Here is a 72,089-nt window from a genome sequence, read left to right on the forward strand (position 1 = left end):
ATGGAAAAATCAGCAATAATTCTATAATAATAAAGTCAATATATTATGCAAATCAAGTCATAATTACAAGACGTAATAGTTGGAAATAAAAAACAACAACAACAACAGCAAAATTGAAAAAAAACAGCTGTAATTTTATGAGAATTATATTAAAATATGAAGGGAAAAATGTCATATTCTAACAAGAAAAACAGTTGACTAACATTATAAATAAAGGTTTGCAAACTAAGTGAAATGAAAACAGGCTGTTTAAGAAATAATGCCAACTTACCAAAAATACATAAAATATATATAATACAGAAGTAGGACTGCACTCATATACTGTAGTACAGTCGGCTATCGCGTATACTTCACTTCCAAACACACACACCTACACACACCCTCACACACACACACCCACACAGTCCTTTACACACACTTTATCACACTTTTCTAAGTCTGGCCACTTGGAAGTATGACAATGCGAGTCTTTCACCATGCCAGCCACCTTTATTCAGTCACCTTTGTCAAACACAGCAGTTCAAGCATAAACGCTAATAAATCGTTAATAAATAACGCTAACAAATTCCCTCAAGAGCCATGTCAGTGAGCGCTGTGTGTGTGCTGGCTCACTTCCACAGGCTATGCCTGCCGGTAACTAGCAGCTCCTAACCAAAGTTTTAGCTCGCATTTCAAAGCAAAAAAATCAGTCGAGAGACGGCTCGCCTCTAAAAAACACTTGTTAGTTGGGATACTCTGCCAAGGTATGCCAAGGTAGCACTATATGAATGACACAAAATACCTGCAGTGCTCCAGGTAGTGGCATGCAGTGCCAGTGCTCTGGCATTTGAGACTCAACGTACTCCATGACAACTCAAGGCGCCAGTAGATACAAGTAACTTTGGTCTTGTGGAGAGAGCAATCTGCCAGGGCTTTGAAGCTAAACTTAGCATTCAAAATACCCTTTTCTTTCTCCATTCCATTCATCAATATTTGTTCCCGCTTGTGGCTCCACATCCACTGCTGCGTTTCCTCAAACTATGGTGTGGGCCGAGGGTCAAACAGGACGTGCGTACGTTAATCGCACGTTAAAAACAATAGCGTTCCCATTAACTTGTTAAGAACGCGTTACGTTTGACAGCTCTAGTAATAATATCCTGAAGTGATTTAACAGTTACACATAATTGCAATGTGGCCCACAGTGAAAGCAAGTTTGACACCCCTGAAAAAAATGCTAACATTACAAATCTAGTGCAAGTTTGTACATTTAGAAAAGAAATGTCATTTGTAATGGGGAGGAGGTCATTTCAAGTGCAACTGTTTTTGGACCCTATTTGGACCTTAAACCTAACTCAGCTGACTTTATGACACCTGGATGGGTTGCCAGTGAAGACACGTTCAATGACTGCAGGAAATGTAAATGCTGGATTGTCTGCATGTGTGCAGGGTGTAAGGTCAGCTGAGATAGGCTCCATCTTCCTCAGCCTTCCTTCCCAAACAGGACAAAAAATAAATGGATGTTGTTGCTGAAAGCGTCTAAACGTTTTAACAATTACCTCCAAACAGACATCTGAGCTTTTCTTGGAGGTTTTCCCTGAGGGGAAACTGACAATGTGAGTCGAGCTGCAAATCATCTGTCAAATCTTTCACCAGTGGGTACAAGCAGTCCAATGCGTTTTCTCTGTAGAGATTTGTATTTGTATTTGTATTTGTATTTGTATTTGTATTTGTACTTTATTTATCCCACAACGGGGAAATAAGATAAGGTTCATTCTGTCATTTCGGAGAAACTTGGAGTAGAACCGCCACTCCTCCACATTAGGAAGAGCCAGATGAGGTGGCTCGGGCATCTGGTCAGGATGACTCCTGGACGCCTCCCTGGGGAGGTGTGCAGGGCACGTCCAACTGGTAGGAGTTGGAGAGACTATCTCTCTGAGCTGGCCTGCTTGGGATCCGCCGGGAGGAGCCGGACGAAGAGGGAGCCGGAGAGGGAAGTCTGGGCTTCCCTGCTTAGGCTGCTGCCCCCGCGAGGACGAGGCAATGTAAATCATTGCAGTAATAATGACAAAATGATCAAAGCTACAGTATAATACCCAACTAATAACAAGTGTAATCTATTTTTTTATTTAGATGTAAGTGGACTGGAACAAATTTGGATTTGACCAACTGTACCTGTTGATTTGTCCTAATCAAATATCATGATATTACTACTACCACATCACTACTATCAGGAGAACCAGAATATAGAGCGGAGGGAGCCACCTGCTGTGGCCCAGCAAAGTGCACTGTATTTGGGCACACACTCCAAGCATATGGTGTGACGCCACGGAGGTCTCTGGCCAACCTTTTGCACTTTTCAAAACGTTTCAGGTGGCTGATAAGGTTTTTGTGTGCTCGATGGTCTTTTTTCTCCCCATGGTGGCGCATTTGGTACAACCAGCATGCAAATGTTTTCCTGAATGTTTGTTTACAAGTGAGTTCAGACGAAGTTATGACACAGGCAGGAGAAAAAAGAAGAGCTTGATTTACTCACCTGCACAGTAAGGGTCATCTTGCCTCATTAAAGGGTTTGTTTTTTTTAAATAACTGGTTATCTGTGGTATTTTTAATGTTATCGGATTTATCGGTATCATCATATGTCATCCCTCATATTATCATGCACCCCTAATTTTATGTCATTTTTAATGTTTTTGTTATGTTATTAGATGCTCCAGATGATGTTGTAGTGTAGAAGTTTTGGGATGATTTATTGGAAGATAAAGGGGTATCTGGGTTTATTGCTTTAGTAATGAATTATTCATAATTATTAGTGAAGGAGTGACAAGGGTGAAGCGGTAGGATTGAACGTAACCTTTTCTGCATGTTCCAAATAAACTATTTTTACTCCAATCATGCGAGTGTTAATGTGGGGAAGGTTTCAGTGCAGGTGGAGGCTTGTACAGGTGTTTCATTAAACAAATGTCACTGATAAGTTACACAAATAAACCATAAACATCAGCTTCCTCATCATCCTTCCTTGGAACACAAAGAGGAATTCAGCAGAAGAAGATATCATAAAAAGGTTATGTCAAAAGAAGTGTGAGATGTTGAAACACGCTACATAGTTGGACCCACACAGCGAGAGAAAATATTTCTTATGAATGTATTTTTGTCTCAAATGTGAAGCAAAGGTACAGAGCAGCATCAGCATGAAGAAAGAACCAGTTTCCAAGGCCAAAGGAGTGCTGTTAAGTTTACTATGGAAGCTTTTTCTGACTTCTGAGCTGGAAAAAATGCATGATGCATGATGAATATCATGCACCCCTATTATATTGATTTATATTTCTAAGACATTTATATGACATTGTGTGTGTATTGGTGTGTCTTTACGGGCCGCACGGTGGTCTAGTGGTTAGCATGTTGGTCAAGACAGGAACAGTCTGGAGATCAAGTTAATTAACAAGTTAATTGGCAACTCTAAATTGCACATAGGTATGAAGGTGAGTGTGAATGGTTGTTTGTCTGGCGACCAGTCCAGGGTGTACCCCGCCTGTCGCCCGAAGTCAGCTGGGATAGGCTCCAGCATGCCCCCGCGACCCTAATGAGGATGAAGCGGTATAGAAAATGGATGGATGGATGGTGTGTTTTTACATAATATCAATATCTAATCGTCATCATCATGTGCCCAAATAGAGTGCACCTTGCTGGGCCACGCCAAGTGGCTCCTCCCGCTCTATACTCTGGTTCTCCAGTGATACAAATCAACAGGTACACTTGGTCAAATTCTAGTTAGTTTTAGTCCTTCTTACCTCCTGGTGTGCACAAACTACACTGAAATCTAAATTATAAAAAAGGAGCTACAAAAAAGACGGTTTTCGGTACCATATTGGTCTTGAGAAGCAGAAAGTTATCGGTTTGAAAAAAAGGTATAATGCATCTGTAGAATGAAATAAGCAGTATCTTTACCAGAGATAGCGCCAGATAGAATTTTTGTGGGGCATTGGGGTGAAGTAATGGTTAGCACATTAGCTTCAAAGTCAGAATGAAAAAAATTTTTAAAAAAATAAAATGCTATGAACAAAATAAAACGGCCAAACCAAAAATATATAAGTAAAGTAATAAGAACAAAATAAGAAAGAATTAAAAGATTCATTAAAAGAAGCATAAAGTAAGACATTTGAAAAAATACAATATTAAATCAATATTAAAAAATGACATACAATATACAATTTGTCCCTGACATGATTCATCAGCTTTGCTTAAATTTTACATATTGTTTGTAATTATGTTCTACATTGTTCTATTTTTGAAAGCCAAGAGTAATTTTCCGTGAATCACCACCTTACCATGGTGGATGGGTTTGTGTGCCTGAGTGATCCTAGGAGCCATGTTGTCTGGGGCTATATGCCCCTGGTAGGGTCTCCCAAGGCAAACAGGTCCTGGGTGACGGGCCAGACCAAGAGTGATTCAGAAGACCCGTATGAATAAACACACGAGGAGAGACCGCACCTCGCCCGGAAGTGGGATACCGGGGCCTCACCCTGGAGCCAGGCCTGGGGGAGGGGCTCGCAGGCGAGCGTCTGGTGGTCGGGCTTTCACCCGTGGGACCCGGCCGGGCTCAGCCCGAAGAAGCCACACGGGATCTCCCCCCCGTAGACCCACCACCTGCGGGGGCAAGCATAAGGGTCCGGTGCATTGCGTTTTGGGTGGCGGTCGAGGGCGGGCACCTAGGCAACCTGGTCTTCGGCGGCCAAATCAGGTTCTTGGGACATGGAACGTCACTTCTCTGGCGGGGAAGGAGCCCGAACTTGTGAGAGAGGTTGAGACATTCCGACTAGATATAGTCGGACTCACCTCGACCCACAGTTTGGGTTCTGGATCCAAACTCCTCGAGAGGGGCTGGACCTTGTTCTACTCTGGAGTTGCTGCAGGGTAGAGGGGGCGAGCTGGTGTGGGCTTATTAATAGCCCCCCGGCTCGGTGCCTCTGTGTTGGAGTCATCCCCGGTGAACGAGAGGGTCATTTCCCTACGCCTTCGGGTTGGGGAAAGGGTCCTGACTGTCGTTTGTGCGTACGCGCCAAACGGCAGTTCAGAGTACCCAGCCTTCCTGGAGTCCATCAGAAGGGTGCTGGAGAGCACCCCAACTGGTGACTCTGTCGTTTTACTGGGAGACTTCAACGCCCATGTGGGCAATGACAGTGTGACCTGGAGGGGCGTGATTGGGAGGAACGGCCTCCCCGATCTGAACCCGTGCGGTGTGATGTTGTTGGACTTCTGTGCGAACCACAGTTTGTCCATCACAAACACCATGTTCCAGCATAAGGATGTCCATAAGTGCACATGGCACCAGGACACTCGAGGCCGCAGGTCTATGATCGACTTTGTAGTCGTATCATCAGACCTGCGTCCGCATGTTTTGGACACACGGGTAAAGAGAGGGGCTGAGCTGTCAACTGATCACCACCTGGTGATGAGTTAGATTAGATGGCGGGGGAGGATGCCGGACAGACCCGGGAGACCCAAACGTGTAGTGAGGGTGTGCTGGGAACGTTTGGCAGAGTCTCCTGTTCGTCGAGTCTTCAGCTCTCACCTCCGGCAGAGCTTCTCCTGCATCTCGGAGGACGAGGATATCGAGTCCGAATGGGCTCTATTCCGTGCCTCCATTGCTGAGGCAGCCGATCGGAGCTGCGGCCGCAAGGTCGTGGCGGCAAGCCCCGAACCCGATGGTGGACACCTGAGGTCAGGGTTGCCGTCAAGCTGAAGAAGGAGTCCTATCGAGCATGGATGGCTTGTGGGACTCCTAAAGCAGCTGACGGGTACCGGCAGGCCAAGCGGCACGCGGCTTCGGCGGTGGTCGAGGCAAAAACTCGGGTGTGGGAGGAGTTCGGTGAAGCCATGGAACACGACTTTCGGTCGGCCTCGAAAAGGTTCTGGCAAACCGTCCGGCGCCTCAGAAAGGGGAAGCAGTGCCCGGTCCACACTGTTTACAGTGGGGACGGGAGCCTGCTGACCTCGACTGAGGATATAGTTGGGCGGTGGAGGGAAAACTTTGAGGCCCTTCTCAATCCCACTGACATACCTTCCATAAAGGAAGCAGAGACTGAGGATACGAACGCGGACAGTTCCATCACCGTGGCTGAGGTATCTGGGGTAGTCAAAATGCTCCCCAGTGGCAAAGCTCCAGGGGTGGACGAGTTTCGCCCTGAATTCCTCAAGGCTCTGGATGTTGCGGGACTGTCTTGGCTGACACGTCTCTTCAACATTGCGTGGAAGTCGGGAACAGTACCTCTGGATTGGCAGACTGGGCTGGTGGTCCCCCTTTTTAAGAAGGGTGACCGGAGGGTGTGTTCCAACTGTAGGGGGATCACACTCCTCAGCCTCCCTGGGAAAGTCTATTCCAGGGTGCTGGAAAGAAGGGTACGACCGTTAATCGAACCTCGGCTACAGGAGGTGCAATGTGGTTTTCGTCCTGGTCGCGGAACACTGGACCAGCTCTACACCCTTGCAAGGGTCCTGGAGGGTACTTGGGAGTTTGCCCAACCGGTCTACATGTGCTTTGTGGACCTGGAAAAGGCATTTGACCGTGTCCCTTGCGGTGTCCTGTGGGGGGTGCTCTGGGAGTATGGGGTTGGTGGCGCGCTACTACGTGCCATTCAGTCCTTGTACAACCGGAGCAGGAGCCTGGTTTGCATTGCCAGTAGTAAGTCAAGCCTGTTTCCGGTGAACGTTGGCCTCCGCCAAGGCTGTCCTTTGTCACAGATTCTGTTTATAATTTTCATGACAGAATTTCTAGGCGCAGCCAAGGTGTCGAGGGAGTCCAGTTCGGGGGCACTAGGATCTCATCTCTGCTATTTGCAGACGATGTGGTCCTGATGGCCTCATCGGGCTGTGACCTGCAGCGTTTACTGGGACGGTTTGCATCTGAGTGTGAAGCTTCTGGAATGAGACTCAGCACCTCCAAATTCGAGGCCATGGTTCTCAGTCGGAAAAGGGTGGATTGCTCCCTCCGGGTTGGGAATGAGGTCCTGCCCCAGGTGGAGGAGTTCAAGTATCTCGGGGTCTTGTTCACGAGTGAGGGAAGGTTGGAGCGTGAGGTCGATAGGCAGATTGGTGCAGCGTCTGCAGTAATACGGTCGCTGTACCGGACCGTCGTGGTGAAGAGAGAGCTGAGCCGGAAGGCAAAGCTCTCAATTTACCGTTCGATCTATGTTCCCACCCTCACCTATGGTCATGAGCTTTGGGTCATGACCGAAAGAACGAGATCGCGGATACAAGCGGCTGAAATGAGGTTTCTTCGTAGGGTAGCGGGACTCACCCTAAGAGACAGGGTGAGGAGCTCGGTTATCCGAGAGGAGCTCAGAGTAGAGCCGCTGCTCCTTCACATCAAGAGGAGCCAGCTGAGGTGGCTCGGGCATCTAGTCCGGATGCCTCCCGGACGCCTCCCTGGTGAGGTGTTTCGGGCATGCCCAGCCGGGAGAAGGCCCTGGGGAAGACCTAGGACACGCTGGAGGGATTATGTCTCACAGCTGGCCTGGGAACGCCTTGGTGTCCTCCCGGTGGAGCTGGAGGAGGTGGTTGGGGACCGGGAAGTCTGGGCTTCCCTACTGAGACTGTTGCCCCCGCGACCCGGACCCGGATAAGCGGAGGAAAGTGGAATGGAATGGAACAGTAAATTTCCATTAATGACATTTATAGTTCCTGTCGCCAGCCATGACGAAGTAGCGCTCCCTGTTCAGCCTCATTTCTGGAAGTGACGCCATCGGGGTACTATCACTCAGGTAAACAAACAGCGCTGTACGAGACGGAGGATGTTTACAGTGATTATAGCGAAGATTTGAGCGATGTTTCAAGAGTTTTCTATGAGGAAGAAGCATTTGGAGATGAAATAGAGAACTTGCAGAACATGGACTTAAGCCTTAAGACATGCAGGTGAAGTTTGGTCGCCTTCAAAACAAAGAATGGGCCAGTGTAAATTACTCTGGAGTTGCTTATCCTTCAATTATTGTTTTAAACCAGCTTCTTAATGAGCGTAAAGGGGAGTTTATAGACTGTCTGTTTTAATGCCATGTGGCCGCACGTCGATGATGAATGATGCCCACCCCCCGCCCCCCACAGTAAACATTTTGCTGTGAAAAGCTGTTTACAACATGTATGATACTTTGCAGCCTTGTCGCTATCGTGGAATAGTGTTTAGAAGACATTGTATAAACAAGACATGACTTACTCTCTTGTGCCAACTTTGACGTAGTGGTCTTTCTTGTTTTTTTTCTATGTACTGGCGGAATAGCATTCTTTTACTTTCAAGCCAAATTCTTCTTGTAAAGGCATTCCTTCGAAGGAGCCATCAGTGAAATGATCACTGCAAAGGACAGAACTCGAGGTGGGCATCCATCTCTCTCATTCTCTGTACTTGTTTTGCCCATTGTTGTCTTAAACCTCATCTTTTGGAAACGAAAACAGACTTAGAGCGTCACTCAGATACGATGAACATCCAGCAGCAACACAACAGTTTGGAATAACTACTATTTTGATGAAAAATACACTGAACCAAGTCGACGATCTACCTTGAGAAGCGTTTGTTCACTCTGCTTTAAAGGTGTCACGGCGATGAAGTCACTTCCAGAAATGAGGCTGAACTGTGAGAGTGAGTTTGTCATGGGTGGCGCCATTAACTATAAATGTAATTTAATTTAATAATTTTTGAATTCACTGTTCGCTTTCAAAAATGGAACAATGTAGAACATACTGTAATTACAAACAATATGTAACATATTCAAGCAAAGTTGACGAATCATGTCAGGGACCCTTTAAAAGCCACTGCATAAAGGTGCGTCTTTGGTGCCGATTTAAAATCCACAGAGGGGGGCGATTTAATTTGCAGAGGGAGAGAGTTCCATAGTTTAGGGCCTGCGACTGCAAAAGCTCTGTCTCCTCTTGTTTTTAATCTCGACCTGGGACAGTTCAAGAGGGACTGGTCACATGACCTCAGTGCTGTAGCAGGGGTGAGCAAAGCCATTAAATCAGATAAGTAAGAAGGGGCTAACCTATTTAGGTATTTAAAAACAAGCAATACAATCTTGAAATGAATCCTAAAAGCAACAGGTAGCCAGTGGAGTGAAGCAAGCATGGGGGAGATATGCTCACAGCGTTTTTTCCCTGTGAGCAATTGAAGTCTGCAAATTGAAGGCGACAATAAAGGGAGTTGCAGTAGTTCAAACTGACGTAAGACCATTTCAAATTGGTTTATTGGCAGAGAAGGTGTCACCTTAGCAAGAACCCTGAGTTGTAAAAAACTTAAATCACTGACCTTATTTGAGTGCCAGAAAAACAAAAAAGTAAAAGAGCTGTGAATTAAAACACTGAGATTTTTAACACAATAAGATGATAGGGGGCCAAGGGTGCTATTGACATCAGTGAGGACAGCAACCCCAAAAATCACAATCTCTGTTTTCTTATCATTTACATTCTGAAAAATTATTGATAGCCAGGTTTTTACATCATGTAGCTTTTCAGGGCTGTAAAAGAATCAGTGTTTTGTTTGGAAGGAAGGTATTTGGACATCATCTGCGAAGCAATGAAAGGACGTGTTTAAATAGAACCCACTGACAGCAAGTATAATAAAAAACAAAACAGATCCTAGAATTGAACCTTGGGGTACCCCATAGCCAGCGGGGGAATTCTTTGATGTAAAAGGTCCAAAGCTGACAGAGAAAGTCCGATGAGTTAGGTACAACTGCAACCAATGGAGGACAGTGCCTTTAAGTCCTACACACGTCTCTTGGTGGGATAAATGGATAACGTGGTCAACTGCGTCAATAGCTGCCATCAAATCTAAAAGCACCAGAGCCTGTTATTTAAAAAAAAAAACATAAAACAATGTTCAAAAGTGCAGTTTCTGTACTATGACAGGATTTCAGCAATGTTGTTTGAGTTGAGATGTGATTCAGGCTAGGTGTAGACAACTTTTTCCAAAATTTTGGACAGCAATGGGAGTTTTGAAATGGGCCTGTAATTTGTCCAAACCAAAGTGTCTAAGTTGTGCTTCTTTAAGAGAGGCTGCACAACAGCATGTTTAAATGCACCTGGAACACGACCACAGGAGAGACAAGCATTGTGATCAACTTTAAGATCTACAGGGCAGTCAGTGGGTTTTAGACTTTGGCCTATTTTAGATAACTCAGACAAAACTAGCGGACTAAAGTCTTTCAGTTACCGCTGGGCGCACACAAACATGTGGGGAATTAGCGCCCCCCCGAGTTGTGTAGAAGTACTTCAAATGAAGTTACACAATTCAGCATGTCGGAAAAGGCAGAATCAAATGTTATCTAATCCTAATCCTAAAGGAGGAAAAATTGACAAAAACGTTTTGGGGTGATAAATACGTTCACAATGTATTTTTTTAAATAATTTTTTTCATTAAAGAATAAAAAAGAAATAATAAGAGTAAATAGTAAGTAAAAGAGGAATAATTTTAAACATAAACGTTGTATAATGAATGTATAATGAATAAGTAAATACAGAATATATTATATATTTTTTTAAAAAGTGAACAAATTAATTTGATTATAATTCTGCTTCTGCTTAAATAGGTAATAAATTGCAGATTTTAATTATTATACTTTACTTCCCTCTAGCGACCAGTCCAGGAAATGTATGACATTTTATTGTCATTAATTAAGGAGCAGTACATATCATTACCGAAGGATGGCGCCATATAGACGAGTTGTTGGTGTGGGCTGCGTTAGCATGAAGTTGTCAGTACGGTGAAGTAGTGGTTAAGCACTTTTTCCAGGACGGACGACGGAGTGACACAATGTATTCACTAGCGCTGAGCTGAGTATAAAATAATTTTATACGCTGTGCGTAAACTTTGATAAAATGGATGAATGTTATTAAGTGTCATTAAATGTGTAAAAATCCATTACACTGCAGAAATATGACCTAAAGTACATGTAGATGCCAATACAAACCAGTGCAGCAGTATGAAAGAAACGTTTTGCTTCTTTATTTGACTTTTTCCTTCCTTAAGGTGTTAGCAACGCTTAACAATCAACATACAAAATAAAATAATAATAATTGTAATGAATAAAAGAATTAAATAATAATAAATTAAAATACATTAAAAAAAATGTTTTTCTTTCCTTACAGTGTCACTAAGGCTTAACAAGCAACATTTGTTATTATTATTATTATTATTATTATTATCATCATTATTACTATATATTATTCAGTATGTGTATAATTAAACAGTAACAATATAACAAAATAACCTGCAAGTGTGGGTAGGACCACACCTGGCATCATTCATTACCATTCCACTAATTCATTAATTACCATTCCAATACTTGAAAACCCTAAAAAAAAAAAAAAAAAACATTTATTTCAGTAATGGCATTGATAATACATTTGATAGACTATAATCAAAATCATCATCACCACTGGCGTATCATTAATTCAACTAATCAGCCAGTAGCAATGTTTACAAAATTTAGAAATATGCAAAATCAAGTCTGTGATTAATTCTATTTGATAAAGCATGACTTGAACTTTAATTTGATACCTCATTCATGTAAAGACGTTAGAGCAGATTTTATACCGGACAATCCCGTTGTTTTAACATTGAGTCAAGCTGTGATCGACCCAGGGACATTGGCAAGTACAACCTTACTACAATATATATAATAATTTAGGCTGTGAAAATCAGTTTTAAAAGTTAACAGAGTAACCATTTACATTTTTTGGATAATCAAATAAGTCCAGAGAAAAAAATCAAGTGTCAGATTTTTCATGTATATGGCTCACACTGCAGTGCAGCAGTAAGCTATGTATTCTATGGGTGTAACGCTACACTAAAATGTAAGTTCGGTTTGGTTCAGTTTCCTGAAGTGTTTGGTTCGGTTAATTTTTGGTACAAAAAAAAGGATAAAATAATTACTTAAAATGCTTTTATTTTTTAAAAAAAATGCAAACATAACTTTTTTAAAATAAATGAAAGCGACCCATTTGGGTGATTTTCAAATAAATTAGACTCTGAGTGTTTTTAATTTGAAAAATAATAATAAACTAAACAGTTGTATTTAAACAATTGTTTAAACATTGTGGCAAAATGTAATGAACAGTTACAGTTAAATAGCTTCTGTTGCACGTGAAGTCCAACCATCTGTCATAAGTGAAATACTCGGGGGAAGACGCCTGTCTGCTGCGGAGAGGTCGCGAAGGTTACAACTCCGCCTTTGCCTGTACTGCGGCGAACCCAACCACACCATCAACAGATGCCCAGCGCGCCCGGCACGCCGCTCCGGATCCCCTCCTGACGTCATTAAGGAGACTGGCGCAGTATCGACTTCCGTATCTAATTCAAGGGAGAATCAGCCTACTCAGGGCCATTGTGAGTATGCTGAAATGCCTCCGGCGTCGGCTCCGACTCCAGCAGTCTTTAAGAGACTACAGGTGACTGGACTCATTACGGGGGGGGGCGTCAATGTTCAGATTTCTGCATTAGTCGATTCTGGGGCGGATGATTGCTTTATTGACTCTAATTTTGTTAAGAAACATGGCATTCAGGGGGTTGAGTTGAGGGACCATAAGGAGGTTCACTCACTGGATGGACGTCACTCATAGAACCGTTCTGTTATCTCTTCAATTGTCTGGCAACCACCATGAATCCATTAGTTTTTTTATCGCTCTGTCTCAATCCGCGCCCATAGTTCTGGGTCTCACTTGGCTGCAGATTCATAACCCGATGGTGGATTGGACGAGGGGACAGATAATTAATTGGGGCAGTCACTGTTTTGCTAGTTGCTTACGTTCCGCGGTACCCACAGTGTCAGGTAAACCTAGGAACTCTGAGAATATTGATGTCACCGGTGTTCCCGACGTCTATCATGACCTCCGCATGGTATTTAGCAAGGATAGAGCTCAGAGTTTACCCCCCCATCGTCCATATGACTGCGCTATCGAACTCCTTCCGGGAGCACCGTTACCCAATGCTAGGCTTTATAGCATCTCTGGACCCAAGCAACTTGCGCTCAAAGAATACATTGCTTCCTCTCTAGCTGCCGGACTTATTCGCCCCTCGTCCTCTCCACTTGGGGCCGGTTTTTTCTTCGTTGAAAAGAAGGATAAGTCGCTGCGGCCTTGTATTGATTTTCGCGGCCTTAATGACATTACCGTTAAGAACCGTTACCCGCTTCCTCTCATGGACTCCGCCTTTTCGTCTCTTCATTCGGCCAAGATCTTTTCCAAACTCGACCTTAGGAATGCTTACCACTTGGTTCGAATTAAAGAGGGGGACGAGTGGAAGACGGCTTTTAATACACCACTCGGTCACTTTGAGTATCTCGTTATGCCCTTCGGCCTTACCAACGCACCCGCCGTATTCCAGTGTTTAATAAATGATATACTTAGGGATATGATTAACCATTGCTGTTTTGTTTACCTAGACGACATCCTGATTTTTTTCTAATTCCCTCCAGGAGCATATCCAGCATGTACGCCGCATCCTTCAGCGGTTGTTGGAGAATCGCCTTTTTGTCAAGGCGGAGAAGTGCGAGTTTCATACCACATCCGTGTCCTTTTTAGGGTTTATAGTGGAGAAGGACAAGTTAAGAGCCGATCCCGCCAAGATCCAGGCGGTGGTCGATTGGCCTTCTCTCAAATCAAGGAAGCACTTGCAGAGGTTCTTGGGGTTCGCGAACTTCTACCGGAAGTTCATTCGTAATTTCAGCATAAAGGCAGAACCTCTGACAAGGCTTACATCAGTAAAAGTTCCCTTTGTATGGTCTCCCGAAGCTGAGGAAGCGTTTACTAAGCTTAAAGCACTGTTTACGTCTGCCCCTGTCCTTACTCACCCTGATCCTGCCTTGCAGTTTATCGTTGAGGTTGATGCCTCGGATACGGGAGTGGGGGCGGTCCTATCCCAGCGCTCACCGGTCGACCAGAAGCTGCACCCGTGTGCCTTTTTCTCACGTCGCCTCACCTCGGCAGAGAGAAATTATGATGTGGGCAATCGGGAACTGCTGGCCATTGTGCTTGCGCTGCGGGAGTGGAGACATTGGCTGGAGGGTGCAGCCCAGCCGTTGGTAGTTATTACGGACCACAAGAACTTGGCATATATACGCTCAGCGCACAGACTCAACTCTCGCCAAGCCAGATGGTCACTGTTCTTAACAAGGTTTAATTTCTCTATCACTTACAGACCTGGATCACGGAATATTAAGCCTGATGCATTATCAAGGATCTTTTCCCCGGTGGAGTCGGACTCACCACCGGAGACCATCGTACCTGTCGCCCGGATACTCGGCGCTCTCCAGTGGGAGGTGGAGAGGAGGGTCTCTGAGGCGGCGGAGGAGACGGAACTACCAGAGGGGTGCCCCGAGGGGAGATTGTTTGTTCCTGAACGACTCAGATCCGAGGTGCTGCTGTGGGGTCACTCGTCGAAGATTGCCTGCCACCCCGGGATTCGACGAACCCTATTCCTGGTCTCCCAAAGGTTCTGGTGGCCTACCATGACAGCCGACGTTAAGAAATTTGTCGCCGCCTGCTCCGTCTGCGCCAGAGGTAAAGCTTCCCATCGCCCTCCTGCCGGTTTGCTTCAGCCGTTACCCGTCCCTGGTCGGCCATGGTCCCACATCGCAATGGACTTCATCACTGGATTACCCTCGTCATATGGCCGGACCGTCATACTCAATATCGTGGACAGGTTTTCGAAGATGGCGCATTTTGTGTCGCTCCCCAAGTTGCCCACGGCCCTAGAGACAGCTAAACTGTTGGTGAGGCACGTCTTCCGCCTACACGGGATACCTACAGACATTGTTTCGGACAGAGGGCCTCAATTTGCTTCAAGAGTGTGGCGGGCATTTAATAAGGCATTGGGGGCGACCGTCAGTCTTTCTTCTGGATACCACCCACAGTCCAACGGCCAGACGGAGCGGGCCAACCAGGACTTGGAAGCAGCACTTAGGTGCGTTTGTCATCGACACCCCTCCTCCTGGTCGACCCACCTCCCCTGGATCGAGTATGCCCACAACTCGTTACCCTGCTCGGCGACAGGTATGTCGCCCTTCAAGACTGTTTTTGGTTACCAGCCCCCGCTTTTCCCCTCCCAGGAAGCAGAAATTACCGTCCCGGCAGTTCATGTACACCTACGACGTGCCCGACGCATTTGGCGAGAGACCCGGGCTGCACTAACACGAACAGCAGAACACAACCGTCGGATTGCTGACAGGCACCGTGTCCCCGCACCGGATTACCAGCCTGGGATGGAGGTATGGCTGTCTTCTAAAGACCTTCCGCTTGCAGGGACCTCTCGGAAGCTGGCTCCAAGGTTCGTGGGACCTTACAAGATCAAAGCAATAGTCAACAAGTCAGCTGTAAAGCTGGAGCTCCCACCGGCTCTTAAAGTCCACCCAGTCTTCCACGTCTCCTGCATCAAGCATGTCGCTACCAGTCCACTGTGCCCTTCGGTCGAGGCTCCACCCCCGCCCCGCATCATCGACGGCCAGCCCGCGTACACGGTGAGAGCCCTATTAGATTCGAGAAGAAGGGGGAGGGGGGTGCAGTATTTGGTCGACTGGGAGGGATATGGATCAGAAGAGCGCTCCTGGGTCGCCTGCTCCCGTATCCTGGATCCCTCTCTCATTTCCGACTTCCACTCCGCTCACCCCAATAAACCAGGTATGCCGCCAGGGGGCGTCTTATAAAAGGGGGGGATACTGTCAGGATTGTGTGCTTCGGTACTGCCATCTCTCTGTCTTCCCTTGCAGCACATCCCTGACACTCCTGATGAGCTGATCATCCTCACCTGTGCCTTATTAAGGAGTGCTATTTAAGCTGTGTGCAATGCTAGGTTCAGTGCCAGATTGTCCCTTTGCTACACCCTGTTCAGCTCCTTCCAGCTTGTTCTTGTGCATTGTGTTTTGGCTTTCTGACCCACGCTCAGCCCTCTTGTAAGTACCTACCTACCTGCTTGACGTTCTCAGCAGTAGCTGTATTTTTGGTACTTCTGCTAGTTTTTGTTAGCAGCTCTTTTTGTTACTTGTCTGTATTTTTCCCTGCTCAACTCTCCTTGCTAGCAGTGTTTTTTGTTACTATTTCCCGCGACTAGGTCCGGAGGTATTTTTGTTGTACTTTGTTTCTTGTGTTGTTTTTGTACCTTTTTGTTATCCATTTTTGTATTAAAGACCTTTTCTGTTTCACGTAGTCGACTCTGCATTTTGGATTCCTGTATTTCCTGTATCCTGGCCGTTCGTAACACTGATGGTGTTTCGTAGTGAGGTTCAAGAACTTTAATCATATACAGGCATGGAAAAAAATCATTAGACCACCCTTGTTTCTTCAGTTTATTGATCTGTTGTAATACCTGGTACAACTACATTTGTTTGGACAAATACAATGATGATAACAAACAGAGCTGATATCTAGCAATTTCCATGGTTTCTTGATAACCAAAATCACTAAAGTTCTTACATGACTAGCTATAGCATTGTACTGCCAGAAATGTAACTCTTATGAGCTATTTTTGTTGTCATTGTTATATTTGTCCAAACAAATGTACCGTTCGTTGTATCAGGCATTAAAATGAACAAGAAACTGAAGAAACAAGGGTGGTCTAATAATTTTTTACATTACTGTACTTAAAGCCAGCGCTCTCAACAAATATGGACGTAATCTCATGGCTATAAAATCTCCAATACAATGTGTTGCTGCTTTGGCCCGGTCAGAGTTGCTTGCTAGAGGTTGTTTATATGCTGAAGTTATTGGTGTTTGCACTAAGCTGGTTTTCTTTCTTGTAGATGTAACATTCACTGCCGGATGACGCCACTTTAAGTACGCTTACATGTTAGACGTGTTTCCTGCAGCAAACCCGATATCTGTAGAACAATGTCGACACACAACTTTGGATTTATCCACTTGCCTTTGTCCAGCCGTAATTTTAACAGGGAAGCCAAAGTGTTCCCAAACAGAAGACTGTGGTGAGATTGGAGGGTCTTCCAGCTCAGGCTTCTCGCTTGCATTTGCCATGATGCCATTTGTCACGCCTGCGAGCTACTAGCGTTCCTCCCCCTCAGTCAGTAGTGTCCGACACTCAGAGGCGTCCATGCGGAAACTCGCCTTGGACTTTAGTTCTGCGTAAAGCTCCTCAGATCACTCTAGTAATACATTTAATGAGAAAAATAGCATAAAATATAACCGAAACGGTACGCAAGTCGACCGAACTGAACATGCAGAACCAAAACTGTTCAATACATCCATGTAAACCGTTACACCCCTAGTGTATTCGTTTCACCCCACAATAACCACAAGAAATACCTAGCTATCATCAATTACAGGAATGTATAAAACACCAACATCCACTTCATATTTGAGAAAATCAGTGTTTTTTAGCATGCTTTTGTTATAATATCTAAATTAGTCATATTTTATTTGGTTTTATGTTTACAATCAAGGTATCCATATTGAAAATACTGTAGGACAATGCAAACGCGACATGTAGCAATTCTGGGTAAAAAAAAAAAAAAAACATATTTCACACCATTCAGATTTTAATGAAATTTCATCTGCAGATAGATGCTAAGGTGAATGTACTGTACGTTCTATACACCTTCTATCTTGTCCTGAAGCTCCGATTCATGAGCTTGAAAGGCATAAATAAAGTTGGACTTAACATTTGAAGTATTTGTTTGAGTCAATGTGGTCCAACACAGTATAAATCTGATAGAAAATTGAACAGGAAGAAGTAATCTACCTAACAAACAAGTATATGAATGAAAATACACCCGATATCCTGTGAAGAATATATTTTAAGGTCTCTCCAAATGGAGCGCGCATTCACAGTGTTAGATTTTTGCATAGCTAAAATGGGGGTTTTGTAACATTGCTACACACAGGTAAACACATTATCTTAAAGCTATATTGTGTAGGAGTCCCACACAATATCACTTTAAGTCTTGTCCAATGTCCTGTTTATTTACATTTTTGTCACACATACCTGTCTTTGTTTTTGAGTAACTTGAAAAATGACAAATCAGGTCTTTTGGATCATCTATTAGAGCATTAGGGTCATGCTTTCAATGCAATTGTACGTCTAGCCCCGCCCACAGCTCTTGCTTCCCGTCATGACAGACTTTCTCCTCCATAGCGTACTTCACTCCGTTCCATTCATTTGCAAGCGATCGGCCCCCCTGTTTTTAACTCTACATTGCTTGATTAGCACGTCAGTCTCACAGTCAGAAGATGGAGGCTTTGAATCGTCTCTGTGTGTGGAGTTTTGCATGTTGTCCCCTCCTGGTAGTCCTGCTTCCTCACATATCCCCAAAAACATGTTTGCAGACTCTAAAGACTTATTTACTGTTCTATTTTTACTTTTTCTTTTTTGTTATCTTGTTTATTTATTTGATACATTTTTAACATGGAATAGGTTAACTTCAAACTGTTAACTTTACAACTATAATTTCATCCTTTTCTTTCACTATTAAAAATAGTAATTTGGTATATGTTAAAAACTGGAAGTGAAGACATTATTAGTACCTGCTGAGACATGGAGAAGACGTAGGATGAGAGTATTTTTTTAGCCTAGTAATCATACTTCATGAGCTTGTTCAGTATTCTTTCCATCTCTGCATTTATCTCAGATGTTGAATAATGTTTAATAGTATTCCAAAATTGTGGAAGTAAGGAAACTGCTGTTTGTTGTTTGTCTGTCTTATGAATTAATGTTACTATTTTCATTTTATGTGTGAATATAACCTGATTGAAATGATCAATGACTGTTCCGATTTCGCGGCTCCACTCTCTCGTGCTTTTTCAAAACTATATTCAGTAATAAACCATAAATAAAGCAAATGTTACATATTTTTGGCCTAAATTAAGCATTTTCCAGCATACAAATGGCTAAATGAAGTAAAATACAAATAAAAGGCATTCAAAAGATGCTTTCGTAGATGTTGTGATGATATGTAGTATTGTAACTGGCCACTAGGTGTCAGTAATGTTACAGTAGTGTTGGCTGAGACACACAAGCACCAAACTTGATGGGCGGAACAATAGGCTTTTATTGCAGCTTTGAATGATCTCACAGCCGATACAATAATCCCAAATAAAAACATGGGCTACTGTTACGGCTGTAAACCACGCCAAGCTAAAACTAAACTGTGAATCGCCAACATCACGTCCTGGCTGTGTCACAAGGGGTGGAGCTACGGATGACGTGGCGGATCCCAAAGCAGAGACAGGAGTCCAAAATAAGATACAAAAGGTTTAATAACAGAAGGTGACCCGAGAAAGGGAAAAACACAACCAAGGCAAAAAGTACAAAACCAAAAGTATCAACAGAAAATGCTGTCAGCAAAAGGCTGACAGGAAATAACTATGAATTAACAAAGAACAACTACAGGCAAACCTGAGCCGGGACAACGGTAGGTATACAAGTCCAAAAGCACGACACAGAGCGGTAATGAAGTGGAGCCAGAAAGCAGGGAAGCAGGTAAGGAGCCGGACCAAGCGGAACAGGCAACAAGGGGTAGCAAGGAGTACAATCTGGCACTGGCTTCTAGTTGCCGCTGGGTATTTGAAGGGTGCTTGATGTGATTGTCAGCAGGTGTGTGCTGGGAACTCCACCCACACCGGCTGAAGCTGCACAGAGAGCAAACAGACAGAAGGCGGCAGCAGAGCAACAAACACCATCGTAACAGGCTGCAGGCCACTCAGCTCCCCTAGAGAAGACATTTACAACAACACACACAAACACTAATTTGATTTAAGTCTTAAATGTCTTATTTAAGCCTCGTTTACACTTGCACACACTTTGTCCCCCCAGCGGTATGCAATTTTGTGTGCCAATGACTAAATTGGTGTGAAGTATGTGTAAACTGTGCGGGGCTGCTTGCCAGTGCGTAAAGAAAATTTTGAAATGTTCAAAATTTGTTGCACGTATAATTTCCGCGAATTAGTCATGAATGTAACATGAATGCAATGCGAACGCACTGAAACTTATGCGCAAACAATGCGGGAGGTGCGTATCAAAGCGTGTCTCATTCACATGAATTAGTTAACTTTTCCACCACTTCTTGAAGCAAGGCGGGGGTAATTCTCAAGTAATTTCTGTAGCCTTTTGGATCTGCCTTGTGATTTTCTGTTAATAACTAATCATAATGTCCAAAGTGACGTCTTCTGGTCAGCAATTCCCTCTCCAACACTGTCTCTTTTTTTTTTGTTGTTTATTGCCTCCTTCCTGCTCTTTGCACATGCTCTCCCTGCAGCTGCGAGAAAATATAGACTTACATTTTTTTATTGCATGAGCTTCCTCTCTGGAGTTCAACATCTTGTAAATCAATGCATGTCTCACATACTATTGTCATGCACTCGACGTAAACACTACTTGACGTGGTCGTGCAGGAGCGTGGTCATTTCGTGCCAACTCGGACCATTTTCAGTCACGAATTGGGTGCCAAGTGTGTAATTTATGCGTAAACAGAACGCAAACAGTGTCTAGTCTTGCTTTTCGGGCGTGCCGTAAATGACACACCTTGCTATGGCAAATTGCGGAACAATGCGGAAGCAAAATGTGCACAAGTGTAAACGCTTTACTCTTATTATGTCTACTATATTGGGTCATAAGAGTGTAAAGGTTACCAAAGGGGTGTTATTTCATATCTGCAGGGTTCTAATAATGTTAAAAGGCGTATTTAGAAGGCGGTGAACAGGTTTTCTTTGTTCTACCTACAAAAATGTTCCATTTATAATCCTACTTGACAAAAAGTCACTTATCACGGTCGGGTTTGGAACCAATTAACCGCCGTAAACAAGGGATTACTGTAATTCCTGAATGGTCAATGCCGTGTTTGACCAAACCTTTGAAATAAATACCGACACGTCAATAACATCTTGATGGTTCTTTTGTGGTGTTTAAAGGTCAGATAATAATTTTTTTGGATCTATTTCCATTTTATTTGTATTGTGATGTGTGATAAATCACAGTGAGTACTAATCCTCATCTATAAATAAATGTATTGTTTGTAAATTTAAAAAAACAAAACAAACATTTAAACCCAAAGGAGCACAAGCTTCTGATACAACCTGTAAGTTGGCTTAGTGAGAAAATGTCACCATTCTGCTTTTTAGCCACCACAACATGTGCTGAAATATGAATTTCCCACGCAGCACATTGTGATGTTTTTCAGGTGCTTAGCAGCACGCTAATCACGCTGTCAGCTGCAGCTTTCATGTGGTGAGGAAAAAACATTCTTAACATGCTTTCTTTTGCAGCCTGTCATGATTGCACACATAATGACGGTGAAGAATGAAGACTTCAAATAAGCTTTGTGCTCTGGTGTCTTGCAGATCCCAAAGTGTCTTCAAACATCAATTCCCATCATAACACGACAACTTCAGCAAATCATCTGAAGCAGCCACTCAGCTCAGGCTTTCTGTGCTTACATTTCTTTCTTCATCACGTTACATGAAGATACATCTACTAGGAGTAGGAAGAAGCAGACTTTTATTTCATACTACCCCTTCTCCATGTCTCAGCTGTTTCTCATCATTCATTCACACCATGTCTTAAAAAATCACTTTACTGCATGTCTTTTCTTTTTTTGTCTGATAGGGAGAGCAAAAAAGTGTAGTAATAAATAAATAGTTAGTAATAATATATTTATTAAAATTGCATAATTTATAGTTAAAATATTTTTAAAAAGATATATATTTAGGGTGAACGATAATTATCGCGCCGATATGAGGAAATTATGATGTCATACTAATAAATCGGATAATATTAAAAATAGAGAATAGCTAATCAATAATTTTAAAAAATGCTCAGTGAGGCGAGATTTCCTGTACTGTGCGGGTAAGCAAATCAGGCGCTCCTTTTTTCTCCTGCCTGTGACTTCCCCTCAGCTCATTTCTAAACAAGAGGAAAACATTTCACATGCTGGTTGTACCCCATAATGAGGGGGAAAAAATCCCACCGAGCACAACAAAAACCTTATTATCCACATGAAACAGCAACGCTTTGCAAAGTGCAAAAGGTTTGCAAGAGACCTCCGTGGCATCACAACGGCTGACGGAGCGTGTGCCTGAATACAGTGCGCCTTGGTTGGCCACACCAGGTGGCTCCCTCCGCACTTTCCTCTGGTTCTCCTGATAGTAATGATCTGGTAGTAGTAATGGTATGATATTTGATTCGGGCAAATCAACAGGTACAGTTGATGAAATCCTAAATTGTTTCAGTCCTTCTTACCTCCAGGTGTGCACAAACTACACTTACACAGTTTTAAAAAGTAGGTATAATAAAGTTATTGGTAATCAGTATCGGCCTTGAGAAGCACAAAGTTAGCGGTATCAGTTTGAAAAAAAAATATCGTGCGTTGATATATACAGTAGTGTGAAGAACTGATTTGTTATTTTTTTTGCATGTTTGTCAAACTTAAATGTTTCAGATCATCAAACAAATTTAAATATTAGTCAATGACAAAACAACTGAACACAAAATGCCGTTTTAAAATGGAACTTGTTATGACAAAGGGAGAAAAAAAATCCAAATCTGCATGGCCTGTGAAAAAAAATGATTGCCCCCTAAACCTAATAACTGGTTGGGCCACCCTAAGCCGCAACAACTGCAATCAAGTGTTTGCAATAACTTGCAATGAGTCTCTTTCAGCGCTGTGGAGGAATTTTGATAAGGTTATGGACAAGTGGGTGTCCAGATGTTAATGCCACGAGTACATACTGGAACTGCACATGTACCAGCCACTGGTGGGGGGGTTATGGTTAGGGTTAAGATTTGAGTAGGATGTTAACACGTGCTTGTTTTTTCGCTTGTAAAATTTCAGATCATTCAAAATTCCCTGCCGCTTGCTGAAGTTGAAAAACTCGTCAATGCTTTTGTAAATCTAATTGGTTGCTCAAACAGCTCTCTAAAAACCCTCCAGCTAGTTCAAAATGCTGCTGCACGAGTTTTAACCAGAACCAGGAGACAAGGTCATATTTCTGTCGAGGGGAGCCAGGTATGAACACACTCCAGTTTACCAACAAAATTTATACTAAAAGCAAAATGCTCATGAAATGGGAAATGCAGAAAGAACACTATAAACACGGTTTATATGACAAAAGATGCTGGTCAGCCGTGATGTGGAAAGAGGCCAGGAAGAGCACATGAGGAATAAAAAAAAAAACAATAATTATAACATGTAATAAATATTATTATTTGTTCATTGAACTGTATAATAAATTTATTTTCAGTATGATTCCAAATGTTTTCAACATTTCCTTAAGTAAAAATGGCTGAATTGGCAACATTTCCTGATCCAACTCACTGAATACACTCAGTGAGTTGGATCATGGCACCTGTCAGCATTTGGTCAATAATATAATGTTGTAGAAACATTTATTATACACCATGACTTTCAACGGTTTCTTTCATGTAGGTGTGACATCATTAGTCTTGCTAATCAGACAATATGGCACAGAGAAGTCAAAGGGAAGGTGTTGGCAGTACTGTCCTCATCCTGAGGGGTTGGGGGCGTGTGTGAGCTGGAAGGTGTTTGTCACTGCCGTCCTTCCATAGAGAGGAAAAGCTAGCATCAGTCGGAGAGCAGCAAGTAAAATGCATATCGATATTTTGATGCTCTGCTGAATGAACAACATACAGAACAGTCATCACACCATAAACACAAGAAAGAAACAAAAATATGACCCCAACAGTCACACTCACACATAATCTTTAAACCGCACAGGGGTTGTGTGGGGTAAATGGCGGAGAAGGGGACTCCCCAGAACCGTGGGCTTCAGCGGATTATCAAACAGGGAAGACTCAAGAATCTGGCAGAGATCCCGAAAGAGTGGAATGAGGCGGGAGTCACAGTTTCAAAAACCACCACATTCAGACGCATCCGGGAGATGGGCTACAACTGTCGGGTTCCTCGGGTCAAGCCACTTCTGAACCTGAGCCAACGTAGGAAGCGTCTCCACTGGGCCAAGGAGAAGAAGGACTGGACTGTTGGGCAGTGGTCCAAGGTCCTCTTTTCCGATGAAAGTAAAGTGTGCCTTTCATTTGGGAATCAAGGTCCAAGGGTTTGGAGGAAGACGGGTGAGGAACAGAACCCAAGCTGCCTGAGGTCCAGTGTGAAATATCCACAGTCCGTCATGATTTGGGGTGCAATGTCCGGTGCAGGTGTTGGTAAACTCTGCTTTCTTAAATCCAAGGTCACCGCAACAGTCTACCAGAATGTTTTAGAGGACTTCATGATTCCTTCTGCTGAGGATCTGTATGGAGATGCAGATTTCATCCTCCAGCAGGACCTGGCCCCTGCCCATACCGCCAGAAGCACCAAAACCTGGTTTGATGCCCATGCCATCACAGTGCTTGACTGGCCAGCCAACTCACCGGACGTAAACCCCGTTGAGAATCTATGGGGTATTCTCAAGAGGAAAATGATTAAGGCAGTGATTAAGGCAAAGGGATTCCCAACCAAGTATTGAAGATTGACATATCGTTTTGAAAGTACCATATTTTGATTGATTTGATGTGATCCCAATTTCTTTCTTTTTTTTTCCTGCAAAAACTGAGAAGTAAATGGTGATTTCTTCACAGTATTCTAATTTTTTGAATTCCTGTTTTCATGGGTTTTATAAGCTGGAAGCCCAAATTACGTAAAAATAAACAAATAAACACTTGAAATCGTTTAAATTGTGGGCCCTGAATCTATAATCTATGAAAGTTTACCTTTTTGAATGGAATTATGGAAATTAAACAACTTTTCCATGACATTCTAATTTTTTGGAAAGGGTCTATATGTGCCCTGCGATTGGCTGGCGACCAGTCCAGGGTGTACCCCGCCTGTCGCCCGAAATCAGCTGGGATAGGCTCCAGCATTCCCCCGCGACCCTAATGAGGATGAAGCGGTATAGAAAATGGATGGATGGATGGATGTCCTGAAAAAAACCCCCTCCAAATTCCAGGTGACACACTCCAAATACTGTTGCCACCAATGTAGCGTCCGAGGTGTAGGGTGTATAGAGTCACTCTTTGTGGGACAAAAACTCACGAACTTGTGTTCTTTGGAGAGGACGTGTCAGCTCTGTTTATTCAACACAACCTGTGCCAGCCACACCAAACTACAGTCACCTGTGCGCCCCACTGAACAGGCATGACCTTTCGTCAAATCCAACTTACACTTGTTTATATTCAAATATCACTGTATTTATTGTTTTGTTTCATATGCTTGATTGTATTTGTATTTATTCCTGTATATTATACGTAACCGGATATGACGTTCACGTCTGTGGCGCATCTGTGCATTCGCAACGTGCATTAGGTAGGTTTTTACGTAGGGTCACACTTGGTGAATAATGACAATAGAACCATCCTCATGCTACAGAAGTATTTTAATAAAAATCACTAAGAAAATAACCCCCCCCCCCCCAGTTTATTACATATATGAAGTATGGTTATTGTGCATTTATGTTCATACATTTAAAAAATAATAATAAATACCACAAACATTTGCAAATGTGGAAGTGACGTTGTTTTGCGCATGTGTAGAACGATTGCGTGTGCGGTATGGACACTGATCTAAAAAAAAGACTGGATCGAGCAACCTATTGTTTTCACGCGCCAAAATTTGAAGCCAGATTTTTTCGATCGCCGCCATCTTGGTGAGACCACCTTACGCGCCACAGCTTTGTGATTGTGCTGGTATAGGAACGCAGAATTAGTGAAAAATCATCAAAAACATCAGGAGTGCCAGTGAAGGAAGTGAGGATGAGGAAACACAACTTAAAAAGCACTTCCCAAGAACCTTCCACTCGTAAGTACTTTTACTTGGCACCTTTTTTTGACCTGATATATGTGCCACTACTTGAACGGCTTTGCTTTGAAAAGTTCTCGAAATGTAACCAAAAGTTAAAGTATGAACTTTGATGGGTGGTTTTGCAAGAATTTTCTAGTTACACCTTCCTGTAACAACTAGGCCTTTTTTTGGTGCCTAGCCTAGCAATCAATGATAAAATTATTTCTATGCAGTTTTTTACAGTAGACTTTGAGTATTTGCACTTATCTAATGTCTTTTTGTACCAAAAACAGCTTTTTTAAAAGCTACCACAACTACCAAGTTACATTAATTCTGATACCACACATGATTCACGCAAAGGTAGAAGACATGTGACAAAATTTCTGCTTTCTTCCTGCCTTAACCTTATCCTGAGATAAAAAAAAATAATGGTTTACCGTAGGAAAATAATTAGACAAAGATAGACTTTAAATTCCGTACGTAAACAATGTTTGCAGGCTGCCACACAGCCAATTTTTCGTCCGTCTCGAAGCTAAAATACATCTTACTAGCTTGATAAATGACACAAAAGCATATAAATCTGAGTAGTTATAACCTTTAGCAGTTGATTTTGGTGGCTATACGATCAATCGAAGTTTTACCAGTGCGTTGCCATACTGTTGTCTCAAAGCAAAGTGGTCTCACCAAGATGGCCGCCGCAAATTTCCATTGGCTTCAAAAATAAAACAATAGAAGCTCCATCCAGTCTTTTTTTTAGATCAGTGGGTATGGATTGCAAAGTAACAGTGCGTTCCATTTGTCACTTCCACTTTCCCTGGGCTCTGCAAGTGGCCTCAGCATTGATGTTATATACCAAGTCCCTATGGGGAAGTCAAGGAGGGCAACTCAAACTGCTATTGGGATGCAGCCTGTATCGTTTGCCTAAACCCGAAAGTGAGGCAGACTGCCTCTAGGTCGCGTGGTTGCATATTATAGTATTATAGTATATAGTATATTATAGTATTATATTTTAGACTTTTTACACTTATAAAGAATTTGAGAGTTATTTTGGTGTTTATTTACAATTTGTAGTATTCAATTTATTTATATTTATTTTTTTCATATTTGAAAAGCTTTACACACGCTCGGTTTACACGCACGCATGCGTCATAAGCAGGTGTGGGCGTGGTCAGTTTCAGCCTACAGCAGTTCTGCTAGGTGCTCCTTCGAGAAGGTGTTTGATACAAAGTCTTATTTAGACTCTTTCAAAGTCTCACGAGTTGCTTGTTTGCAGTAAGTGGTGATTGGTGTTGCTTTTTGATAGTTTGACACGATGAAAGGACGTTATAAAATACAGGAGGATAAGGAGTGGGGGTGCGGAAGAAACAACAGCGGCGCTCTGCCACGGGGATCCGCAGCTCACTTGGCCGACACACATTCACATGTCCCCGGCCTGAATCTCCAGGCGGTCAGCGGTGCAGACGCAGGTAGAACGTTTTCTACTTTGACATGTTGTCTTTTTTTCATGAATCCTGTAGATTGACGACACACAGAGGGAAATATTTTATGAGTACTGTATATTTCTTCATTTATTCAATAATTTTGGTGTGGTAGTTCTAAAAAACCCAAATTCAGTAACTCATAAAATACTAAAAGATGAATGTTCCGAGTAAACTACTGGTTCACGCTCTTATCCAAAAGTCAACAGCACAAACTTCCTCAGCCTTTAATTTGTCTTTTTGTCTTAAACTCTTTAAATCAAATACGGTTTGCTAAATATTATCATTATTATCTGCATTATCATTATTATCTTATCAGCTGCATATTATCAATACTATCAATACAGTATACGTATATATATATATATATACATATACATATACATATACATATAATGATGTATATGTATATATTGTATACACATACAGTGGTGTGAATTTCAGATTTTTTTATTTTTTTTGCATGTTTGTTACACTGACACTCTGTCACACTGTTTCAGATCATCAAACAAATGTAAATATTAGTCAACAACAACAAAACTGAACACAAAATGCCATTTATAAATGAAACTTTTTATTATTAAGGAAGAAAAAGAATCATCAACATACATGGCATGTGTGGAAAAAGTGACCTAATAACTGGTTGGGCAACACTGAGCAGCAACAACTGCAATCAAGTGTTTGCGATAACTTGCAATGAGTATGTTACAGGGGATTTTGGCCCACTCAACACTCTTTGCAGAGTTATTGTCATTCAGCCACATTTGAGTAGACCTGGGCGATAAACTGAAAATTTACCGTGACCGAAATTTACTAAGACAACAGACGTCATTTTGCCCATGTCGGCAATTTCGGTGTTTTAATCAAAAAGAAAATCAAAGTCTTTTTTGTCTCTTTTGACTGTGTGTGCTGGTATACTGTTTTCATTCCGCTTCAAGACGAGTTAACGTGTGCGTAGTCACGTGACTCCACACATCCAGCCTGAACAAGAAGGGAAATAGACGATGAGGGAACGGCTGATGGTTCAAATGAAGAAGCGGCTGTACAGTGCCAGCATTTCACTCTCGCATATGCGCTGAGAAATAGACTGTGTTACATTAAAAGGGAGCACATGTGCGACTACGTTTTTCAACCCTTTCATTCGCATTTTGCTCCATACAAGTACATACAAAGTGAATCAAATTCATATATATATATATATATATATATATATATATATACTCCTGATCAATCTTAAGACCAGTTGAAAGGATCTTTCAAAAATTTACTTATTTATGTCTTACTGGTCCCAACCTCAGCAGCAATGGCATGCTGCGAGAGGCCTTGCTTATGCAGCTCGACAATCCAACCACGTCCAAAAAGAGAAAGCTTCTTCGCTTTAGCCATCAGGAGGGCATGACAGTGTGAATGCCTGACAGAAAATGAACATTTTGAGCAGATTTGAGCTTTTAGCCTGTGGTCGTAAAACTTTTGATCAGGTGATAAACAACCTATTTCAGTTTTTTTTTCTTTTTCTTTAAATTAAAAGTTCCAAATGTTTTTGGTCTCACTCCCCCTTCTTGCTTTTGCATATTGTAGCTCTACTTAAAACCTCATTAAGATCCAAATGTGCAAAATGCAAATTCTAGTAAATTTTCAACTGGTCTTAAGATTTTAATCAGGAGTGTATATGTATATGTACTGTATATGTGAGTGTGTGTGTGTGTGTGTGAGTTTTGTATATACATATATATATTTCACTAATATAAATCCAAGTGTAATGTTGACTTTGTGCTTTAATTTGCGTGTGTTAATGTCATGTTTTCATTCATGTTGCCAGCTGCAAAGCTTTGCAGTGATGTTGGTAGGAAAGTCTACCTTGGAGTGCGAGTGAAGATGCCTGTCAAGGAGCTGCTGAAGAACATCCGCATGGCTCAGGGCTGGAACCCTCAAGATCTTCAGGTAACATTTGTACCACAAGACGTTTTCTCACATTGATACACTGTACAGTTAATTTCATGTCTTGACATGACTTTATATATTGACATGCTAACCATATACAGTCAAACTTGTCTATAGCGGCCACTAGAGGGAGTCTGCAAAAGTGGCCGCTATAGACAGGTGGCCTCTATAGACAGGTTGGCGTCCAGTTTGAATGTTGACCAGCAGAGGGAAAAAAAGACGGCTTTTTTATGTGGAACAACTGACAGTTTGTGTGGATCTTGTGAATATATATATATATATATGATCGGGAAGACCTGGGTTTGATTCTCCTTTGGGCATTTCTGTGTGGAGTTTGCATGTTCTCCCCATTCGTACGTGGGTTTTCTCCGGGTACTCCGGTTTCCTCCCACATCCAAAAACATGCAGGTTCGGTTAATTGGCGACTGTAAATTGTCCATGGGTATGAATGTGAGTGTGAATGGTTGTTTGTCTATATGTGCCCCGGCGACTAGTCCAGGGTGTACCCCGCCTGTCTATATAATTCTAATATAAAATCTTAAAACCAGTTGAAAAATTGCGAGAATTTGCAGGGGGAGTGAGACAAAAAGCATTTTGAAAAAGTCATTTATTGAAAACAACAAACTGAAATTGGCAGCTGATCAAAAGTTTAAGACCATCTCTCAAAAAATAACAAAAAACTCTCCAAACCAGAACAAAAAAATGTTCTCAGTAATGAGTAGCTCCACCGTTCTTGTTAATCACTTCAAAAATTGGTTTGGGTGCCACATGCCACAAAAACTATGTGGCATGTGTTGAGGGGTAGCACGTTAAAAAGCTTTGATTTGAAGAAAAAACGCTTGATGGAGTATGGTGAGTTTTCGAGGCTCACTGTGTGCTCATCGGTCAAACGGCAGCTAACGCAGCCAAAGCACTGGACAACACTTGCTCGTATGTGTATGACAGTCAGAAGGCTAAGCAAATAACCCGAAAAATAATTGAATTAATCGCACCAGATGAACAGCCTTTGTAAGCGGTGGAAGACACCGGGTTCGCTGGAAGTCCTGCTAGAGCTGCTAGAGCTCCAATTAATTACTCTCACATCCAAAGTCTCCTTAAAGAAGGCACAGTTTCACAAGTGATGTATGTTCTCTTGAAAAGTCAAATTTGTTTTTGTCTAAATGAAAGTGATTTTATGGTTCCTTTTTTATATCATATAAAGTTACATCCCCCCTTTATTAATTAATTACTAATTTTATTAGTAATTACCCATTTATTGAGGCCCCACCTTGGAATTGTCCTGACTTTTTCCCTTTATACAGCACTCCTGGCCAATAGCACTCATCATAAATAAATTGATTTCACTCATGGATGATTTGTATTGGCATAAAAGAGCATAAAACCCTGGTCAGAGCATCCCCATGTGGCAGTTTAAAGGGTATGCAACATTTAAAGTATAATGTCCTACAACAAGCAAAAAAAAAATTACAATCTTGTGTTTGCAAAAAAATGTACTTGTCTTCTTTTTACAAGCAGAACCAGCACAGCAAGACACTCCAAGGTGAGTAAAGCCCACTTGTGACACCTCATAAATGACTTGAGTACCACTTGAGGATAAAAGACAGAAATGTACGTCTTTTTCTGTGTCAGGGGCCAAGAAGCGAGTGAAAACTCGCATGGGAACCAGCAAGGTCAGTCAGCAGGATCACATCTCTTGTTGTCTTGAAATCATGTGTCTCATTAGAAAAATACCTTGGCTGTCTTTCACCGGCAGAGGAAACGCTCCACAAGTAGCCTGGAGGAGTTGGCAATCATTGTGGAGGTGCTGGAGGAGGATCTGAGGACCGGCACTTCCCACACTTCTCCTTTCCAAACGTTGTCCTCTCCCAGCTCCGAAGTGTCACCCACGCTCGATCCAAACGGTAACATGACGTTTCTTCCAAAAGAACACGGCACAACAGTTTGACCTTGCGTGTCTACAGGGTATAACACCGATGAGTCTGATGAAGTTATCCCCAGACCCAAGGCCCACATGGCCTTCTCACCAGGAATAGCAGAGCAGCATCAAGTCCCGCCCCCTCCTGGCGCCAACAGCACCACTTTCCAGCCCAGTGGGACAGGAGATGATTGCTTTGCTGTCAACACACCCAAATGGACACTAAGCAGCTCCCAGTTCTTCTGGGCACAGCTTCAGAAGGAGGAGGTCCATCTGAGGGACATCCCTGATAGTTTGCTGCTGGCCACTGATGGACATGGACGCACGTATGTTTCTTGCCAATATGTCTAATATTACCTGTATAAACAGAAAATATAATACAGCATGAGCTCAAGTCAAAGTCCGTTCCAGCAAGCTGCTCAACCTAATAATAGTAATAAACGGAAAAAAATTATACTACTTTAAAATAAAAATAGTACTAATAATAATAAACTAAAAAAGTACCATAATTAGTAATAATTTACAAAAATGTGAATCATTCTAAACAAAAAAATGACTATTATTAATAATAACACAAACATTGCTACTACTACTAATAATAAATCATAACAATAAACTAATAAAAATGTCACTACCATTAATAATGAACTAAAAAAAAAATACAACTAACAGAGGTACTTAAGACTTAAATATAACTTTCTGTTTTCAAGGCCTAAAGTCTGAAATTGTCAGGAATGTCTGACATTTTTTAAAGGAAGGTAATAAATATAATTTAAATTAAATATGGGAGTACGCTCTTTGGGGCTTGTCGCCTCCTCTCCTGGAGTGACAAGCATGCATTTGAACCCACAAACACAGCCATACGCTTCTCCGTTCTCTAGGCACCTACGCTGCCAGCCCCATCCCTGAGCCCAGTCCCCGAAACCCGGACAATTCCCCGCGCGAAGGCGCCAGTGCACGTTATACTCTCCCCACAAACTTGTGTTGCATGACGCGCACCAAACTAACAACCAGTAATAACACAAAGCATTGTCTTTAAATATGTATCACTTATGTCAGCCTTTTTACAAAATAACGAAAAGCATACACAAATGTGGGCGGGGTGGGGTGGTGTAGATCTTGGCTTGGTTCATGGCCGAGACCAGGGACCTTGGCCTCAAAAAGGTGAGCAGTGGCATAAATCAAGAACTAGACGGCTACTGGAGAAGTTTGGCTCTTACAGAGTGACATGTAGCTCATAACGCCAGTGGTGGAGTGAGTGGGAAGAGTTGGGAAGCCAGTGAGAGAAGTAAGGCCCTGTCCGCATGGCAACGTTCCTGGGATTTTATTTCATTTATTTTTTGCTGGGTTGCAAAAAAAAATTTCGTCCACACTGTATCGGATTAGTAAATAGTTGCATCCAGACAGGAACAGATCACTGGGTGAAAAGGATGTAATATACAAGCAATATATGCAACTTTTCCTCAAATAATTCCAGTACCTCGATTTACAAGAAATAATCAAGGATTTTTTTTTTTTTTTTTTTTTTTGCGCTGAGGAATCGCTTACGTCACCCATGCAGAGGACAAAGAAGGAAGTGGATGTTTGAAGGCGCAGATTGAAGAGGTGCGCTATGTTGACAATTTGGCAACTTTGTCGCTAAATCTGGCGACATTCCAAACCCTCTTGGCGAATATTTTCTCAAAGGCGACTAGCGACAAATCAAGCTATTTTTTTCTGCCGTCTTTGGAGCGTTATCTGGTATTTGGGAACTTAAAACTGAAAGCACGTATTGATCTGCATTCTCACTGGGCAGCAGCGCGTGCTCCTAAGAGGTCTGCTCCGCCCCCAAAGCACTCACAAGCCACCTGTGGACTGTCAGCTCCTGCTGCACACTGGGAGCATAGTGGAGATCTACGCATCCACGAATCACGCATGCTGAAGGCGCGATGCCGCCGGGGTCAGTCTTAGCGCTACGTACTTTGCGCAAGGTCACTTGGGAAATTTCTGGATATTACACATTATTTCTGCTGGAGTTGTCTTTTGGACTTCATAAGAGCCATGGTACAGTGACACCTTTAGTGGCCGCCTTTGAGTCAACATAGTGCATGGATCCCTCTGGCAGATGCAGATATGTATCAACGCGATCGCTGCACAAATTCTACCATATCCCCTCTTTTTTTTTGTCATTCAACATAACAGGCTTTGCAATCTTGGCGGTATATTCATGGTGTTTATTGAATAATCCCAATTCAACAATGTTTTACATTTGATTTTAGTATAAATTGCGCTCACTGTAAACTGGAGTTTGTGCATGCATAAGCAGCTCCACTCAACGAGAGCAGAGGGTTAGCAAACGCCGAGAATGGTGGCTTCTCAGCATTTTATGGTTGTTTCCTGAACTTCTTTTTGCCCTTCTGATGGACTATCTTAGTAATTAATGTTTTTTGAAATATGTATGTAGTTCTGATGTACAGGAGATGTCACTAAATTAGACATGACCACACCAAGCATCATGGGAAATGTAGTTTTTAGCCATATTAGCCGCACCGATGTATAAGCCGCAGGGTTCAAAGTTTGAGAAAAAGTACCGGAATTTACAGTACAAGATAAAAGGTGGAGGTTGGAGGCAAGTCTGGATGTAATTATTCCGCTGTCTAGACTTTGAGAGGTGCTAGCCGAGATAACATATTAAGATTATTTAAATTTTGACGCGATGGTCAATTTTAAATTAAACGAAGAATAAAGTTTATTTGTAGTTCTAAACGCAATTACGGTGTTTTTACTCACTTTTTGTGTCTCCTACAAGGTTATGCTTTTATCCTACAATATCTGTTACAACATCATATGCAAATAAATGCAAATTAGACAAGGACGTCATTAAGTGACTTCGGGCGACTTCTAGAACAGCCAATCGCTACATTTCTGACTTTGGAGTTGGCAAACAGTGGAGGAGAGAGAACGCGACAAGGCAACGAAAGAGAAGGAAAACGTAAAAAAAAAAAAAAAACAGACAGAAAATGTGGCTAAACAACAAGTTGAACACCGTGAAGTGTATCCGTTGTAACGCTGCACTTCCATACCACAACAGCACATCTTATATGTTGCATCATCTCCTACCAAATGGAGCGGAAGAGCAGAGACAGGGTTAGATTAACATAGCCCAAATCAGTGAGATTAAGGTTAATGTACCTTACTAACATAACGTTAGCCATGTGGAGGGCTAGCTTTCTCTTAATTATGACTACTGCCGAATGTGTGGCGGATTATTAAGATGGTAACGTGATTTCGTACAGGGTTTGTTTCACACAGCGCTGTGAGTTAAGAAAATGGAAAATAAAAACATTTTAGCTCACTAATCAATAGCAGCTCATTTCCAATTGACAACACTGCGTAATGGAACAAGGAAGTGCGTGTCTCAATCACTTAGTTGAGAGTGATGTGTTCCACCACAGAAGGGGTCTTCATTTTACTTAGAACACTGCAAAAACTCAATATTTTATAAAGAATATTTGTCTTATTTCTAGTCAGCCTGTCTAAGTTTAGGATTTATAAATGCTCAGCCATCAACATAACTGTAAAATGTAATTTAGTCTTAGTAATGTCTTTGTAAAGTTATTATTTCTATCCTTTTCCTCTAAATAGTTAGTGTCAGGGATGGATAAATTCATCTACAAAAGCACAATCATGCATCAGACCCAAGAAATACAGTTTGTTCCTATGCTCAATATGAATTTAAGAAATAAAACGGTTGAGTATCTAAAAAATTAAACCAATTGGTCATTCATTATTTAGTGAGATGTTGTATTTTCTCTTGTGTATTTCTAATTGCACTTTAACCAATCAAAAATATGTTTTTTCCAATTACTCGATTAATCTAAAAGATTTTCAGTAGTATACTCGATTACTAAAATCTTCGCTAGCTGTAGCCCTACACAAGGCACACCTATGCATCGCACTGTAAACAGACACGCAGACGGAACCATGTGACACACCAAACTATAGAAGAAAAAAGAAGCCTTTCTAAGGCTCATCCGGACTTACAACCAAGTAAAATTGCTTCGGTGAGTCATTTTGGAGAATAAGACAACACAATATCAGGAGAATGTCAACTGGGGTGAGTCATGCCAGTCCAAATATTCAGTGGGTTTGCTTGTCTACACAAAAATGACAAGCTGGTGTTTTCAGATTTTCCCACTCTGGAAGCCGTTTAAAAAAAATACTGTTTCAGGGCACCCAGAGCACCGTTTCCATGTGGATGAAAGGCTGAAACCATAAAATACTTGGCCATTTTGACCTGAAAATGTTTGCGTGTGGATGGCCACTTTCAGGTCAAAACGTATTTTATGGTTTCAGACTTTCATCCACACAGAAACGGCATTCTGGATGCCCTGAACACTATTTTTTGAAAACTGCTTCCAGAGTGGGAAAATCTGAAAATGCTTCACTTGTCATTTTCCTTCCTGCTTTTTGAAAACAATGACATCACCGACCCATTCACCATCACGTGGCCAGAAGTGATGACAAGCCAACATATTATCTAAATATTTGGACTGGCATGACTCACTCCAGTCAACATTCTCCTGATATTTTGTTGTCTTATTCTCCTTATTCTTCCGTAAGTCTACAGTAGATGAACCTTGGAAAGCGGAAGACGACAGACGTCTTCTATAGTTTGGTGTGTCACGTGGTTTTGTCCATGTGTCTTTTTACAGCGCCACATGTAGGTGTGCTTTTGTATTACATCCTTTTCACCCAGTGATCCATTCCCGTCTGGATGAAACTATTTACTAATCCACCACAGTGTGGACACAATTTTTTTCAACCGGCCCAAAAAAAATCCCAGGAAGTTTTCCGTGTGGAGAGGGCCCTAGTGTCATCATTGGCAAATGATGTCATGTTCATGATCATGGTCTGTTTAACTCCGACTGCAGTTGTTTCTTTGGGGATATTTGCTGTTTATTGCTTGTTTTTTTGTTTTTAATGTTTCAAGATGCTTGCTCTAGTAAGTCAGCCTTCCCCTTGCAGATTGGCAACTTCAGGCTAGTGATGGGAAACCCAATACAGTACATGCAAACACCTCATTGAGAGGGTTGGCCCTTTGCAGTGATAAGTTTAGATGTGGCAGATCAAATGCAGGAAAATGGACCAAACTTGTAGTAACATGTCGTAACAGGTACATTCATGATAGCATACTTGCAGTATTTTGGGCATTTTAAACATTAGTGGAACTTTCTGGTTGCATTGATTTCACACAGCAACATAGAAAGGAACGCTACACCTACCGTTAACTTTTCCATACTCAAAAACAAAAACACAACAGCAGTGGCAGCAGCGGCAATATGTAGCGTTACCTTTTGCTAGTGGCTTGAGGCGTTGTGAGCGAGTGTGTAATGAAGATGGTCGCTAGCTGGCTAGTAGCTAGCCGGTGTGGTGTGGCGAGGTGTCAGTACGCTAGTAAAGTAGTTCTTGGGCGTAACAATGTTAATAACAACAATAGTAACAATGTCGCTGTAGCTTGGTTAATATGCAGGTCACTTTATGTAAATGAGCATTGTTGGCACTTTTGAGTTTTTTTCAAGTGGCTTTATAGGCGGAATAGGTGCGTCCCATTACATGCATTCTAAGATGCCTCTTTTTATCTGTTTGTTTATCTTTAGAACACACAGAGAAGTAAAAGACGTGTGTTCATGTGTCACATAAGGATTGTGGATGATGGGCAAAATTCCCCCCAAAAGTGCACTTTTCCTTTAATAAAACGTCTTTCTACAAAGTTTTTGGTGGCTGGTTTCCACAGTATTTGGCCACAGCATTATGCCACGAAGTCAGCAAATTGTGTTGGTAAAATGTTGTTATAATGGCCAAATACAAACAAAAGTAGTTTTTCAGCCTTACCTGTTAAACGGTTGGTACAATTCCAAAAGATAAAAATTATTATAATTTTTTTGTATCTAAAAGACACTTCATCTTTCTTGCTAAATTCATTTGTTGTCCATTTTGACAGAAAAGTTCTTGTTGTCCAATTGAATTTTTGCATTATTTATTAATGGATAATTAATGTAATAATTATTTATTATTAATATTTATACAATAGTTGTATGCTCAAATTTGCACCCTGCACCTTGACTTTTTTCAATGTAAGTTTGTTGGTAAAACAATACGAAGTGAAAATGATAATAATCAAGAGCCACAATAATATCATGAGGTCATTATAAATGAATATGGTTTCACAGTTACAGGTGGCCATCTGAGGGTAACCATAATTGCCATGTGGCGAACATGTGGTGAACACGAGTTTGACGCCCCTAAACTAGCAGCAGTATAATTGAACGAGTTAACAGAGACTAATACCCACGAGTCCCAGTTCAGTAAAAAAAACTTGCGGGATTTGAATGGCTTGGAATACTCGACCATCACTTTGTTTAGACTCAAAACAAAATTTACTCAAACCAAATCAATGTTTCCCATAAGAAATCATGTAAATTAATACAATTAATCCTATTGGCTCTATTCTGTGTTATTTAGCAGCCGTGATTAATAAGAAAAGCAGAAACCTGTGGCGTACCTGTGTTAGTTATCAAAGAACTACATAGTCAGCCACTGATGACGTCAGTGCTGGGTTGCAGCCATGTGATCTAGTGGCAATTTGCATCACTTCCAGTATGACACTTGGCGGGCCGTCATTGAATAATGCCTCATAGAACTCAGTGTTTTTGTACAACGGTGGGCAGATGACAGTGAATAACGCTGCACGCCATTGAAATGATATGCTCCAATTGTGTGAGTGTGCTCCGACAGCTTATTCTTCACAAATGCAGCAGATGAAAATATCGCCTCTATCATGTTTATCTGCGTTCTCATACCATGTTAGTCTGCATACATACATTCTTGTATGTGTCCATCATGGTTTTTGCTGCACTGTTATTCCACGGGGGTGTTGCGTCTGGACAATAACAATAATGAATTATATGTAAACAGCGTGATCACAACCCTATTAAGTTACTTTCCAGTAGCCTGCAGTTGACTTGCTCAGTCCGTATTTGCTACTAGAGTTTATGGCTCTGCCAGAACACTGCTTTATTTTGAGAAATATGAATAAATATATACTGTATAAATACTGTAAGGAATAATGTAAAAGTAGATACATAACAATGCTATAACACTACCGTTGATGACAATAATAAAGTACAAAAACTGTGCGGGGAATCTCACGCCATTGTAAAACCTGTCTAACTGAACAAGCAAGTTTGTACTAACATTTGAACATTCCTAACCATGACCAAAGTGTAAGAAGAAGTTAATCACTATAAAACACTCAATTAGGCGTGCACCATAATTATATGAGGGAATTATGACATCATACCGATGACCCATAACATTAAAATAGCTCAGATAACCAATAATTAAAAAAAACAAAAAACGCTTCAATGAGGAGAGATTAGTCATAGTACTGTGCGAGAGTGAGCAAATCAAGCGCCCCTTCTGGCCTGTGGTAACTTCCTTTGAACCCACTTGTAAACAAACATTCACTTTCTGAGGAAGACATTTCATGTGCTAGTTTGGTTTGGTTTGGTTTAGTTTATTTGAACATGAAGGTTACAATGGAATACATCTCATGAATCCTCCTTTCGCAGTTCCACATTTCCTAAAGGAGTAGGAAGAAGCAAAGTTTATTTAATCCTACCCCCCATCTATTCCACATCTACTGCAGTACCTGTTGTTCACTTCCTGCATTCCACATCATATTTTCTGTAATAATCAGAATAATACATAAGAAATAACAGTAAGAAGATTTAGCAAGCAAACTATCAGTTCCTGACTAAAAAAGGGAGTAAACCAGCTTTTTGTGAAGAGATGCATTTCAAGCATAACTTTCACTTCGACACAAACATGCCTCTGTGACAACTCAAACATCCAAACAACCACACCAACACAAACAGCACAAAATAGGGGTTGTTTTACATCAAAACAACAATCTATCTACAAACACAACACCATGAGCAACCTAAAGCCCTCACATGTGGAACTGAACCATGTGTGCGCACACGTGTGCATGCGTTGAAACTTCCTTACAATGTGCAGCCTTCTGCACGCCACACTCCTAGTTGAATCAAATGGTCTGGACAGGCACGCACGTGCACACAGTGCAAAATGTACCACCAGTCAGTAAAGTGGATTGTCCCATGCAGGGCGTACTGAACATTTTTACCGTCTTCCGTTGTAACCCTAATTAGACATGTATGACGTGGATGTACAAAGGCTCCTTGAATTATGTACCGGTTCGTAGACACATTCCTAGACTGCGATGAGTCCAGTTTTGGTGATCTTACTCCTAAATTAGAGAGGCACGATATGTTTTTTTTCATTTGCTATACAGTATTACTGATATTGTATACGAGAAATGAAAAGGATTATGCAAAAGACAATGTTGATTTGCTTACCCGCACAGTACGGGTAATCTTCGGTCACTGGAGCGTTTTTTTCAGTTATCGCTTATCTGAGGTATTTTTATGTTCTCAGCTTTATCAGTATGATGTCATAATTCCCTCATATTGGCCCAATAATTAGCATCCCTAATAAGTATACTGTATATAGGCCTGTCACGATAATCGATAAAACGATTAATCGAACAATAGAAAAAACAAGGTCGATAATTTTGACGCCTCGATAAATTGACGTGCGACATGTACGTACGTAAGCCTGTTCCATTTCCTCGTCTTGCTGTAGCACACAGGCTGGATGGCAAGAGGGTTCACTCTGCTTGTGTCTGAGCCCATTGGTTGTATAGTCAAATTAAGGGAAAGAGTGAGCCTGCTGTCAGCTATTCAACGTCTTTGTCACAGCATGTGGAGGCGGGGGCTAGCTACATAGTGATTGAATACACTGAGTGCTAGCTAGCAGTTAGCAAGCAAGCGCTAATATGAATGAAGGCACAAAAGCGATAGTTTCTAAGCTGAATGCCACAGTTCCAATGTGTATGTGTTGTGGGGCATTCATCCCCGCGGCTGGCGCTTTCTGGGGCGGTGACGTCCCGCGATTTGTAAGTGCTATAGTCGGCATCTTCTGTGCCTCACACAGACACACTACACTTGAGTACCATCTAGTGGCTCAAATGTGACATGACACAGTGATCATTGAATGAAAAACTTACTGATAATATGGTCTAAAAAAAAGGTTTAAATGATTGATTATCGTTGATATACAGTATTTATAGCACAACAGTATTTATAGCACAATTATTGACCAGCAAAATTTGTTGTCGTGACAGGCCTACCTGTGTATTAGTTTATTTTATTTTAAAGGTATATGAAGGACCATCATGGTTTGTCAAGTTGCATCAGTCAAACAATCCATAAATGCATCATGAAGGGGGAAAAACATATAATACAGTACAGTAACTTGCGGGGTATACGCTGCAACAGTGTTTAACCTGCACCATCTAAATTTAGAGAGGGAAACAGATTTGTACATATATAAGCCAGACTTTAAGCCGCACATGTCCATGCGCTCACGAGTCTGCGAGGACCAGGTAGCTCTTTATTTGACAGGAGCCAATGATCAAAAAACTCACAAAGAGCTTATAAACTCATTGGAAATCGCAGAAGGTCATTACTCGATATAATAGTCTGACTCACTGTGTCACCCTAGATAGAAGGTTACAAAATCATCACACAGCAACTTAACACTCCAAAGGTAGCTAATATACAACTACCAATATGTGTTTAGAGTAAAAAAAAAACTATTTTAATGGCTTACCATCATACATTTCTTCCCAGCAAAGCATTTCATTTGACATGGCTGCCGGGGAACTGCAGCGATTCACTCAGCTGCCTCTGTCCACCAGAAGGAACTTCTTTGTCACCATACCATATTAAACACAGATCAGTGACACCTGCCAGTGTGTAAACTATTTGTTTTTCCTTGTCTATCCAGAGCTCTCCACAGTGTTGTGTGTGACGGAAAGAGGGCGCTGGCTTACGCTATGGCTAAAAGGATGGCTGCACTCAACAGTTTAGACCTGAAAGACTTGGATGGAATGGTACACTGCCTTTTCAAATACCTCAACTACATCTATTCACGTTCTGTGCTGCTAGATTGGAACCAGATTGTCAGAAGAACATCAAAAAATTAACATAAAAAATCTGCAATTTATTGAGAATACGTTTCACGTTAAACAGGCGGATCAATGTTTTAAGAAGTCCAAATCTGCATTAAAAATTTATTTTGTGTCATTCTCACTGTCCTGACCTCCTTTTGGCAAAGACATAAAGGCTTTGTGTCTTTCAAGGTGGTAGGATGGATGAATGACACAAGCAAGGTCCCTTTTAACACTCCATTGAATTTCCGGAGAATTTCAGGTATTTCCTTATAATTTCAGGAGATCTGGAAGATCTGGGTTTGAATCTCCATTGAGCATCTCTGTGTGGAGTTTGCATGTTCTTCCCATGCGTGCGTGGTTTTCCTCCCACATTCCAAAAACATGCATGTTAAGTAAACCAGCAACTCTAAAACGTCCATAGGTATGAATGTGAGTGGGAATGATTGTTTGTCTATATATGCCCTGTGATTGGCTGGCAACCAGCCCAGGGTGTACCCTTCTTCTCGCCTGAAGTAACCTGGGGATAGCCTCCAGCATACCCGCGCGAGCCTAGTGAGGATAAGCGGCATAGAGATGGATGGATTGAAGAATTTCTACTAGGGCTGTCAAAGTTAACGCAATATTTCCTTTAACGGCACTATTTTTTTTTAATGCATGATTGACGTGCGCACGGCTTGTTTGATCCTTAGCCCACACAGTAGTTCAGGGGTCACCAACGTTTTTCCCTGTGAGAGCTACTTTTACAAAATGAAAATGGCCAAGAGCTACTCATTTTTGTAACATTTATTTTCAGAGCTTATTTTAAACCCAAACAAAGCGAATATGCTTGTTTTACCAGAACATTAACAAAATGTTGGTTGGTGTCCACAACTCACATTTTGTATTTCAGAATGCATTTCTTTCTACTGTTCTTTCATTATTAACTGAAAACCTGAATGAAAAGCAGGCTTGCGGGCACCTCATGTGGTCGTGGGGGGCTACCTGGTGCCCCGAGCACCACGTTGGTGACCCCTGTCGTAGTTTGAGGAAACGCACCAGTGGATGTGGAGTCAAAAGTTGGAACAAATATTGAGCAGAAATGGAGAAAGAAAAGGGTATTTTCAAAGGTAAGTTTAGCTTCAAAGCCCTGGCAGATGGCTCGCTCCACAAGACCAAAGGTATTTGTATCTACTGTCGCTGTGATGAGTTGTCACAGGGTACCTTGCCTGCCAGAGAGAAGTCAGAAGGTACTGGAGCACTGCTGGTATTTTTCATTGTCATTTATTTCGTGGTATCTTGACATACGAGTGTCCCAACTAACAAGTGTTTTTTAAATATGAGCCGTCACTGGGCTGATTTTCTTGAACTTTTGAACTGCGAGCTAAAATTTGGGTCACGAGCTGCTAGTTACCGGGGTAACTAAACTTTAACTAACTGAGCTACATAAGCTATTTGGGGGCTTATGTCAGTGTGACAAAGGCTAAAGACGAGAATGGATGTAAATAGCATTTGCAACATTACCGTTAGCAGCGATGCTAGCTAGTCACAGGGAAAGATTTTCAATACATCAGCAAAACATACGTACATTATAGCGATCAAATTGATCTTATTAATTAAGTACTGTGTAAAACTATGACAGGAACAACATCAAATTAAAAGCACTAAATGAATACAGAGCCACCATCCACCAGTACGAGCCTAGACTTTGTTTTTCAGAGAGGTGCACCACACAAATATACTGTACACATTAGCACTCAATAAGGTAATCAAATCTTACCTTTATGCATGCTGACAAAGTATCAGCATTTGGGAGCAAATATGAGGTGAAACAAAAAGGGGAAAAAATAGTATAGTAGTATCTGTGCAGCGTGGGAGAAAGTTAGATGGACAAAGCTGTAGAAGTCGCTGCTCTGGGATTTGTAACTGTATATTCCATCCATCCATTTTCTATACCGCTTCTCCTCATTAGGGTCGCGGGGGCATGCTGGAGCCTATCCCAGCTGACTTCGGGCGACAGGCGGGGTACACCCTGGACTGGTCGCCAGCCAATCGCAGGTCACATATAGACAAACAACCATTCACACTCACATTCATACCTATGGACAATTTAGAGTAGCCAATTAACCTAACAATCATGTTTTTGGAATGTACGCACGGGGAGAACTTGCAAACTCCACACAGACATGCCCAAGGGAGAATCGAACCCACATCTTCCCGATCTCCAGACTGTGACTGTCTGGCCAACATGCTAACCACTAGACCACCGGAAACGATTTGCTCTTTTGCACATTTGGAAATACTGTAAGAATGCCCGTTTTATACAGATCAAGCGCTCTTTTTCTCATGCGTGTGTCTTAACTTCACAAGACATTTGTGTGCTAGTTGTACACAAATGCTCCGTGATGAGGGGGGAAAACCCCATCGAGCACACAAAAAAAACCTCATCAGCCACTTGAAACGCCAGCGCCGCAGCGTTAGAAAAGTACAAAAGGTTTGCCAGAGACCTCCGTTGCGGTCACACCGGCTCAGAGCGTGTGCCTGAATACAGTGCATACAGTATATTTGATTAGGACAAATAAACAGGTACAGTTGGTCAAATCCTAATTTGTTACTGTCCTTCTTACCTCCAGATGTGCACAAACTACAGTTAAATCTAAATTTGAAACGTAGATCGGTTATCGGTACAGTATCAGTCTTGAGAAGCAGAAAGGTATCGGTGTCTGTTTTGGGGAAAAAAAGATATCGTGCATCTCTAGTACAAACCGCCAACCTTGCGTTTTTTGGATGACCAGCTCTACCTCCTGAGCCACTGCCACCCATCCCTATGAATAATAAATTCGGAAAACTAATATGACTATGAATAATGTAGAAAAATAATACTACTATTGATCATAATGATGTGGAAAAATGACATTACTACTATCGGTACTGCTTGGAAAAGTTTTCCTGACTGTGCTTGTAAATATTGTACATACTGTAGATATTTTATAGCCGTTATTGGATCAGCAGGATCAAATACGTTTAGGGATTGGTTAACGCTGGTGCTGTAAAGGTGAAAGAAATGATTTATGTTTTTCTTTTCCCAGACTGCACTCCTCCTTGCAGCACAGCACAACCAGCACCTGCTGATGGATGATCTCATCCTTTTGGGTGCCAGTATCAATGAGCGGAACCACTCAGGAAAGTCCTGCCTTCACCTGAGTGCAGAGCAGGGCTTCATCCGCGTACTGGAGGTTTCTTTACTTTTTACTTGCCGCTTATTTGCAGACCTTGAGCCGAATGGAAGACTTGTTTAATGTTTAATGTCAGAGATGCAGGATTTGGAGGGTTTAAGTCAATAAATAAGTGAAAATAACTTTCCTTTCCTTGGAGCGTCATTGAAAGTGAATGTTGTTAATATTTGATGGCTATCATTCAGCCTGGCCATACAAAAACATATAAAAGATATTACTCAGTGATGACACGTTTAATGATAATATGACAATTACCCAATTATTCTCTGTTTTGTGGATGTCACCAGGATTGGAAAAATATCTTGGGAAGCCTGAATATCTTTTTTGAAATTAAAAAATCCCAACTATTAGGAGCTATAAAATGTACGTGCTGGGGCTAAATATTGCAAATCAAAGTGTTTACTTGTGGTGCACGGATCAATAATGAAATATTGATACTTCCGATAACAGCTCACATATGCTCTAAAATTGATTCTCAAATCAAAATATGGATACTTTTGATACTTAAGTCATTTTAGGTAATGTTTGTCTGTTGAAACGATGGCCGGTAGTAAACGGAGACATGTGTGAATTGTCAGTAAAGTTTTCATTCTTATAGTAGTTCTTAATAATTAATAATTTATTCATAACTTTACTTTTTTATTTATTATTGAATTTTTTACATGTTTTATATGATTCTGTCCTCTATTCTTTTTTTTGTTGTATATTAGCTTGGCCTACCTCAATATACTTCAGGGTTTAAAATAAACAAATTACTTAAATTATTAACTCATTCAGTCCCAGACATTTTTCAAAAGACAACCCCTTCAGTACCGGCCATTATAGGCAATTTTGACTGATCTTTCAAGGCACACAGACTATTGTGTTCTATGGCTTTATAATCATGGAACCTACCAAATGAAAGATTAGACTCATGTCTTTCATCAGAAAAAAAATGTCTGTTTCTTCCTTTTACCGTTCTTTAGTAATCAGCAGTAGGACATACGTAGGTAAGTTTCAGGAAAATATCAGTTCCTGACTAAAAGAGCAAGAAAACCAGCTTTTTGTGAAAAAGATACATCTCAAGCATAACTTTCACAAATATTTTTTGCTTTTGTGACAGCTCAAATATCTAGACAGCTCTACCAACATAAACAACACAAAAAAGGGTTGTTGTACATCAAAATAACAATTTATTTACAAATAGAACACCATTAACTATTTACAATTTTCACATTTGGAACTGAACTCTGTGTGTGTGTGTGCGTTAAAGTTCCCCTACGATGCGTAACCTGCACGCGACACTCCTCCATGATGATGATCAATGATCTATGCCGAGCGCTAGTCAGATGCACCTCTGCCACCTTAAAACCTTTCTAAAAGTGACATCTTTTAGTGTGCAGTTGTGTCATCACCTCTTTTTGCCTCTTGCGCAAAAAACGTAAAAAGACATATAAATACGTCTATAAATACAGGCGTTGGGGTTTCTAAAAACATATAAATACGTCTTATTATTGGTAATGAATGAGTTAATGTATTTAAATGATCACATTATTAATTTACTTGAAGAATTAAAACAATTATTTATTAATTTAAATTAATTATTAAACTATTAAGTTATTTAAAGAATGTATTTAAATTAATTTATTTTTAATTAATTATTAAATTAGAAATTAAATTTAAATTATCAATAAATTGATAATTTATTAAATTAATAAATTAATTAAATGTCATGTGTTCTTTATGCTATGATATGAAATACACTACTTTAAAAAAAATTAACGCACAGATGAGGTGAATTTGCACAAAGTGCCGGTATCGGGTCGGTATCACCGATACCAGCCTGAATTTTACTCAGTATCAGATCAGAAACAAAATCAGTTGTACCACACATCACGAGTGTTTACTAAAAATACTACAGCCCGTTTACTTGTCCCATCACATCTGTTCTGATGTTCTCTTGGCTTTGTGGAGTATTTCCAGTCTTTGGAGTCGTGATTATTTTTCAGGCGAGCGAGTGGTTTTTGTATCATCTTGAGACTTTGTGCTTCATTTCAGTCTTATAATTGTGTTGATTATTGTTAATGACCTGCGAGGAGCGATCACATGACAGTCATGCTATGACTCCACTATGTTGTGCACGTGCATGAAAGCAAAGAATTTAGTTAAGTAACGTGAGATTTGTTTGCGTGTTCGTGCTCTGTTAGTGTCCACATGTCATGTGACGTATTTTATGCGTGTTTAAAGCGGTATGTCTTCTTCCTCTTAGGTTGTAAAGCGTGCCATGATGAAGGGGGTGTACATTGATATTGAAGCCACCGATAACTCTGGTAAGTGCTTTGGAGTTCTTTGTATTGGAAAAAAGAAAATATATATATATACCAATACACCAATAACACTGGCCCGATATTACATAAAAAGGTGATATCGGTAAGTTTTTTTCCGATAAAGAAAACCAAAAAATGCTGTATAGATGGACATTTTAATGTTCACATGGTGAGGATGACACCACAGTTTGTTCACATATAGTGCAAGCCCACTACTTTGCGCTTTTCCACAGGTTCTTGTATTCCTGGCCACTCTGACTGTACTGAAGTCGGCTAGCTCCCCACATAGCATCTCAGACGCTAGCTGTTAGCCATTCAATGAAGCACAAATAAGCTGCACTCCCTGAAGGTCTTGACGTTCTTGCCAGCTTGTTGATCTTGCTCGGTAGTGAATTCGCGTTTCCCATGATAATAGAAGGTGCCGATGGCTTGAATCTCCTTTTCCTCGCCAGCCGCTTGACTTCCATCATAGCCGCGGCGCTGACGCCTCAATATCAATGGGTAGAAGGGAATCACACTGATGCCGGGCGCGGCTTTCATGGCACGTAAAAGTGTGCTTGAATAAACAAACAGAGCTGCTTTAAAGGCAGCCACTTGTGGTGTTAATTCCTCGACATACACACATAGATACATAGATGGATAGATAAATAGATACTTTATTACTCTCCAAGAGCAGTTCACATTTTCAGCAGCTCTGCAAAAATGGGCTCCCATATTTGCCAGCGCGCAGAAGTTGACCTCATCAAACTGCCTCTCAAGCGTGTAAACAAACGTGGGTGACTAATAGCAAATTAGCTTGCTCCTTCGATCCTTCCATTTTGTAGATATGCCACCTATCCTCAGTAGGAATGTAAGAATTCCTGGAAGTAAACAACGGTCAAATCTGATGCTGTGTGTGCGTGCTGGATTAGGAAAGTCCATGCCGACGCCCGTGAAAATGCTGCTTTTTCATATATCATCGGGTGTATTTTCAATCGTATACATGGATACGTAGATTAGTTTTCCTCTTCCACTTCACATCGGATTTACACTGAGTGTTGGACCACCTCTAGTCATACGACAGCTTCAAATGTTAAGTCCAACTGTAAGCCTTTCAAACTCATGGATCGGAGCTTCAGTAGACGATAAAAGGTAGCTGTATGTAGGATATAAATTCTCTTTAATATATGTCTGCACATGAAATTTCATTCAAATCTGATGGTGCGAAATATGTTAATTTTGGCCTGGAATTACTGTGTACATAAAATTTGTAGTGTGATGTAGAAGCCAATACAGCGTGCTGCTGCACATTGGTGGAGCTACAGTACGTGGTGTGGCCGTGGCCGTGGCCACCCCACGGGCCATGTAGACAGGCCAGTGAGGTATCAAATTATTGCCACCTCTATGCGAGTAATGGTCTCACCTTGGCTACCCCAATGAAAAATTTGTGGCTCCACCACTCCTGCTGCGCTAAGAGTGCTAGGCCTATATGAAAACTGACACTTGATTTTCTTTCCTGGACTTGATGATCAAAAAAATGTAAATGGCTACTCTGTTGATTTTTAAGGCAAATGTCACAGCCTAAGCCTAATGGCAAGTATTTCTCAGATGTTTTACAATGTTGTACAGTGTTGTTTACAGCCATGCTGAGAAGCTACTTGCTGATGCTGTATCCATTAGCTTCACAATAGATATGTGTTAATTCCACCACAGGAGATATGTCATGTTACACATATCGGTATCGACTTATATCAGTATCGGAAATTGAGAGTTGGGCAATCGGCATATCAGTTGTTGGCAAAAAAGGCAATATTGGACATCCCTAATATATACAGGTAGACGTGTATATACTGTACAATATATTTTACATGCTGCTTTTATGTTAAAGTGGAGACATCTAGTGGCTGCAATAATTTTTGTTCTGCAACACTTTCTAATACACTTCTGTCTTGGATACTTTGTGTTTATATGTAATGTGCAATGACGGGATGTATGATCTTAGGGATGAGTGTCCTCCAGTGTGCTTCAGTGGCCTTGAAGTCCACCTTGCAGGAGTTGGAATTGAGCAGATCCTTCAATAACACCCGACTGCACACTCTGCGCAAGGAAAAGCTCCTGGAGACCCTGGAGTGTCTGCTGCAAATGGCCAGCTATTCTCATGCTATGGTACCTTTTAATATATTCTCTCTCTCTCTCTCTCTCTCTCTCTCTCTAGATAGATATATATATACATGTTCATTAGTAAGTGACAAAAAGTGTTTCTTGCGTCATGAATTTACAAGCGGTCACCAAAGGTGAAGTATTCGCCTTGGGAGCAGATATCCAGACATGCAGGGCACCTCCACAAGCCTGGTTAGTAGTGACGTCCCGATCCGCATTTTTTGGCATCCGATCAGATCCGATTTTTTTTATATTCTTGCGGATGTGATCGGGCACCAATCCTTTTTATCTTTTCTTTATGATGATAAGCTTTTTTTTACAAACATGAATAAATAATACAACCAAAGTATTGCTGAATTTGCTTTCTTATTACACAGGATGACCAACAATATTGTTTGGCTTTTGTAACAAGCGTCTGTGAGTCAGGTCCCTAATCCAATCAAAGAGCCAAAAAAAGTCCATCCAATAAAAGATGGGCGTGCTAAATACTTTCAGGGTAGGATTAATCATTTGACATGGTTTGTGGGGTGACTTAAAATAGGATTTTTTTTTTAACAAACTCTCTTAGGGCCCTATGAAATCCATTTTATTTTTTCCCAAATTCTGCTTTATTTTTTCCCAAATTCCTTTTCTTCATTTTAATTTGGGTTTTCTCCGGGTACTCCGGTTTCCTCCCACATTCCAAAAACATGCATGTTAGGTTAATTGGAGACTCTAAATTGTCCATAGGTATGAATGTGAGTGTGATTGGTTGTTTGTCTATATGTGACCTGTGATTGGCTGGCGACCAGTCCATGGTGTACCCCGCCTGTCGCCCGAAGTCAGCTGGGATAGGCTCCAGCATTCCCCCGCGACCCTAAAGAGGAGAAGCGGTGTAGAAAATGGATGGATGGATAGATTCCATTTTTGACTTTTTCAATTTATTTTACCAGCATACTGTAGAGTGTGTGCTATTTGGGTTAGTGATTAAAATGAATAAAATGTCCATGAACGAAATGCAAAAATCCTACATGTATTGATGCAATATGTCATTGGCCGGTTTTGTCCAGTAATTGAGAAATGGATGTAGCTTCGCTAAGTCAGCCTCAGCACATGTTGCTACAAAATCTTCAACAAACTGCATTGCCTGTGCTTGTGGTTAAGGAAGATGTAATCACAAATGTAATTCCAATCACGTAATTAATGTAAGATATTTTTATGACTCCCTTGGTTTGTTTACACAGTTAGACATATGTGACAAAGAGTGCTCTTATTTTGAAGGCCGGAAATGTGACGACACGAGCTGAGCGCAAGAATAAACGTGCCTCGTCTTTTTTCACTCAGAACCTGCACGTCGTCAGTGGGCATTGTAAATTGGCCCTAACATTATAAAATGGTCCTTACATTAAAGCGATAAAACACAACATGGTGAAAATCTACTCATCCAGCCTGAGTGACACACACACACACACACACACACACAAACACACACAGCTGCACTGCTAAACAAAGCCAACCCCGGTAGCATCCATTCACGCTCCGTAACACAGGAGCTTCGGAGCCGAATATCCAACGTCCACAGTGAAACTAACTTCACCGCGGACATGTACAGTATGCACTGCGGTGTTACATTTTCTTCTTCTTGTGGGTGGCCGGAGTCAAGTGGCAACCAGCTTTGAGGCGCATTACTGCACCTACAATGTTGGAGCTACAAACGTGATCCGGCAACTGGATCAGCCCTATCTTGTGGCAGAACCGATATCTCTTCAAAATACAGCGGAGGGGCAGCCGATCCCGATCCTGAATATCGGATCGGGACATCCCTACTGGGTAGTGTGCATTACCACCGCCGTGGAAGGCAACGCTTGGAAGCGTGCAGAGGGACACCTCCACAAGCGTGTGGAACACTCATTATTTCCACACTTCATGTACACATGCAGTTTGCTATGAAACATTACAATTATAAAATAAACCAAAACAATTATCTAATTGACAATACAGCCGAAGTCAAGGCAACACATACAAAATTTAAACCATAAGAAGATTATTTCAATTCATCATAAAAGAATTGCAACAATAACAAATAAGTGTAGAAAAACACGTTTCCATAATAGCACGCATGGCGCTGTCAAGCAGTTGACTTTTTTGCTGAAGGTTTTGCATGGAAATAGCGCCACAAATGCAATGAACACTTTTACTGAATCTACAAAAATCCCTTGTTTATTGCAGTTAATTGGTTCCAGACCTGACCATGATAAGGGAATTTCTGTGAAGTAGGATTCCTTATTTATAAATGGAATATTTTGGTAGTTCAAGGGTCACTGACATGATTTATCAACTTTGCTTAAATATGTTCTATTTTGTTTGTCATTATTTTCAGCGTAGTTCGTTTTATGAAAGCGGAATGGCTGGATTCCCAAGTGACGTCAGTGCAGTCGAACTTCACAAGTAAACAAACGTGGTGTACGAGACAAAATGTTACAGTGATTATAGCAAAGATTTGAGCGATGTGTCATTAGTTTTCGAGGCGGAAGAAACATTTGCAGATGAAATAGAGAACTCGCAGAACAGGGAAATACACCGTATTGATTCGAACCACCGACTATGAAACTAGCATGTCTGATGCGGAGGTTTCCGATGACAAAGATGTGAGATGAAGATTGATCGGCTTCAAAACACAGAATGGCAATTACCTTGGAGTTGCTTATCCTTCAATTATTGTTTTAAACTGGCTTCTTAATGAGCGTAAAGGGGTCTTTAGAGCCTTTTTTATTGTGTATTTCGTCACCGTCCCTGCCCCGGCCCCCACCGTCAACATATCGCTGGGAAAATATGTTTTATAACATGTGTAATGTTTTGAATGCTTGTAAATGTAAATGTAAATAAGACATGACTTACTCTGTTCTGTAGCAACTTTGAAGTTGTTCTTCTCCTTTTTCCTGTGTAGCATAGCATCAGAAATAGAATCCTAGCATCCAAAATTAGTTTATACCGTTTATACTGTACTTTAAAGCCAAATGCTTCTTGTAAAGGTGTTCCTTCGTAGCAGTCTTCAGTGAAATGAACACTGCAAAGAACAGAATGTGAGGAGAGCGTTCATGTCAGTAACCCTTTAAAGTATAGAAAACCTGTTTATCCATCCATCTTGATGACGCTTATCTTCACTAGGGTCGCGGGTATGGTATACGCCCTGGACTGGCACAATTAGACGTACAACCAATCACACTCACATTCATACCGAGGAACAATTTAGAGTCGCCAATTAACCTCACATGCATGTTTTTGGAATGTGGGAGGAAACCGGAGTACCCGGAGAAAACCCATGCACGGGGAGAACATATAAACTCCACACAGGTTCGGAGGTTCGAACCCAGGTCTTCCCAATCTCCTGACTGTGTGGCCAACATGCTAACCACTAGACCCAGAAAAAAAAAAAGTGGTTACCACCTTCTAAATACACTTTTTAACATGTTTAGAGGCCTCTAGACATGAAATAACACCCCTATAGTCACCTTTACACTCCTATTAACCAACATAGTAGACATCATAAGAGAAAATAAGACATTTTAGACTTGTGTGTGTTGCAGTGTAGAGGCCAGGAAGTGACGTAGGGGTTCAGAGTTGAGTGAATTATGGCCGCAACAGTATTCTGTGTTTATTATTACAATTATTATTTTAGACAGCAGTGGTGTTTTGTTGTTGATTGTCGCTGCTGTGTCAGTCACTCACTAACTAAATACACACTGATGATTTTCACTCTATTTTCATTCATTTGTGAAGTTTTGCTGTTAAAATACAGCTGTTTGATAACATTTCTACTCACCAGGATGCGACCAGGCATTGTGTCATGTATCACGCATTCTTCCACAACATTCTGACATTGATTAAACAGCTAAGGTTTTATTGTATCCATGTAGGTTAAAAAATGTGACGTATTTCAGCTTGTGTAGCTTTACTTTGTGTCCTTGTCGGTGTAAACGTTGCCCCATAATTGAATGTGTCTTGTTGTTTCTCCTAGGGGAGCGCGAAATGAGCGCCCGAGGCCGGCAGGCCAGCCCATTGGAGACCCGACAGTAATGTTCTGAGTATGATCAGGCAGGTTTGTGATGAGGAGACATGATTCAGTTTGTTCTCTCATGAATTTGTCCTGTTACGTAAAGCATCAAAGGTGCTGGAAGTAAAAAAAAATACCTGTTAGGCAGGTATTGTAATATTTTCACACAAGTTTAGATGCCCTTTATCTGGTTTCTGTGAAACTTCATTGTTTGTTACGTTGATGTAACAACTTAAAATGAAACAAAGACGCTGTTGTTCCCTAGACGTCTGGATTTATAGCAAATACATTTGCGAGGGAGTTTATATACTGTATGTGTACATACAGTACACAGTAGCGTGGATGTACAAGTGCTCCTTGAGTTATGTACCACTTCCGTTCCTAGACTTTGATGAGTCCAGTTTGGTGATCTAACACCTAAGTTGGAGATGCACGATATCTTTTTTTTTTTTCGAACCAATACTGATAGCTTTACGCTTCTCAAGACCCATATGATTCCGTTAACCGTAATATTTACTTCTAAAATTTAGATTTTACTGTAGTTTGTGCACACCTGGAGGTAAGAAGGAGTTGAACAAATTTGGATTTGACCAAATATACCTGTTGATTTGTCCTAATCGAAGGTTTGCCAGACACCTTTGTGGTTTCACACCGGCTTCTCGGAGCATGTGTCTGAATACAGTGCACTTTGCTGGGCCACAGCAGGTGTCTGCCTCCGCTCTCTACTTTGGTTCTCCTGATAGTAGTGATGTGGTAGTATTAATGTCATGATACACTAAGTCCCCAACTAACGAACACAATTGGTTCCAGACAACCGTTCTTAAGTCCAATTGTTCTTAAGTTGGAAAAAAAATGAATATTACCAATGATATAGGTACTACATGTACATGTATACATATACAGTATATGTGTATGTATGTAAATATGAGTAATATTAAACGAGGATAATTAATGAAAAAAACAATAATAAAAGTGATATAATAATACGTAATGATAAATGTTATTTACCTTTGAAGAGGAGTGGTCGAGCATACGTCGTCGTGGTGGAGAAGGAGGAGGAGTTATTGGAAAAAAAGGACAAATCATCGTGGTTAGACTCTTCTAAAAGAGGTAGTGTTCTGTGGGTGGTGTAGAATTAAGCAGGCCTATTAACTCTTCATAAACTTTAATTACATGCTCTCTCCGGGTTGTATCATAAAACTCTTAGCCTTCCTCTCTACTCTTCCTTGTCTTACTGTATTTGTTGGTCCCATTAGCAGTGTCACAGTGCCCTCTGCTGGTCAAGCATGTACCAGTATAAATATGGGTTTGCCGGTCAAGCATGTAGCATTATAAATATGGACTTATAAGGCAAAACACATGAAAATATAGACCAGTCGGCTTGTGTTCGTATCTCCGAATGTTCGCATGTCGGATGTTCATTAGTAGGGGACGCATAAAATGGAGGTTGATCTGTGCGGGTGAGCAAATCAAGCGCTACTTTTTTCTCGTGCCTGTGTTGTAACTTCCCCTGAGCTCACTTGTAAACAAACATTCACATTCCGAGGAAGAAGTCTCACATTTTAGTTCCAAATTCTCCATAATGAGGGGAAAAAATCGAGCCCAAAAAAAAACCTTGAAGCGTCGCAGCGTTTGAAAAGTGCAGAGGTTTTGCCAGAGATCTCCGTGGCGCAACACCGGCTGCTCAGAGCGTGTGCCCGAATACAGTGCACCTTGCAGGGCCACAGCAGGTGGCTCCCTCCGCTCTATACTCTGGTTCTCCTGATAGTAGTGATGTACTGTAGTTGTAGTAATGTCATTACATTTGATTAGGACAAATCAGCAGGTACAGTTGATCAAATCCTAATTTGTTCCTGTCGTTCTTACCTCCAGGTGTGCTCAAACTACAGTTAAATATAAATTTCAAAAATAGATATAAAAACTTTATTGGTTATCAGTTCCATATCAGTCTTGAGAAGCACAAAGTTATCTGTATCAGTTTGAAAAAATATATACAGTATCATGCATCTCTGATTTTTAGTCTTCTTTGTATCAAAATGTGTACTTTTTTCCACATTACACTGCACCTTTTTCCTCTTTTCTCCATTTTATATATCTATTTTTTATTTTAGGTTTTTTTGTGTCTTTTTATTTTTTTAATCTGCCAGTAAAAATGTAGCTCCATGCTGCAAATTTTGTAAGACATTTTTTTTTTAAAGGCTTCAAACAAATAGCCTGCATGTCACCCTGTCAGGTGGCAAAGCGTATTACTACATTACCCCCAACCACCATGTTTGATGTTTTTTGTTTTGTTTTATTTCTATGTACCGTGGGCCAATAAAGAACAACCTGCGGGCAACAAATGGCCCCCGGTCTGCAGTTTATGTACCCCTGATTTAGGGTTTTGTTTTGGGTGTTTATAGTGACTAAAATAGTTTGGTTTGGTATGTGAAAGCATAAGGGATGCATTGTTTTATGGTATGGGGCAGGCTGGTGTAATTGTATACATTTATGAGGGCAGGATATGTATTTATTGTACTTTGTTTTTCAATAAAGTGTAACTATCCAAATAATGATAAATAAAGGCTATAAGGTGGATGACATCTCACTGCTGCTGTTTGTACATGTTAATATTCCACATTTGAAGATGAAATTATTTTTCTGCACATCTTTATTCAATGTTAATTTATGTATAAGAGCAGAATCGTTGATGTGAGTATGTTTGCGAGAAAAAAGTGTGAACCGTGTTGTCAATCGTGTGTCCATGACCACCTGAAACCAAAGGTGTCTTTGTGGTGTTTATTTCTTAGAGGCTAAATGATGTAATTATAGGTAGGCTATTTGTTGTAGCGTGCAACAATAAATACGCTGGTTGTCTTTGATTGCGGCGTCACTACGAATCTTGGAATAATAATATGGCTTCTCATGCCGAATTGCTTAACAACATTGTTTATCGTCTTGAGCTCCGTGCAGTGTGCAAAGAGCAAGCTCAGAGCTGTCAGTGGCTATAACTGACAATAAAACATATCATACTCCTCACAACACAATATCAGTCAATGTTATTATTGTTGTGAATATAATCACTTTCTTTGCCTGTGTTCATGGCTTTGCTTGTTTCCACCGGTCTAAGTGTTCTAGACCTGACTTGTTAGCAAAACATGACTTGCTGTCTCTCGTCTTTCTAGCTTATCTTGCAGTCCATTTGCCAGTTTCAGTAAGTAAATCCGTATTTTGTGACTAGATCTATTCTAAGAGTCTTAGAATAGTAGTATGGGGTTTCATTCCAGGGCTACTGTAAATAAGCAGGAATCGCTGCTCAATGGTCTTTTATTTTGCAGAGTGCGTAGAGCTGTCGGTGTCATTTACTGGCAGTCAAAAAAACATACTTGTGGACATTGTTTGTGTGTGTTATATCAGTGAATGTAATTTTTATGTTATTGTTGTGACTATGTCACTTTCTTGGCTTTGCTGTGAGTTCATGGCTGCATGTGTTTGAATCTGGTTCCTGGAACTTGTTCTGGTCGTGATGTCACTCGCTGGGGGGCGTGTCAAAATCACTGCTTCATTTCACTCCTATTTCACACAGATTTAGATGTTCATGTAAATAAAACCACTGATATCAGTTCAGTGTAACGCCAAACAATGGACTAACATAAAAAGTGGGCCTTCGTTCATTTGAAGCAATATATAGATGAAAAAGTAATGACGACAATCCATTATTACAAATATAACAATGTAGCCAGAGCCTGTTTCCTTCGGTATATCTCATAAAAACCCAACAAGTGCACTACAGCCGACTATTGTAACAGCCATTGGTCTCTAATGTTGATGTTATCAATGAGATCCTGCCCTCCAACAGCGGCTATGTCACTCCTTTTATGGGTGATGTGCATTCCTCCTGTAGCATGACACACAAGCAGACTCCATCGTTTGCGTTTAATCCGGCAGCATAAAGCACGAGTGACCCAGCATCCCAAAACCGCCCCCATGCACTCCTCAAAGGATGATGCTGATGCTGCTATGGCAATGAAAAGAAAGCCTTAATGCGGCTGTAAACAGCGTGAGAGTGCTGCAGGCCATTGTGGAACAATGCAACAACGCTGCTCTGCTAAGCACATCGCCTTCGTTTTCATTTCCTGCTCATTCTGATAGCCTGCATCCTTATTCTGTGACCATGTCTCACATTCTTAGAGTACATACACACACTACCGGTCATATACACTCCTGATCAAAATCTTAAGGCCAGTTGAAAAATTGTTAGAATTAGCATTTTGCACATTTGGATCTTAATGAGGTTTTAAGTAGAGCTACAATATGCAAAAACAAGAAGAGGGAGTGAGACAAAAAACATTTGGAACAAGTAATTTAAACAAAAAAAAAACAAAAACTGAAATAGGCTGTTTATCACCTGATCAAAAGTTTACGACCACAGGCTATGGTCATTTTCTGTCAGGCATTCACACTGTCATGCCCTCCTGATGGCTAAAGCTAAGAAGCTTTCTCTTTTTGGACGTGGTTGGATTGTCGAGCTGCATAAGCAAGGCCTCTCGCAATTTTTCAACAATTTTTCAATTGGTCTTAAGATTTTGATCAGGAGTGTATGTGTGTATATATATGTATATATATATATATATATACTGTATATATATTCTTAAATAAAATTCTCCACAACCTCCAAAAGTTCAAAGAACCACTTTGGAAAATTAATTAAGCTGATTTCACCTTCCCTTGCATGTTTTCTAATCTCCAGTTATGAGAAAGCAGAAAGGCTCTCACAAAAAATTAGATTTTTTTTCCAAATGTATTGAAGAATACTGTAAGTCAGACATAACAATTGAAAGATAAATCAGACAGGATAGTTTCCTCAGTCTACAGGTACCTGGTACTCATTTCATCCACCTGTACCCATCTCCTGGCTGAAATAAAAGAGGGCTCCCCCCGATCATCCCATAGTCATTTTTGTACTTGTTTGCTCAGACCATTGGCGCCAGTCCCTCCAAAGATAACTTTCTCTTGAATTCCTTGACAAAGCTTGTGACGCCAGCCGATGATAGCCGGGTCCTTCGCTGTCCGGATAAGACTTACTGTAGTTGTTGACATAAACAAAACATTCTTTTCCTCAGCCTATGTCAATAGTTTTGTGTACATTCTGGCTGTTTCACCTTAGACACACTTAAACAGATGTTCACCTACTCCGCTAATTATTTAATAAAGCAGATATTAGATGAATTGATAAAACAGTCATACCTATAATGTACTTATTTTAAGACACTCAACAATAATTAAATCAATAAACATCAATGCCAACAGTTATTGTAAAATGTACTTGTAATAATTATTTACCCACTCAGTAATTGTTTTTCCTACTATATATATATACTGTGTATATATATATATATATATATATATATATATATATATATATATATATACATGTACAAAAAATAGGTAAGGTTACCCAAAACTGAAAAATAATGTGTATTTCAGAATTATACAAAAAGGCCTGTTTCAGGGACCACAAAATGGGTCAATAATTGAAAGCTGTTCCGCATAAAATGATGGTTGATCTGTGCGGGTGAGCAAATCAAGCGCTACTTTTTTCTCGTGCCTGTGTTGTAACTTCCCCTGAGCTCACTTGTAAACAAACATTCACATTCCGAGGAAGAAGTTTCACATTTTAGTACCAAATTCTCCGTAATGAGGGGGAAAAAGCGAGCACAAAAAAAACCTGGGAGCGTCGCAGCATTTGAAAAGTGCAGAGGTTTTGCCAGAGATCTCCGTGGCACAACACCGGCTGTTCTGCTGTATTCGTGTGCCCGAATACAGTGCACCTTGCAGGGCCACAGCAGGTGGCTCCCTCCTCTATATACTCTGGTTCTCCTGATAGTAGTGATGTACTGTAGTTGAAGTAATGTCGTTACATTTGATTAGGACAAATCAACAGGTACAGTTGATCAAATCCTAATTTGTTCCGGTCCTCCTTACCTCCAGGTGTGCACCAACTACAACACTGAACATTACAGTAACATTACTGACACCTAGTGACCAGTGTACTTTTACGCCCTCCCTCTCTCACAAGTACAATTTGCTTCAATATGCATATTTGTTTTTACTAATAGGCAGTATTCAACTACAAAACAGCATAACTTATTAAACTGTGAAAGTGAAGACACCAAATTGAACTATGAAGTTGTGAGGGATTACCGTATATGATATCAGTAGGATATACAAGTATACATGTACGATGTCAGTAGGCTATACAAGTATACAGTATGATCAGTAGTAGTATCAGTCGTATACAGTATACAAGTGTGATATCAGTAGGGTATTGATATCATAAATTGTATCTGTACCAGAGAAGTTATACACAGAATGCTGTCTGCAGACTGAAATGTGAGTAAAAGTACAGCTCTCAGGGTTAAACAGACATGCCTTGACGTACAGTATATCTTAAAGTCTTGCACATGTAGTATGTTCACCCATCCCACAAATAGTGAACTGTTGACATACACCCTTCAAGGAAAGTACATAAGGGCTGTTTGCAAGTCAGAATCTCCATCATGCATTGCATGTCCAAACTGTCTGGAACAATTCTGCAATGTGATGAACCGAGCTTGATATAAAGTTCTCTGGTACAGTTCTCCTCCATCAAGTAGTCTGTCAATTCATGTACATTTAATACTATCAGGTATATAAGTATGATATCGGTATGGTATACAAGTGCACAAGTATGATATCGGTATGATATACAAGTAGACAAGTATGATATCAGTACGATATACAAGTAATCAGGTATATAAGTATGATATCGGTATGGTATACAAGTGCACAAGTATGATATCGGTATGATATACAAGTAGACAAGTATGATATCAGTACGATATACAAGTAATCAGGTATATAAGTATGATATCGGTATGGTATACAAGTGCACAAGTATGATATCGGTATGATGTACAAGTAGACAAGTATGATATCAGTACAATATACAAGTAATCAGGTATATAAGTATGATATCGGTATGGTATACAAGTGCACAAGTATGATATCGGTATGATATACAAGTAGACAAGTATGATATCAGTACGATATACAAGTAATCAGGTATATAAGTATGACATCGGTATGATATACAAGTAGACAAGTATGATATCAGTACGATATACAAGTAATCAGGTATATAAGTATGATATCGGTATGGTATACAAGTGCACAAGTATGATATCGGTATGATATACAAGTACACAAGTATGATATCAGTACGAAATTCAAGTATTCAAGTATAATATCAGTAGGATATACAAGTATACGAGTATGATATCAGTATGATGTAAAAGCATACAAGTATGATATCAGTAGGACATACAAGTATGATATACAAGTAGACAAGAATGTCAGTAAGATATACAAGTATGATATCAGTATGATATACACAAAGTATAATATCAATAGGACATATGAGTATGATATACAAGTATACAAGCATGATCTCAGTGGGATATATATGTATACAAGTATTATATCACTAGGGTACACAATAAGGGTGTAACGATTCGTTTTAATAATGATTTGATTCGGATCACGATTCATGGTTGCCAATACGATTCAGGGGCGAGATTGGTTCAGTTACAATGAGGCGATCCGAAACGATTCAGTCACTTTAAATCGATTCAGAAGCTTTTTAACCAAAAATTCAACCATTCTGACTGTGAAATAAATACCTGTATAATGGACAGAGCAGGTGAAGTTTCTGTGATTCTCGTTGTTTTTTGTAACGTAATCAGGTATAAATTAATTATGGATATAAACAAACAAGTAAACAACAATTAATGGCAAATGCATTCACATTTTATTTGAATCAAGTGCAACCAACACTTCAGGTTGAATTAAATCAAGTCTGATTAATTCTATCTGATGTACATGTTCATCCATCCGTGTTATCTTCACTAGGGTCGCTGGTATGCTGGAGCCTATCCCAGCTGACTTTGGGCGAGAGGCGGGGTACACCCTGGGCTGGTCGCCAAGCAATCGCAGGGCACATATAGACAAACAACCATTCACACTCACATGCTAGATTTAGAGTTGCCAATTAACCTAACATGCATGTTTTTGGAATGTGGGAGGAAACCGGAGTACCCGGAGCAAACCCACACACATGGGGACAACATGCAAACTCCACACAGAGATGCCCGACGGAGATTCGAACCCAGGTCTTCCACATCTCCTGACTGTGTGGCCAACATGCGAACTAGGCCACTGTACGGCCGATTTACATGTCTTGAACTTTCATTTACTTCTCTACCACAAGTATTAAAGAAGTTAGAGCAAATTTCATACCGGGAAATAGTGCCTTTGGTTGTCATTGCTTTAACATTTAGCCAGACAAAAGCTGTGATTTACCCACAGACCTTGGAAAGTACAACCATCCATCCATTCATTTTCCATCACGCTTCTCCTCATTAGGGTCGTGGGAGTATGCTGGAGCCTATACCAGCTGACTTTGGGCGACAGGCGGGGTACACCCTGGGCTGGTCACCAGCCAATCGCAGGGCTGGCAACTACAACCGTACTACAAAATATATTATAACTTAGGCTGTGACATTTGTTTTAAAAGTCAACAGAGTAGACGTTTACATTTTTTTTTTTATCATTGAAAAGTCCAGGGAAGAAAATCAAGTGTCATTTCATGTTGGCCTCGCTACACACGCCACATTACAAACTGCATGTACACAGTAATTTGAACGAAATTTCATCTGCAGATAGATATTAAAGCAAATTTATATCCTATGTACCTTTTATCTTGTCCTGAAGCTCCAATCCATGAGTTTGAAAGACTTAAAGTTGGACTTAACTTTTGATGTGACTCGATGTGTTCCAACACAACAGTCATGAAAAAAATTATTAAACCACACTTGTGTCTTCAGTTTCTTGTTCATTTTAATGCATGATAGAACTAATGGTAACTTTTTTTGGACAAATATGACAACAAAAAGAGTTCAATTTTTTGGCAGTACAATGCTATAGCTATTCATGTAAGAACTTAGGTGATTTTGGTTATAATCAAGAAAACCAAGCTCATAAATTAAACTCTTATGAACTATATTTGTTATCATCATTATATTTGTCCAAACAAATTAGTTGTACCAGACATTAAAATGGATCAGTAAACTGTAGAAACAAGGGTGGTCTAATCCTTTTTTCCATGACTGTAAATTGGCAATGTTACAAAATTTAGAACTTTGGAAAATCAAGTCTGTGATAATAATTAATATTAATAACTTTAATTTGATACCTCATTCACTTCTCTACCCCAAATACTAAAGAAGTTAGAGCAGATTTTATCCTAGAAAATAGTGCCTTTGGTCCCCATTGCTTTAACATTGAGTCAAGACAAAAGCTGTGATCGACCCACGGACCTTGGCAAGTACAGCCGTACTTCAAAATATATAATAACTTAGGCTGTCAAAATCCGCTTTAAAAGTCAAAAGAGTAGCCATTTAATTTTTTTTGATACTCAAAAAATCCAGGGATGAAAGTGAATGTATTAGACTCACACTGCAGTGCAGCAGCAAGCTGTGTATTGGTTTTCACCCACACTAACCACAATGCAAACGCAACATTACTATTAGTATTTCCGGGCAAAAAAAACATGTTTTTAATTAAATGTTGTCTGCCGATAGATACTAAAGTAAATTAATATCCCATACACCTTTTATCTTATCCTTTAGCCACGAGTTTGAAAGGCTTAAAGTTGTGCTTCATTTTCAAAGCACAAATTTTACTTGATGTGGTCCAACATTCAATATAAATCCGATACGAATTTGAATCTGAAGACGTAACCTACCTAGCAAACATGTATACAAATGAAAATACACCCAATATCATATGAAAAAATTGCATTTTTAAGGACGTCCGCACAGACTCTCCTTACAGAGCGTGCACGCTCAGTGTCAGAGTTTTTCATTGCTAAAATATGGGTTTTATAAAATTGCTATATAAATAAGTATATAAGTAATAAATAATAGGTATATAAGTATAAATCCAGAATAAAGTGTGGCGATGACATCACAGGCAGACTGAATTGAGTGTCGCGTCCGAGGTTTAGGGCATCTAGAATCATTCTTTACAGGACAAAAACTCAGAAACTTATGGTCTTTGGAGAGGACGTGGCGACTCCAACCACCACAATGTAACCCTTGGTGACCACAACAGTCGCCTTTGCATGACGTCATCCGTGCGCTCCACTCAACAGGCATGAATAATCAACTTACGCCAAGTCGAACTGTAAACACGAGTTTAACGTATTTATCATTAAAAGTGCTAAAAAAAAAAAAAAGCAGCACTCCAATCCAACGCTTTTTTTAATCTGGTATCGACTCAATCGATTGATTACCTTTTAAACAATGTTAGATCAATATATGTCGTTCTGAATGGAAACTTTGCTGGACACAGATCGATGTAGTTAGATAGGAAGATACAGTAAATCGATGCATGGATGTACTGATGAATTGTTACACCCCTGGTATACAAGTATGGTATCAGTAGGATATACCTATATACAAGTATGTGTCAGGAGGGGTTAGGATCCCAATGCAGACAAAAGAGAGTTGAGCAAGTACAAGAAGGAAAAATTTAATATACAAAAAGAGTCCAATAACACAAAGTACAAACAAGGAAAATCCAATCATGGTAAGTAGTAACAAAAAACACTAACTAACAGCAAAAGGCTGTTAGGAAAAACTATTGTACAACGAAAAAACACTGAAGGCAAACCTTGCAGGAGCAGATCAGAAATACTAAGCAGGTAGGTAGGTAGGTAGGTAGGTAGGTAGGTAGGTAGGTAGGTAGGTAGGTAGAGGTAAACAGGGAGCCGGACTAAGCGGTAGCAAGAAGCGGGTGGTCAGGAAGTACAATCCGGCAACTGGTATGCCACTGCTGCCTTGCTTAAGAGTCCTCTGTAATTAAGATTGCCCACAGGTGCGCTCTGGTGACTCCACCCTCGCCTGCTGAGATGCACTGTGGACACATAGCATATAGGCGGCAGCAGAGCGACAAGCAAACATGACAGTATGATATCATTATGATATACAGGTATAGATTTATGATATCAGTAGGACATACAAGTATGATATCAGTATGATATACAAGTAGACAAGTATGACATCAGTAGGATATATACATATACAAAGATGATATCAGTAGGATATACAAGTATGATATCAGTAGGATATACAAGTCCACGAGTATGATATCAGTAGGATAAACATGTATGATATCAGTACGATATACACATATTCAAGTATGATATCAGCAGGATATACAAGTATGATATCAGTACGATATACAAGTATACAAGTATATCAGTAGGATATACAAGTATGATATCAGTAGGGTGTACAAGTATACAAATACGGTATCAGTAGGATATACAAATATACACATGATATCAGTAGGATAGACGCGTATGATATCAGAACGCTATCCAAGTGTGACATGGGTAGTATACATTCAGTAAGTATGACGCTTGATAGGATGCAGTACAGCTGTACATTGAAAAGAAGCAAATATGATCAACATATTACTTGTAGAGGTTGTGCAACACAAATATGCAGATTGACAACTGACTGAATTTCCCTTCAGACATAAGAATAACAAAACGAAATACCTCTCTGACAGTGTCTATGAAAAGTATTGTCATATTTGTATATCGGATTGTAATAGTGTGTGTATACTACCTCAGTATTGTATCATTTTCAAGAAGAGTATCTTTCCTTGATGTAAAATATATATTTACTGTATACTAATATATTTAATAATTATATGAAGTAGTACATCTGGAACGACTGTACATATAGTTTTTTTTATTTCAACAAACAAGAGAGGAGTGATTGCATATGTTTGACTCCTTTTTTTTTCTTCTGATGCTTGACTTGCATGCAAGTATTGTGTCATATTGCCTCATGCACTTGAAAGGCCTTCAACTGCTTGGAGACACCAAGAGACTTCACTCTCTCGCTCTCGTACACACACGCACATGCACACGCACACACTCACGCTCGGAGCTGCTTGTGATAAAACCAAGATGTGTGAAGATATTCTGGCTCCCCAACAGTGAATAGTGACCACAGAAAGACGCTGAAGAAGAGCAAGTGTTTATTCTAACATCTTTGCATCACCAATGTTGTAAATCATATTGAATATGAAAGAAAACATATTTATGAAAATAGGAACAGCTTGTCATCATGTGCGTCTTGTTCGGCTGGGAATGTTTGCACAGCTTTGTCAGAAGTAAGCACAACGGAGATGAATGAAATATGACGCTTTTATTTGGCTGTAAATTCACCTGATTCATCGTTTCCTGACGCTCGTTCTTTCGAGGACCTGAATCTCAGAAACATCACATTGATTAGCATGATTGTTTTTTCGCAAAGTACAGCCGCAAGGAGGGGAGAAGAAGAAGACGATATCGGGTGTCCTTAAAACAAAAGGTGAGAATGAAAGAGAAAGTTGTCCGGTGATGACGCCATGCAGGTAACAGAATCAAACACGCATGCTTTGGACAAATCAAACATGCAATATTTCAGTAATACAAATCTATGATGTATTAGTATGTGCACACACTCCTTGTCAGTGAAGTCCAATGCTAAATGAAGATAGTGAAATGAAAAAGTCACAGTGGTCACGGACGAGTATCTCCTCTCCCTAAGGCTTGGTAGAGTTCGTCTTTGTCCCTCCAGGAACAATATTCAATATCATTTGGAAAAGTACGAGCAACATCATGCAACTGCCTGGTGACTTTAGCGAGACGTGAAAAGTGTCCTGGTGCCGGTCAGGTTGGCGTGGGCGCTTCAGGCACTGCCGTCTTGTTTCAGCCGCTGGCTGCGAGCCTTGTAGACCTCAATGAGTAAATCTTTCACATACTGAATCTCTCGCTCCACCGACTCCGCCTTGTCGCGGAGCTCCCGGTTCTGTCCTTCCAGCCCGTGAAGCTCCTCCTCCAGCGAGTCCAGCTCCGCCCTCTTCCTCAGCCTGTATCTACACGGAAAAGTTGAACTTTTGTCAAGCAAGTAGTAGTATACTTGTAAGTCCTACTGACATCATACTTGTATATCCTACCGATATCATACTCGTATATGTGTATATCCTACTGATATCATACTTCAATACTTCTATATCCTACTGACATCATACTTGTATATCCTACTGATATCATACCCATATATGTGTATATCCTACTGATATTTGATATCCTACTGATATCATACTTTATACGTGTATATCCTACTAATATTTGATATCATACGGATATCATACTTGTATACGTGTATATCCTACTGATATTTGATATTATACTGATATAATTAATTTATATCCTACTGATATCATTATTGTAGACGTGTATATCCTACTGATATTTGATATTATACTGATATAATTAATTTATATCCTACTGATATCATTATTGTAGATGTGTATATCCTACTGATATTTGATATTAACTGATATAATTAATTTATATCCTACTGATATCATTATTGTAGACGTGTATATCCTACTGATACTTGATATCATACTGATATCATATGTGTATATCATACTGCAAGAAGCAATTGATGGAGAAAGCTGTTTACCTGTGAGCAGCGGTTTTGTTCTGGTCCCTCTTCTTCTGCTTCCTTTCCCCAGTGCTCACATCCAGACAAGCGGCGCCAACCGCCAGCGCCGACTTCACGGAACAGGAATCGTCCTTTAGCCTCTGGGAGGGGCGGTGGACGGCGGCACCCAGCAGCGTTCCCTCGCCCTCCCCTCTGGACAGACATTCGTAGCTTTGGTCCGCAAGGCATTCTGGATAGAGGTAGTGGCCGTGTTGGGGCTCCACAGCTTGCGCCGGCGGGTCCAGGTCACCGATAAAGCTATGGTACGGTTCTGCGGCGGCCATGGACTGGTGGAAATAGCCGTCGGCAGCCATCATTGTCTCTTGGGGAATACTTCCAGGCACTCCTCCGTCTTTGCTACAGTGCAGGAGCTCCAGCCCCGTGCTATCATAACTTACATTGACCTTCACGTTATGCATCAGCTGTCCCTCTCGTTTGTGGTGGCCATCATACGAGCCGCCCAGGCAAAAACTTCGCGCAATCTCTTCACTGCAAAACATTCCTTCGGAAAAACAATAACTCTCCTCTTCCTTCAAGGATAAAGCACATTCTCTCACCTTCTTGACGCTGCCCAGGCTGTTCTTGCTCACCGTCTTCAGTGCCGAGTAGTGGTTGACGGAAAACTCACTTCCTGAGTAACTTCCCCTGGAACCCCACACGTCCAGTCCCACTTCCTCCCCGACTTTCACCGCCTCGCTGAGGATTCTTCGCCCGCCGTTGTGGTGGTAACGGTGGTGGTAGTTGTACGGAGCCGGTCGCGATATTTTGGATCGACCCATGGGACCGCCGCAGAAGCTGGCCAGGTCCAGGTCCCCTGTTGCCAAGGTAACAACCACAGGGCTGCTTTCTGATTGGCTGCTCCCGTACGAGCCGTAGGGTAACTGGTAATACGACGGGGAGCCCATGGCTTTGTCACATTTTGATGATTTCTCCAACTTGTTTGCCGTATCGGAAGACTCAGAGCGGAAGTAGTCCTCCAGCTGAGCCAGCTCCTCCTGCAAGAGAGAGGTCATGACCTCCAGGTCCGAGGGCACCTTGACATCTTGTTCTAATGGTGAAGGCGGAAGGGATGAGCTGGGAGACGACTCGCTGGTTGACACAAATGAGGACAAATCAACTTTTTCCGTCATCCAATCAGAGTGACCATCACCTAAAAAAAGGAAGAAAAATCAAAAATTAATTTTGTCTTTTCTCTCAAAAAAATCAAATTGTTAAAACACGAAAAAAAAACATGAAAGAATCAAAGAAAATACACAAATCCAACAACTAACCGATCATCTGAAAATGATTGAACAGCATGGTCTGCATTGGATAAAATCCACTTAGCTGTACTCACGATGCTACGACATTAGCCCGTGCTGCACTGCGGCTCCCACCTCGCGATGTGCAAAAATAAAAAAGCATCTCCGAAAAACTCACCAATTAATCGCTGCCTTTCCGCTTGGCTCCGCCCCCGTCCCGGCCCGTGATTGGCTGCGGCTAGCCTGCCGGAGAGGGAGAACGTGGAGCGTGGAAACGAGGTGAATTATTCTGCAAAGGATCGATGCCGCCATTACGTCGTCTGCTTCCGTGAAATTCTTCTACACCAGTGACGCTGCCACACACTGACCCAAGTGTCACCAAAACACCTGAAGACCTGAAATACAATATGAATAATAAAATTATAAAAACAATGAAATACAAGTAATACACATACATAAATAAACACAAATATCCAATTGAAACATTTCCACTGTTGTATATATGTATATGTAAATATATGTATATATATTTTTAACATTTTTTAAAACATTGTTTTAACCTTTTTTAACGTTCTACAAGATTAAAAAAAAACCTTCAAAACATCATAAAAGTAGTTTGTTACTGTAGCTTTACATGAAGAAAAAGAGAAGTATTTGTTATTCATAGAAATATCAGAAAGGAGACACAGTAGCAGTACTTAAGTAGTACTTAAGTAGTAGTACTTACCCCATAGTTTGTCTGTAGTCGAGCAAGCTTTAGGACGAAGAGTGTTTAAAAATCCATATGTTGTCTTTCACCGAGTCAGTGAGGAGATTTTGGCAGCAGAAGGAGACGAATTAAGGATGTTCTGGAGCAAGAAGAAGATAAACTTTAAGATGTTGAACAGCAAGAAGAAGATTCACCGACAAACTTTCCAATCTTTACAACTCTTGACGCCCCCCACCTCATCACTGCTCATCAAATCGCTCCGCCGCCGCCGACGTCATCAACAGGACGGTACTTTCCCGCCGCCAAGGGACATCGAACCTCTCCTTTGACTTACTTTTAGTCTTGCATTCTTCACTTTGGCGCTTTATTTCTTCACTTTTTACGCCTTTGTTCTTCACTTTCACGGTCTCCTTCTCTCGTTTAACTCAGCGCGCACCGTTACACAGCCGTTGGAGATGCGTCTCAACAAGAAGTAGTTGGGATATTTTTAGTCTGTGGAGTGACAAAAATGTGAAATGTACGTGTTGGTTGAGCAGTTAAGTTGAATTAAAAGTGAGACGTTAGTCTTTGCTTGTTATTGAAGTTAGTTGTGATAAAATACATCCTTTTAAAGCGTCACAGACAGGCACTAGCTTTCGGTGCGCCTCGGCGGAGGGACACAGTATTGCACTGTGAAGATGTAAGTTGTGTTGCAGTCCTGTTGCATCATTTCAACAATATACACTCTACATTCTTTATTTATTTTATATTTCATTATATATTTAACGTCATTTCAACAATATACTGGCTACATTCGTCATTTATTTTATATTTCATTATATATTTAACATCATTTCAACAATATACCCGTTTATTTTATACTTCATTATATATTTGACGTCATTTCAACAATAAACTGGCTAAATTCTTCATTTGTTTTATTTTATTATATATTTGATGTCTTTTCAACAATACTGGCGACATTCTTTATTTAGTGTATATTTCATTATATATTTAACGTCATTTCAACAATATGCAGGCTACATTCCTCATTTATTTTATGATATATTAATTAACATCATTTCAAAAACATTTTCTCTACATTCTTTATTTCTTTATATTTTATCATGCATTGCATTTACCATCATTTTTAATATTGTATTATATATTTGACATCATTTTTTAAAATTCTGTACTGCGCATTCTTTTTCTTTATTTTTATTATATGTTTAACATCATGACAAAAATATTCTCTCTACATTCTGTATTTGTTATTATGTATTCAACATTGTTACAAAAAGATGCAGTGCTATTATTTATTTAAATTTTCTATATTATTTCAACAACATACTCTTATATGGGCATTCTTTACATTTGATACATTACATTTCTATTGGTATAATACAATTGCAACAATATACTGTACTTTCTATATATTTGTTGATAACTTTATATATGATGATTTTTTTCTTTTTAATGAGTGTTACATGATTGTTGCATGCATTGATATATATGTATATATGCTATATACATACACACATGTGTATATATATATTATATACATATACATATTATATATATCATTATATATATTATTTTTCAAATATATATATATATATATATATATATATATATATATATATATATATATATATATATATATATATATTAGTATAATAATAGTCCTGTTGCATCAGATCAAGCATATACTGTCAACATAATTCTTTATAGCACAATGACACATATACATATAAATATAGGTAAAATCCTAAAGAAATATTGGAAGTAGCTGAATACAGAGTAAATTGTAGCCATTATGTGTGATTGATGGTTATGGATATTGGCGGTATGTATCTTGCACATCCACAACTGCTGACAATGAAAAACTATTCTGCTGTTCTACTAATATCCGAAAATAAACGCACTACTACAAGAACTCAGTCGATGCATTTTAAAGCACTGATGTCAAATATAATAATCACATTTTGATTATTATATTTACTGGGCATCAGTTGCATGTAGTAACTATGACAGTTCAGCTAGTATATTGTTTAACTGTGTATATTGTAACAATACTAGTCCTAGTTTAAGAATTCATTTCAATGTCTGACATATTTGTATTCCAAATATTTAATCAACTATGACCATGACAGTTGAACTGTGTATCAAATCAAGTACGGGTGTTTTACCCTTCTGAAATGATGTTTGTTTTTTTACTTGAGTAACATTTTCCAAAAGTATAACATGATCAATTCTGATCAATATATACTTTTCTGTCATATTGTTATGTTTGCTTTATGATCATTAAGTAATCACAGCTTCCTTATGGTGAAGGGTCTCACTTTTACTGTTCTGTTTGACTTGAACAAGTATAAAGGTTACGCAAACTCACACAGCTGTGCAACTACGCTAAGAAAACTTACATTTTATGCTCACAGCTGGCGGCTCACTCACCTGAAATTGAGTGTGGTCAATGAAGGATAGGATAGGATAGGATTGTACTTTATTAGAAGATACTCACCATAGAACAGGACATGCTAGACAGAACGACAGGAAAGACATGTTAGACAGTGTGACAAGAAGGAGGTGTTGGACAGAAGAAGGTGTTGCACAGAAAGAGGTGTTGGACAGAAGGAGGTGGTGGACAGAAGGAGGTGGTGGACAGAAGGAGATGTTGGACATCAGGAGGTGTTTGACAGAAGAATGTGTTGGACAAAAGGAGGTGGTGGACAGAAGGAGGTTTTGGACAGAAGGAGATGGTGGACAGAAAGAGGTGTTGGACAGAACGAGATGTTGGACAGAAGGAGGTGTTGGACAGAAGAAGGTGTTGGACAGAAGGAGGTGTAGGACAGAAGGGGTTTGGGGACAGAAGGAGGTGTTGGACAGAAGGAGGTGTTGGACATGCAGTGGATGATGGTAAAAGCAGGATGCTATCATGGTGTGGTTAGGTTTCCTCCCCCATGCACAAGTGAAAGTGTGTATTGGAGCAGGCTGTTCTTCCTGTTGCTATGGTAATAGGCAAGCAAAAAAACATGTTTTGGCATTTTTAGCGCCATGCTTTTTATGTCCTCTGAGCTCTTACACCCCCATTGTTTACACTGTAGCTCTTTTTGCCGACTTGCACTTTTTTATTATGCATAATGCGCCCTACTCTTTAGTCTGCCATTAATTGCTAATCTTTGCAGGTCTTCGAGAAAAAGCAGATTTAAGTGCAATACCCTGCAACAAATCTTCCATACCCTTCATACTTGAAACTAGTTGAGCTCGTCAATGACAACTTTATTTTGCTCTACACTGTTTATGTCATCAATAAAGTTCAATTATTATAATTTATTTATTCATTCTGTGGTCGAGATTTACCAACAAGATACATATTTTTACAGACATAGTAACACTTTAATCGTGTTCAAATGTGTGCTATACAGTTTTGTACTTGACTTGAACTCATCAAGTCCCTAAGTGACATATAGGAAGCATTTGTGAGTGCTTGTCATGTGACTATCCCAGGATATGCTTCCCCAAATGGCAGTGTGTCATTTCCAAAAGTTTTTTGTTTTTATTTTAACCACAAAAACTAATTTCAAAGCCATTTAACCATTCTAAAGGCTTTAATAGGGTGTCAAATAATAGAATTCAACTACTCCTATTATATTTCTTCAATGAATTTATAGAAAAGAAGCTA

The 72,089-nt window shown here is 40.5% G+C and overlaps 2 protein-coding genes across 2 annotated transcripts; one reads left to right on the plus strand and one right to left on the minus strand.

Annotated features, from left to right (window-relative positions):
- The first annotated feature begins 26,954 nt into the window (after positions 1 to 26,954).
- zgc:113279 (uncharacterized protein LOC553749 homolog) lies at positions 26,955 to 55,616 on the plus strand. The gene is made up of 11 exons (XM_054795245.1): positions 26,955 to 27,211; positions 29,043 to 29,164; positions 30,680 to 30,704; positions 30,794 to 30,834; positions 30,918 to 31,065; positions 31,126 to 31,405; positions 40,992 to 41,097; positions 44,223 to 44,369; positions 46,618 to 46,678; positions 48,657 to 48,820; positions 52,812 to 55,616. Exons 1-11 carry the CDS (start codon positions 27,058 to 27,060, stop codon positions 52,824 to 52,826), a joined length of 1,263 nt encoding a protein of 420 aa, XP_054651220.1. The 5' UTR covers positions 26,955 to 27,057; the 3' UTR covers positions 52,827 to 55,616.
- A 9,350-nt stretch (positions 55,617 to 64,966) lies between these two features.
- On the minus strand, positions 64,967 to 68,655 carry atf5b (activating transcription factor 5b). The gene is given in 5 exon segments (XM_054794272.1): positions 64,967 to 65,861; positions 66,458 to 67,628; positions 67,898 to 67,916; positions 67,918 to 68,114; positions 68,447 to 68,655. Coding segments are annotated over 4 exon segments (1,491 nt in total). The 5' UTR covers positions 68,032 to 68,114; positions 68,447 to 68,655; the 3' UTR covers positions 64,967 to 65,674.
- Positions 68,656 to 72,089: the final 3,434 nt, after the last annotated feature.

The sequence above is a fragment of the Dunckerocampus dactyliophorus genome, chromosome 12 (genome assembly GCF_027744805.1).
Source record: "Dunckerocampus dactyliophorus isolate RoL2022-P2 chromosome 12, RoL_Ddac_1.1, whole genome shotgun sequence".
NCBI classification, from domain to species: Eukaryota; Metazoa; Chordata; class Actinopteri; order Syngnathiformes; family Syngnathidae; genus Dunckerocampus; species Dunckerocampus dactyliophorus.

Bases quoted from the DNA above. Each gene is read 5' to 3' on its own strand.
- zgc:113279 (XM_054795245.1), top strand. From the start codon at position 27,058: ATGAAAGGACGTTATAAAATACAGGAGGATAAGGAGTGGGGGTGCGGA. The intron at 27,212-29,042 runs GTAGAACGTTTT...TCATGTTGCCAG, and splicing joins GGTCAGCGGTGCAGACGCAG to CTGCAAAGCTTTGCAGTGAT. The intron at 30,705-30,793 runs GTGAGTAAAGCC...TTTCTGTGTCAG, and splicing joins GCACAGCAAGACACTCCAAG to GGGCCAAGAAGCGAGTGAAA.